Source organism: Mixophyes fleayi, chromosome 8 (assembly GCF_038048845.1).
Source record: "Mixophyes fleayi isolate aMixFle1 chromosome 8, aMixFle1.hap1, whole genome shotgun sequence".
NCBI classification, from domain to species: Eukaryota; Metazoa; Chordata; class Amphibia; order Anura; family Limnodynastidae; genus Mixophyes; species Mixophyes fleayi.
Genome location: NC_134409.1, coordinates 27,590,563 through 27,662,651, shown reverse-complemented (window position 1 = coordinate 27,662,651; position 72,089 = coordinate 27,590,563). Strand labels below are relative to the sequence as shown.

Sequence of the window (72,089 nt, the reverse complement as noted above, 5' to 3'; positions counted from 1 at the left end):
GAGATACAAAAACACAGACATGGTCTCACTCGTGGGGACAGAATTAGGTGTACATACTACACTGACATAGTCATGTAAGTAGCAAAGGTTTTTTTTATGTTTAGAGAAACTGCTGATTTTAACCAGAGGCTTTGTTGTGGAAATATGATTCATGTTTTATAGATTGCATGTGGTATCTGCTTTTTGTCTCCTGTGCAAAGTGTGCCTCTAGAAGATGCACAAAGGGTGGATGGAGACAGAAGACTCGCTGAAGGTAAATTAGGTAGACACACAGATATGCATATGCATCTCTGTGTAGAACATTGGAGTAAGATTTTTGCCACAAAGTGAAACCCTTTAGAAAATGTAAAATTTTCATGTTTTGTATTTTTTTTTATAGTCAGACAGACATGTACTGGATATTGTTATAATTGACATAATATACATAAACTGTGCCCTCCTCACTTAGCCAAGTAGCAGAACATGTGGGATTGAAAATGGCATGTGAATTGGCAGAGGGTAAATCAATTGATATACATTGGTCGTCAGTATTTTTCTAGTATAGGGGGCGACGTTGAGGCGACTGAAGAACGTTTATGACAATAGCAGTACATAAGTAGAACACTGACATTACATGAAGGACTTGTGACAGTGAGACAGTTACCAACTGAAGTAGCTGTTATTTAAGTTAAAACTTACACACATGACGTTCACAACAGGGCGGACATAGTTGTCAAATGGGCAGCAGGGTTTTACATTCTAGTCCTAAAAGTCTTCTAACAGTTTTCTTCAGCTATCAAATTCATCAATTCGATCAAGTAGAATATTAACATGTTCTCCCAAAGAGAAAAGAAATCAACATTATATAGGTTTGTAGCTAGTATATTAATTCTATCCCAGGAGGCAATTTTAGCCTTAATATATTCTTCTAAGCTATGAACATCCCAGCTCAGTCAAAGTTGTTCAAACGCTTTTTATGTATCTTAAACTGGGTTCATTTAATGATACATTTAAGAGCCAATGTTTCAAATGTTCCTTATTTTAGCCAATCGATTCATCAATCTATCAACTGTGAAAGTCAAAAATAGCATGACAGGGGGTTAAAAAGTGTGCAAATAATAAACCTGTCTACTTTACACCGAATGCGTTCCATATGTCTAGTTTGCTGAAAGGGGTTAATTCTGTCCATCTAATAAAGGTGATGCATTTTCGATGGTCAGCGATTTACTATTTATAACTACTGTTTTCTGTTGTTTGCAAACTATAAAAAATGTATGGGCAGGAAGGGAAATCTAAGAAGTGAAAAATGGAAGAACTCCAACTGGTCACTGACCTGGAACCCATGATAAATAAAGTTGAGGGGGTTTCACACACTGATGTTCAAAATCTTTGAGTAAAGGCTGCAGTTAGTCCTTACTCCCTCAAAATCATATAGGTTGCGAATATCCAACGCAATACCAGCTACAGACGACAATAGACAGTGTACTGTCAATACTAACAACCGTACATTAATTTTCACTTGTAATAATTTTCCAACCTATTGACTTCAGATTTGTCCTTCAAAACCTGTCATCTCAGGACTAAGCACCTTGGCCAGTCTTGGTGTGTCTCTTATTGTTATCCCAGCCAGGTGATTCTCTCCTGGAAGTAACCAGCACTGTGACATAAGCGTTTACAAACTTGTGCCCTAAATCTAAATTCATGCCTGCATCAGTTGTGGTGCTGTAGTTGAAGTCTTTGTTAAAACTATTACGGCAGCAATGGAGAAACATGCTTCTAAATGAGATTTTTTTTTTTTAACATCCAATCTATACAGGTATGGCTGATGTTAAAGTATCTACAACACCAGCCCAAGGAGATAATAAAATCATCTGATAAAAGTGTGAAAATAGTTTTAGAATACTATGAACACAACTAGCAAGTAGCAAGATTTACTATACTAGACTAAAAAGAGATCCAGGTTATACCATCAAAGGCTAACTTCTATATTTAGCCAACAGCATTTTAAGATAGATTTATAAATCAGAATATATTTATTCTGTTTGAATATCCAGCTATTCCAACTTTTTTCCATATTTCTAAAATAAAAAAATAAAAACATGGAATGATCTCCAGGCCATAGCAGTTGGAATTGGAGAGTTACTCATGAAATGTTGTCAGTTAGATATGGTTTTGCATGTATTGTGACTGGTTTATCTCCATTTTATCCATTTTTGTCTTTTACCACCCCTCCCTCTAAAATGTAAGCTCTCATAGACAGAGTCCTCTCTACCTATTGTCTTATGTCTGTCCACTGTTTCCCTCCTTCGTATGTCCTGTCATGTCTTTTGCTACATTGTGGGGGGTATTCAATTGACGGCGGGATCGCCGCAAAGCCCGCGCTCGAAAAATGCGAGCTGAAATCCAGCGAGTAAATTACCGTATTAACGGTATTTACGCGCAATATTACCGTATTAACGGTAATATTTTTCGAGCGCGGGCTTTGCGGCGATCCCACCGTCAATTGAATACCCCCTTGTGTGTGTGATTTCCCACAGCATTACTCACATTCAACTAAGCTATATATGAATATTATCTCATCTATTCGTGATTTGCTTACTGTGTCCGGTGCTAGGGAATCTGTGGCGCTTTAAAAATAAATATTATAATAATAATAATAAAAATTTGCATGGAATACACTGGAGATCATACAGAAATTAGAGGATATTACATTTTCCCAAAACACTCTCTGTGACTTTGGATGTTGAAGGAATGTATTCCTCCATCTTTCACAATATGTTTAAAACAGTACAATACTTTCAGTTGGCTGCCCAGCGCTACTCTTAAAGAGTAGGTGGTATCCCTACCACCAGAATGATATGTAAAGGAGGTTATGTCCCTAGCTCTTTAATCATAATCAAAGTGTGTATTGGGGTAGTCTGTGCAGATCAGAAATCAACAGAGTGTTTTTTGGCGTATGATTATGAGGTGGACCAGAGAACTATTGCCCGGGGTCTGCGTCCCCGTACACAAATATATACCAAAACCAAACTATGCAATAGACTCAGATCCTCAGAAAAACTAGTACTGCAGTGTGGATATAAAAATATTTATTAAAAACATATAATATAAAATGCACTCATTAAGCATATATAGACAGACCACCTTCTATATGGGAATATCAATAATAAATCTATAGGTGCACCTACAGAAGATTATATAAATTGAATACGGTTACAGATGCTCCCTCTCGAGGTGTTATGACCAATGTCTATTAATGAAATTGACTCCTTGTGGCAGTGCTCACGTTGATATAACTTTATAATATGCGTATATCAATTCGCATAGATGTATAGTAATCAAAACTAATACGATCCAGAGGTAGCTAAACGGACTTCAATTTATTCCACGATCATAATATAGCATGCTTTGATTCCTCACACTCCAAGGCTGAAACTCCCATCTAAGTGTAGTTGTAGTTCAACATGCAAATATAAACAATGTTGTACAGCAATAGAGACAATGTAGCAGATGTTCTAGTATGGAAATGGAGGCAGTCCACGGGTAATAATATGGTATATTCTTACCAGAATCCTGAAGTTATTAGGATGTATCATCCAATCTATGATTTAGCCGTCAGCATAAACAAGTTGGAAGCATGCTGCTATAATTACCCGGAATGAGTATTTCAATCTGTACTTGCTCCTCCGTGTACAAGTGCTGAATAATGCTGCTCCGGCAGAAACAACTCTCCAATAGAGATACCCGTTTATACGTTCATCTGTATATTGAATACAGAGTTAGTTCTCGTGGACTCCTGTCAGCTTGCAGAGTATATTTACATCCCCCTGCGCCAGCAGTGCTGTTCCCGGTCTTCTGGTTTAAAATCCAATATCGAGATGCTAAGAAGGGAGTTTCGATCCTGGCCAGTGAGTGAGCTATCTGTCCACAAAGATAGTGTATGAGTGCCAAAAAAGTTTAGACAAGGATGTCTAACTTACGCGTTTCGTGGTAGCAAACCACTTCATCAGAAAATTATTGTTTCTACTGAACTACCGCTGTACCAGTAACCCACCTGCTGTTGCTCTGAGTTACCCTCTAACGGATCAGCTAAGTTCTTCACCATTATTGTTTCTACTGAACTACCGCTGTACCAGTAACCCACCTGCTGTTTCTCTGAGTTACCATCTAACGGATCAGCTAAAGTCTTCAACATTATTGTTTCTATTGAACTGCCACTGTACCAGTAATTCTCCTGCTCTTGCTCTGGGTTACCCTCTAACGGATCAGCTGAGTTATTTATTGTTATTGTTTCTACTGAACTGCCGCTGTGCCAGTAATTCACCTGCTGTTGCTCTGAGTTACCATCTAACGGATCAGCTAAGTACTTCATCATTATTGTTTCTACTAAACTGTCGCTGTGCCAGTAATTCTCTTGTTGTTGCTCTGAGTTACCATCTAACGGATCAGCTAAGTTCTTCATCATTATTGTTTCTATTGAACTGTCGCTGTACCAGCAATTTACCTGCTGTTGCTCTGAGTTAACATCTAACGGATCAGCTAAGTTCTTCATCATTGTTGTTTCCTCTGACCTGCCCCTGCATCAGTATTCATCTACTTTTGCTCTGAGTTACCATCTGAATGATCAGCTAAGTTCCTATCGTTATTTACTTACCTCCCGGGCAGTCCCCGCTATCATAGATTCCCGCTACATTGGGCTCCACCTACTGTTCTGCCATCACTCCTTCTCGGAACCGTGACCTGCGGTAATAGGTGTTACAAAGTCCATACCCTCTCCTAGGGGTCAATGATGAATACCACCTACCGTTAGACTCTGGGCCCCAGTTCGAGCATTAGGTATTGGCAGACACACAGGACTCTCTAAAATATTACCACATTTGGTGACACAACCATTTATACATTTTGTATTTGGAAAAGTACAGAGGAGGACCTTAAAACTTTAATTTCTTACATTAATCAGAACGATCATAATCTGACTTTCCCTGCTTATTCAAGTCAAATTAGGGTCGAATTTCTTGATCTGGAAATCTATATTGAAAATAGCAAATTTGAGTACAAAACTTTTAACTGTAGATTGTAACACATTCATCCCAGCATCCAGTAGCCATCATCCTACTTGGTTGAGAAATATTCCAAAGGGGTAGTTCATGAGGGTGAGGTGGAACTGCTCGGAGGTGGAGGTGTTTAAACAACAGGCACTCTCATTAAGGGATAGGTTCCTCAATAGGAATTATGACCAAGAAATAGTAGAGGTAGCCTAACAGGATACACTCAAATTAGAAAGAGACCCCCTGCTTGCTCAAGAGGAGGTAGTTCAAGTGGAGTTAGAGAATTTGTCCATTATCACTCAATTTAACAACTATTCAAGACATTTTGAAAGAACTGAAAGAAGGCAGTGACCTATACTTATGAAGGATAAAATATTAGTCCACAATCTACCTGATGTGCTGAAATTTAACTAAAAGCAAGATCCTAATCTTAAAAACAAATTGATTTCAAGCTTTTTACCCTGTGAAATCAATAAAATAACAAGAAACATGGTTTACTGTAATCGATGTCAAGCCTGTAAAGATACATTTCAAAGCACTGTCTTTCAAATCCAATATCACCAATAGAGAATTTATAAAAGAAAAAAATACAAAAAATATATATATAAATATAAAAAAGTGGTTAGCACTTCTGCCTCACAGTGCTAGGGTTATGAGTTCAATTCCCGACCATGGCCTTATCTGTGTGGAGTTTGTATGTTCTCCCTGTGTTTGCGTGGGTTTCCTCTGGGTGCTCCGGTTTCTTCCCACACTCCAAAAACATACTAGTAGGTTAATTGGTGCTATCAAAATTTACCCTAGTCTCTCTCTCTGTCTGTGTCTGTGTGTCTGTCTGTTAGGGAATTTAGACTGTAAGCTCCAAAGGGGCAGGGACTGATGTGAATGAGTTCGCTGTACAGCACTGCGGAATCAGTATAAATAAATGGTGATGATGATATATAAAAAATTACATATGACACAACAAGAGTGGTGTACCTTCTTGAATGCCCTTGTGGTCTGCAGTATGTGGGGCGCACCATATGCAGTTGATATGTCACAATATCCGAGCATTTAAGAAACATCAATATAGCTCAAATAGCTCAAATAGCTCAAATAGCTAGACAGTGTCTTGGACCATGGAACACAGCGTTACAGTTAAGCTACACAGAGAAACACGAAAACAACAAGTGTCTTATTGTTATGAGCCGCGGCGATCCGCTGCTCACCTCCAAAAGCTGTGTCATAGCAACAGCCAGGACGTCACTTTCGGTTTCCGCCGTCCCGACCATTACCATGGCAACAGTCGGAATGCTTTCTAAGTATCGTCACGGTCCGGCAACACTGGCCAGCCGGGGCATGTGTGCATATTGTTTAACAGCCTGAGGACTAATTAATCAGTGGTCTATTAATTAGGCAGCCTTTGGGAATACTTGTAGGGCAGGGCTCTGATTGGCTGCTTTCTGTATTTAAGACAGGGAGGACTTAGCCTCCCTGCCAGTTATAGCGTTCACTGTCTGTGCTGTTTGCTGACCTGCTGTTTGTATCCTGACTCTGGCTGACCGTCTGTTGTGACCCTAGCTTGTACCTTGGACCTTGCCTGTTTGCCTGTTGCCCTGATCTTTTGATTGAATACTGGATACCGATTTGCCTATCTGCTAAGGACCCCTGACCTCGGCCCGCCACTGACCATCCGCTCAAGTCTGGGTTAGCGCCTCTGGTTCCATCTGCGCTACGGCCATCATAGATGACCTTTTATTACACTCAGCTTAAGACCTGGGGGCATCCAAGTACCTGTGAGCACATAAAGCTCTATGGGAAAGGCGGCTGCTAAAGGTGAAGACCTCAACACTATCCGTTCTAAAAGTTCATCTTGGTGGTTGTGAGCCCTAATACTTATGAACATAATGATCTACAGGTTGACAATGAGGCAGTGATAGGGGGTGGAAACACACTGATACTGAACAGCGTGTTACACACATCGAAGCACAAAGGACATGCAACAACACACAAACTGACTGGGGAATTGTCTGATAAAAGAGAGCAACAGGAAATTACAGACACATTGTCTGTGGGATTATTAAGTGACAAAATTGCATATATTGTGATTGGTAATGAAACTCACACCCCAGTGTATTTCCTGATAACACCATATCAACCAATGGTTTTAAAACAGCTAAAAGACGCACTATTACCAATGGCAACCGCAAAACCTATTATGTCTATTGCGGAAGAAATCAAAGAAGAAATGCTAACTGTGCACAGCAAAGTGGCACAGACACAAACTTTGATACATAGACTGCCCAGTCTGTCCCAGATACAGTAATCTGAACAGCTGGCATTGACTGGTGTCACCTTAGTCACTTAGCAATGAATACTCCTTTTCTGCCACCACAAAGGATTTATTATGGAATTCTTATGTTCACCAGAACCACTTATTAATTTTTCACACTTAAATCACATACACATGTAGCAGGAGCCTCCCTGCACTTCGTAAGTTTACAAAGAATCACGGAGAGTACGCTAAATAAAATATGTTTAATCTGAATAATATTTCCAAGGCTTATTTACAAAAAGGTAACAAACATACAATAGGTTTGCACAGATGAGTTTCAGAAAATAAAATGGGAAATAAAACCGGAATCCCCACTTACAAGTTCAGGAATTGGAGTGTGTGGAGTACACATTGAGAAGACTCCTCTGATATATATGTCATTTCATACGTTATAGCTCAAAGAGAATTTATAAAAGAATATACTATTAGCGGTTCTGACTATCGATACATTTTAGTCCTGACATGACAATTTATTGCCCTAATGTTGTTACTAGCACGCTTAGGATCAGTTTGAAATATCTTTGATAACTGGGTGGCTCTACCTAATTAAGAACACATGTTCTCCGCTTAAACACTACGGCTGCAGCCTAATTATAAAAGAATATGCTATTAGCAGTTCTGACTATCGATACACTTCAGTCCTGGCATGATAATTTATTGCCTTTTATAATTATTTCTATGGAATGTATTTGAGAGACATTAAGGGAATGGAAAGCTTCATATAAAGCTCCCGATTCTATTAGATTCCAGCTTATCCCTACGAGAAAATCTTTTTCTCACATGGCTCAAATTACTGTATGATCAGATTCTGTTTATCTAAAGGTTTCTCTACAATCTAGATCAGGATACTAATCCCATTTGTAGAGCATTGATATAGAACATAACGACATTAAATATAAACTCATTATAAATATATATTTTACTGTTGAGGGGAACAGTGCGTTCCAGCAGTTTGTCTGCTGGTGTTATCAGTTTACATTCATTCTGGTCATTTTTTTCATACATCTTCTTTTAATATTTCACTATCTTTGTCAAGATTACATGTTGCGATATCTAATAATTTTTAAAGTATATTAATGTATATTAATAAAGTTTGATTGTTTTATAATATCCTATATCCATTGAGTGCCTCGTTAACACATATTTTCTTTTTTCCAAAATTGTATACTGTATGCTTTGTCACCTGTTGTATATTATGTTTGTGTGGGGAAGGAGCATTTAAATGGTTCCTTAATGGCGCATATGGAAATTGTACTTTTATCATGTTTACTGCTATGTATTATGGTAGTTCCACATAACCTATTAAAAACAGCATATGTTGACCAAGACACTGCAAATTATTGAACAAAACAAACAAAACAACAAACGTTCAATCACTTGTTTTACACCAGTAATGGCACTATGATAGAATATACTCTGTTACATGTTATTGCTTTAGGAACTGTATATATTGTCAGACAAGTAAGTGATTTGGCTGACCTACTGGACAACATAACAGCCATCTATGGCACTACCTTTAGGTACGTTGGAGAAGAGTAACAAATGATCAGAAAGGGATCATTCAACGCAAATTAGTGCTGGATTACCTTACAGCCCAGGGCGGAGGTTACTTCCTCACATTGTCCACCCAGTTTGATGTACAGTGTTGTTCATTACACCAATGACACTTATAACCTGAAACAGTTATAAATCAGCACATAGAAGAAGTTGAGGAGTTGAAAGCAAATTTTGCTAGTAAACATCAAGGTCAGGATAATTGGTTTAGGTGGTTACACCCAGCAAACTGGTTTACTGAAGCAGGAGGGTGGTTCAGTGGTATATACATACTCTTTTATATCATTGTTATCTGGTCATCCATTTGTGTTTGTATCAAAGTAGTACTCTGGTAAGTCTTGTGACACCATGACAAACGCCCAGGCGCTACCTGTGACCTATCTATCTATCTATCTATCTCAATATCTCTCTCTCTCTCTCCTCTCTCTCCCTCCTCTCTCCTCTCTCTCTCTCTCTCTCTGTGACCTATCTATCTATCTATCTATCTCAATCTCTCTCTCTCTCTTCTCTCTCTCTTCTCTCTCTCCTCTCTCTCTCCTCTCTCTCCTCTCTCTCTCCTCTCTCTCTCCTCTCTCTCTCTCTCCTCTCTCTCTCCTATCTCTCTCCTCTCTCTCTCCTCTCTCTCTTTCCTCTCTCTCTCTCCTCTCTCTCTCTCTCCTCTCTCTCTCCTCTCTCTCTCTCCAGTACAGGTTTCCAATCAACAAAGCAATTGTTGATCATTTCTATTATTCAGTTTTAAGTGTGAAAGAGGTTTTCTTTTTAATGAACAGGGTGAGTGACGTAAAAACAGATGTAGCAGTGACTCAGAGCAGGATGTATATGTTAAATCATCCATTAAATGGAGGTTATTATGTGCCCTAGTTCTTTGCTCTTTACATTAATAATTCATAAAATTGGCTAATACAGCATTGACAGATTCATACAATTTATCTTCATTACACAGTAGTTCATAGGAGAACCAGGTTGTTTTACTGTTGAATCAGCCTGCAGTATAAAGGAGTAGAGAAACACAAATTGATTTAATTTAGCTTAACAGTGCAACTGCCACCTCGAACTTACCTCCACCCTGCTGCCAATGACGAAGGTAAGTGGGCAAGATTCTATGAATCCACAGTACTTCATAATTCATAATTTGTATTATTATTATTTATTATTTTTATTTGCTTGAACATAGGTAACATGCTCATCGAGGGCCTAATTCATTAAGGATGCAGATATGTGTCGTATTTTGTGTAAAATCGCTCTGAGCACGCAAAAAAACGGCTATATGCCAGTAAACATAGCGACATCCAATTCATCTTTGAATGCAAAAAACCCTTACTACAATGTACGATTTCATGGGCGGAACGTGGAGGGGACTGGGCATATGCACATAGTCAATGTCCAGTAAGTGTGTGTCAAGCTCAAGCACACGCAACAACATCAAGGTTTGATGCATCTCAAAGGTACGGGTTTTTCTTTTGTATCACTTGCAACAGCAAACTTTGTTTTGCTGCGACCATGGAAATAAATATTACAGGGCCTTCTGTGGACCCCAATAACATACCCCAAAATGTAAAAAAATAAATTGAAATTGGCATAAAATAAGCCTAAACATTATCATGAGCCACCAATCCATACTTACTTATCAGTGTGGACACACCCACTTTCAAATAAATCACACCCCATTGTGAAGGTATTATGAGGTATGCATTAACATCCTTCTGACTTTGCATCCTTTCAAAAAGCAGTTTTTGAAAGCTGAGGAAGGGCACTCTGCAGTTACATCACTGAGTAGAAGAGTAGAAGAATTGTGGCAGAGAACTACATGTACCATGATGCATTGCACTATATTTCTCTCCATGTGACTTCATCACCAAAGTGCTTGCAGCATATTTAGAGCAGCTCATATTGAAGTCTGGCCTGCACAGAGCTAACACAGTTGCAGATGAAGCAAACTGTACAGTAGTGTCTGTTTCCTATTGCAACTTAAATAAGCAATATCATTCCATAGGCGGTCAGCCACTGCTGTATCTTCTAAAGTAAAGTTCACAGGTACCATATTAAAGGAAGAGTACCTATCACAGGCACACAGGGGAAGCAATTTGCTGACTAGACAAATATTAAATGAATGATATCAATTCACCGTTTCTTTTTAAATTGATAGGTTGCACTATAATGAATTTCTATAATCCTCTAAATGACTGCCTCCACTTTCAGATAACCTCCTCTTAATATAACCTGCAATCCATACCCCTCTGTAATATAAAACTAGGAGCCATATCACTTCACAGTTTGATCATTTTGGGGTGAATTTAGAGTTAGACACATATGTGCTGAGAATATACACAAGGAAAAGATGCACAAAACAGCATATTTACATGTATATATTGAGTCATGCGCATCTCAAGATGCATCAAGCTCAAAAGCAGTAATATTTGTCCCAGGCATAGCAAGTGTGTACACTTACACCCCATAATAGGAAGAGTGTAGAGTGTAGCACAGAGACGTGGCTTGACTGTATAAGTACTAGCAGTAAATGCTAACCTATTTGTACACAATGTAATATAAAGATGTTTCATACACACAAAAGAATAGTATCTCGGCAGTATTAATAAATGCCAAAATTGCATGTCCCATATATTAAACTCTAATACAAATGAAAATAAGTTAAATTGCAAACATATGTTGTTTATCTCTTTCAAAACCCACTAGAATGTTCTTCTCTGCAGTAGACCAAACAGAAATGACAAATAAATAATGTGAATAGAAGGGCGAGACTTCATATAACAGCAGTGATGCTAATTAATTTAGTACCATCATTTGGAGGAGTCAGTAGGTAAGTATCCAATCAGTAGAGGCTTCTCCTGCTTACAGTCATCATCATCATCATCATCATCATCATCATCGTGTATTGTTGCACAAGCCTCCAGCAAAGCCAAGAGAGACACCTCCTGACAGGTGTATCTGCATCCAGGTCTAGTTGCAGGGGCGCACGGAGGATTTTTAAGGGGGGGGTTTCCCCTCCACCCCAAAAAAAACAATAGAAAAGCGAGAGCTGCCACACATGCGCCCGCCGTGGACGCTTCTTTTGACAGCGCCGCAATACAGTACCGCAGCGGACGCTTCTTTGATAGCGGCGGGGCAGATGTATAGTACAGTGCCGCTATGTAGGGCATTTTAGCGGAGGGGAGGGGTTTCTGGAGACCCAGAAACCCCCCCTGTGTGTGCCCCTGGGTTGAGTCACAATTCCATGAACACACCCTAAATGTACTCAGCCTATGCTTGCCATCCCTCCCAACTCCATTCTGCCTCTACAGGTGTAAAGACACTTAAGTCAATGATACACAGAAGTCTATATATGGACGAATGCATATGCATGTTTGTGTGTATGTGCAGGACAGAAATGGATATCTTACAGACATTTGTCCAATTCTAAATTAAACTCTTCATTTTAAAAAAAGCTTCATTACATGGCAGCAATCCTCTTCATCAGATCGCTATTGAAGAGTACTGGACAGATGGAGTTTCGTTTAACATGGACAGGACTACTCTATTTGCTACACAGAGAGGGGGGTGGTGGGAGATCACATCAAAACTGTAGACGTCCAAAGGTGAGCAATCCTTTTAAATGAACAAATTGCAGAATGGATAGACCCCTGGGTTGATTTTGTGCCTTTTGTCTAATGTTTTTCCACTTAGCAGGAACCTGATTTTTCTGGATGAACCATCATTACAGTTAAAGAAAAATCCACAATATAGTAAGATAAATATGCTGCAATAAACAGAAAAAGGTAAAAGAAGTACGTTCATACAACTTACAGCAGCAAATATTACAGTACCAGCAAATGTGTTTAATACTATAAAAGGTCCATTTTATTGTGCATCATCAAGAAAAGGCATCATGATGGTCAGTTCATACCAGACTGTCACAAATATGGTCATATTACTATTCAGATATTGTGTCCTTTAGTGACTTGACAGGGTGTAGAGAGAATGACATGACATCAACAGCTTCACACTGTGACTCTTCAATTAGGTTTCTTTGCTGGGGGAAGAGTTCTAGAAAGTTAGTTTGGTCCATTTGTTTTGGTTAGAAAACCATTTTAGTTTCTCACTTCATTATGGTTTTTATCTACCGCTAGGAACCGTATTTTCTTTATAAATTCACCGTGAGGTAGACCAGTAGCCCACAGATATTCAGGGGAAAGCACTTTAGTAGGTTTATTGTATACCAGGTATTTGTTCAGATGAGACTCCTCTTGCCACACAGCTTCAATGTTCTTTTTCTTGTCCTCTGTGATACCTTTCTGGCAAGCCATGCTGAGCTTGTAAATTTCTTCCACCTTTCCACCATATAAAGCTGCCATGTAATAGAAATCTCCTTGGCCATGGGGTATATATGCAGCAGAAATTGGTCGACGCTCATAAGAAAAGGACTCCGGTTCGGACAGGAAAAATCCTGGGTGGAGTGTGGCTACCAGGTCTCCAAGTATTTCAACACCCATATGATCATTAAACACCATATCCACATCAGCACATATCAAGTAGTCTATCTCTTTAGGCATGTGTTCCTTGGTGAAGACTTGGAGGGTGTCCATCCTTCTCATTGACACATCCTGCCAGCGTTGGTCGGCAGTAACCTCATGCAGTTGCAAGACACGACCATTAGCTATCTTGGGTTTAACTACATCACTGACTTTGTCTGTGAAGACATAATACGTAACTTTGTGACCGACCATGAAGAAACGTTCTGCTGACTCCAGGAATGGCTGAAGGAAACGAATATACCTGGAAAGAAATACTTCATTATTGTTCAAAAATACATGAAAAAAACCTAATAAATACAAGTGACCTACACTACAAATATTCAGATAATTATCTATATTTATGTTGTGTTTTTCTAGCATTATATAAAACTTACAGGTGCTATTTATGAAGAAACCTACAAGTGTACCTGTAAGGAATTACTTTGACACTTGCACCTCCGACCACTAGAGGTTTCTGTATTTTCAAACTTGCCCTTAGATTTGCCCTTATCTAAGATGGCCAGTTTGGCATCAAAGAGAAACCATCTTGGATCCTGTTTCCTGTTTGGGCCTATAAATGGCACTTCCTGGTTCAGACATGTGCTTGAGTATTCTGCTTGCTCAGCTCCTGCTACCTGCTACTCTACCTTGCATCTGTGACTACCCGGCAAATGTCTGACTACCCTCTTGTGTACCGACCTGGCAAATGTCTGACTACTCTCTGGATATCTACTCGGCTATTGGGCAGATAATACCACCAGTATCGTTACAGTACCATTATACTCATTTTATCATTATTAGCGACTGTACATGACGGACATCACTAATACATTTAAATAGCATCAGCTATTACATATAACCGAGCTAAAAAAATCTGATGTTGTAGTTATATATCATTGTTTGTTCTGAAATATGTTTAGAAATATTGCGAAAAATAATCTGAGCTGTTCTCTTCTGTTTACCCTTATTTAGTGTAAAACTACTACTTACTTTTTCACAGCAAATACAAACAGTCCTATCCTTGTTTCCTTATGTTGGTCATTTAAGATGTTAATGTTAAATGTTCCATCCCAGATAACCGGGGCAAGCCAGGGAGTAATGACATTGATTGCTGCTTTCCTATAGAAGGAAACACAAGCATATTGTTAGAAAAGTCAAATCTTCTCATAAAGTGATTTTTCAACAAGCGTCAAATAAGAATATAATTTAGAGTTTATACTTAGAGGCATATTTCATGAATATACCCAGAATAAGTAACGAGGCCCCCCACATGCTAATTTACTTTTGTTCATCTTCCTGACCTTCATTATATTTATTGATAATAAGAAGGCAAAGGGAAAAAATTTAAACAATTTCTAAAAATAATAAAGCCATTTGGCTTAAGTTACTTTGCACAGAGCATCACACTTCTTTGCATGTTAATGAGGGGTTTAGAATTATTGTTGCACTAGAATAAATTATAAGCACTGTTGCTTGGTATGTTTTCTTTAATGTATTTAGTAATTTATCTTAACCTTTGATTTTAGGTATTACTACCAATCTCCAATTCCGAAACGTTCTGAGGTGGTGCCTACCAGCTAAAGTACAAACATCAAACAAGAAGACACAAATGCTGGTTATAGATGGCGCATATACAGCCCCAATATTAGAATTATCAATATTGCATGAAGATTCCCTTTCTTCACATTAAAATTTAACTTTTATTACAATTGTACTAAAATTGCAGTGCAACTTAAAAACAGCAAAAAAATTGTGCAAATTGGTGATTAAAGTGAAATAAAAATGCTGTGTGTTTTTCTCTATCTCTTTTTCAATCAGACCCTATCTTAATCTGGATCAGGCAATATATTGTATTGGTAATAAATCAGCCACAATATATTAGTTTATAGCACTAGTATCCGATAATGTATCAGTTAAATTCTCAGTGGATGAGCTTTAACTTCCCTATAGCCAAAGCGTTAATCAAAAATATTTCAAACATGAAGGAAATCGTCCCTATTGATATATCTTCATTAATCATCTAATACCGTAGGACAGTGGTCCCCAAACTGTGTGTCTAGGCTCCCTAGGATGCCTCGGCGATCTCACAGGGGTGTCTCGGCCAGGGCCAGTGGTAAGCAAGACGGGGAACTACTTGGTAATTATTTTGGCTTAGGGGTGCCTTGACAAAATTAGTGAGACCCTAAGGGTGCCTTGAACTGAAAAAGTTTGGTATCCACTGCCGTAGGAAATACTTCTGCCTATTCTACTCTCCCTAATGAATCGAGAAATCGCCGTATAACTGATAACGGCTCTCTATATCTATGTGGATGAGGGGAGTGAATTCCTGACTACCAACTGTTCAACTAATACTGTGGATTTGGGCACATAAATATTACTGAATTGAGATGTTAAAATTGAGAATTCTTGATCTCAGTAATTGAAGAGGAATATTAAATAATTCAGATCAGAAGCATAGAGAGCAAGATGCCTGACACGCATTTCGCTAGATGTGCTTTCTCCAGGCAAACCGTTTTTTATTGCTAGATTTGATGCTCTTGTGGGGTATAGGTTCATGTGTTCATATGAATTATGGATAAGTTATCTTATTATTTAGGGCCCTTAAGCTATAATCATAAACTAAGCTAATCAGAAATAAGTTTTAAGGTATTAACAAATATAATGCTATGAATGCTCATAACAGCCAATGTTTTTCTGTCAGATCAATTAAAGGTAGCTTATTTCTTTAAGTCAAATTCAGATATTTTGTGTTAATGTTCTGTCTGGATAAAAGGGACAACAACAAGACATTTGACAGCGAAAGTTTGCTAAAATGAAGAAGTGCGCTAACCTCAGAACATTCCAGATAAAAAAAAACAAGAAGAATTAAAGGATATTGAGAAATATCAGAAATCAACATGTTGACGAGAATCATATTTTATGCCTATTTTGCCATACTGCAGAAATTCCATTTTCTCTTGTTATTGGTTTCGATGTATCTGTTATACTTGCAATATATGTTTATATCAAAATAGTACATTGATAATTAATTGGTTGATTTACACTAACGTGATTATGACACGATGATGTTTATAAAAATTAGCTATTTTGAAGAAGTAAAGCAGTTCAATTTGGACACCAGACAGCTCGTGTGGTCTCTTTTCTTTGAGCTCTGATCGATCATATACATCATACTGCTGATACAGCATTATACATATAATCTTTGGCTTGTCAATTGAAGGTTAAGTATACCTCTATATAGCAATACAGGAGCATTAGCCCTAACACTCTATTGAGTGATAAAAAACTGTAATAGTGAGATGCCACACAATAGTTAAATTGGGAAGATTATAGCCACATCTCTTCTGAGAGAAATTTATTTTATTTCTGTAGATGTCTATGTGTTTAAGATTAAATATAACATCAACCATTGGAAACTTTTAACTGTAATTTGGGATGGTGGTATTTGGAGGAGTGGTGGAAGTGAGCTGGTATACGGTGGTATGTCATACCGCTACTTCTACTGCTTTCATTGTAAAACTGTCAAATTCCATTCACTTACATATTCCTATACTGCCACTTATAAATTTACATACAAACACTTTGACCACTGATTTGGACTAAATTAATTAGGCTGTGATTAGGGGTCCAAAGGATCGTAAGAATTAAGGTGTAATTGATCTGAGAGGGTTTTGTACTGAAGGGACAGTAAGGTTAACATTTTACTTAAATAATATCTCATTGAAAGGAGCCTAAAAATGCAGAAATAGTTACTATTCTCTGTGCTCTAATGCAAAACAGCCTATAGCCAGCAGGAGGTATTATACCTATTAGTTGCGATCAGTGTTTACGGATGCATGGATTGCCTGTAACTGAGGAACATTGGGATGGATTGTGGTTCCTGACAATTGAACTCTTGCTTTGTCAATTATCTGTTTCAGGTTAGCCATACTGACTTTTGAGTGTGCACAAGTTACACAAAAGCTTGTGCTCACCGTACTCAGCTAGCATTCAAAGTACAAACAGTTGGAAAAATAGTCAAAAGAAGCAGAGAGGTGGTGGTAAGAGCGCACAGAGGGCGCTAGATCTATTTAAACTGAACTGGTGTCTTTAAATGGACAATATTTTAGGCACAGTAAGTTATTATGGGAACAAGTAGCTAAAAAACACATTATTAATAGTTAGCAAAAATAAATATTTCTGTTCTTAATGAAATGAAATTTGCATGATTACTTTGTGTTTCACAAACAGATGTAGCAAGTCACTATAAGATGTATAATACATTCCTAGTAATAAGCAGAGAACATAGTACAGGATTTTCATGGTGGAACTAAATACAAAAGCTGCATTGAAACATATAGTGAAGCAAATATTTTTAAAATAAAGAACAAATAAAGTGTACTTTTTTTATTTTAAAAGTTGGCTTTTAATATATGTCACACACCAGGCTCTCAGGTTCTGTCACTTACCTCTTCGCTGCCTTTCCAAGTTGTCCCTGCGGTCCTCAGGCTCTGCTGGTTTCAGACCTCTCTGTTAGATGCTGTCCAGTCTGGCTCCACTCCAGAGATCCCTCCAGAATCAGAGTATGGGCGTGGCCATCTTGGATTCTGGCACATGATTCCTCTCAGCCAATCAGGTGATATCAGCTTCCATTTCAGATTCCCTCCAAAACCAGTCCATGGGATCTGCCATTGTGAATTTAGTCAACTGATCCATCTCAGCAACTCAGAGTGTTGCTTCTTCCAGCTGATTGCAGTCTCCAATCAGGAATCAACAACAACTATAAAATGACTTCCTGGAGCCCTTACCTGTTGCCAGTGCAACGTTGTATTTCAGACGCCAACCTGGTTCCCAGCAGTTGCAGTCTTGCTATCTATCTCTCTACAGTCTTGCTATTTATCCAGCTCTGACAGTGCAGTCTGCATTCTGGCTCCAGCCCGATTCCAGCAATCTGGTTCCATCCGGTTATAGCACTCCTCTTACAGAATTCTGGCTACAGCTTTCCTCTTACAGCATTCCGGTTCCAGTCCGGTTACAGCAATCCTCTTTCAGCAATCTGGTTACAGCATTGCAATACAGCATTCCGGTTCCAGTCCGGTCCAGAAATCCAGTTCCTGTTTGCTCTCCCTTGCTAGTGTATTCACCATCTGCACCAGTCCATTCACTTCATGCAGAGTAACATTATCAGGCTACCCAGCTTTGTCCATGTAGTCACCAGTCCAGCTCCAGAGACACAACCCAGTCTGAGTACAGACAGATCCTCAGGCTTGACAATATACTTTTGTGATCCTGCATATTAGAGGATTCTATGCTAATAACTTCCCATCTGCAAACTTCCCACACGCACCCTTTACATTTTGGATGGGTTAGCTATTTTATCTGTCATTTGGATGGGGTGTAATAATTTATAGGGAGGTCACATCTGCTCCTGCAAGAAAAATTGCAGATAAATTCATATGTACTAAGGAGCGTTTTACGTTATGTTAGACGGAGGAACCTGCAGCTTCTTTGTTTTGTACGGTAATAATTATAAATCATCCAGAAAACCTCATAGAAAAGCCACAATATTTATTATAAATAGTTTACAAGGAAGAAAGTATTTCTGTATTACACATATCACGAAGATCATCAAGACAGTACCCCGAGCTTGCAATTTGACAGCCTATCTTCACCTAAGGTAAACTCACCCTGTGACTCTCTTGTATCTAGGTTAAAGGGTTTTATTTGCATTACCAATGGTCTTGCATGGAGTTCTCCAGGATACAGTTTCTGCATACTCTCCTTTTCTCTGCAATTCTTTTAGTAACTCTAATTGTATGAAAGTTCCATTCCATTGTACATTATGTAACATACGACAACATTAGGCAGATAACCCACTGCTGTAGTGGTATATGGTTACAAAATTAATCAGTGATCTGTATTGTATAAATATATTCTAAATAGGACAAGGACCTGCTGCATCTGTGGACGTAATGAGCCAGATGCATGTTGGACATAATTTATGCTAAAAAAAAGCTGCCTGTAAAAAGAGTGTATTTAGGCCCAAGATGCACCCAGCTCTGCACCTGTAAAATAAGGGCCAGGTTTACACCAGTAATACATACTCCCACATATACCCACAACCACATACACAATACCAGGTCATAAGCACAAGAAAATTTTGTTTACAAAGCGAAAAACATGATCACTATTAGGCTTGATATAGTACCGCAGATATAATATTCCTGCCCCCCTATGAGTGAAAATACTTTTAAAATACACCCACAAAATCTTATAAGCACGATCAATGAAGAAAGCACCTCAGCTTCAGAGGTGATTTACAATCAACCAATCAAAAGCAGCTGTGTGGTGCTGGTGGTCATCATCGTTATCATTATATTTGCACCTGCCCTCTAACAGGTACAGAAAATATGGCTCCTGGCAGACATACAGTCATCTCTGTGCTGCTCTGCCTCAGCAGCATTTGCGTGAACATGCCCTTCCCTCCACTGTTCTGCATTTCCAAGGACGGGCAAGAGTCGAATGTGCTTAACTCTGCATGCACGCATATGTGTGCTCTCTCGTTGTGTTAAGTTAAAATAAATAGGACATTTAGAGCTGGTACCTTTTTTTGGTGTCTAATATTGATTCTGAGGTATTAACCTGGGTTTTTGTTATTTAGTTCAGTGATAAAATATAGAAAATACATGAGACGCCTCGATGATAGCAATGGGGGCACCGACCTACTGGAAACTGTCCCGGTGAGTTCTATGGCCAATCCACCCTTGGTCCTACTTCCTAATTGTCAATCCACAGATTTGTTGGCCATACTATATTCAGATCTATTTATAAATGTGCTAAGAGGCTTGCCCTTTCTTCTGATGTTTGTGTGTAAGTAATTGTCACACACCGGCCCCATGGACGAGTACCGGTGTTGTTACCTCTGTCTCATAAAAGGTGACCACGGTATCTTGGATCCAATGTTTTAGTCTCAGTCTTCATCTGTTTCCATTCCGTGCATGTGTCAATCATTGTTCTTGCTATACCTCCCACATGCTCCTATTGGTCCTGGTGCTTTTGGAGCGCTATTTAAACCTCCCAGTTCCCGCTCTCTGTATCCTGTTCTTCAAGTTACTTACTCTTGTCAGGATTGGGCTCTCCTCGTGTGACTTACTCTTGGTTGCTGTGCATCATTGCTCCGGGACCTGCTGTTTTGCTCCCTGATACCTTCGTTGGAACTCTCACTTTATTGGATCTTCACTGCCGCATTCAGCATCTTCTCTATGGCTTGTCTCATTAGACTTCACTGCTTCATGATGGTAACCCCAACTTCATCAGGAATCCGCTACACCTGCTGCGCTGAACTACTATGCAAATGGATCAGCTAAGTCTTCATTAATTGCTGTTTTCACTGAACTGAAGTTGTATCAGTAACCCAATTGCTATCACCTGTGTTACCACTTAAACGGATGAACCAAGTCTTCATTATACTTGTTGCTATTGAACTGTGCTGTATCAGTAATTCATCTGCTGTTGCTCTGAGTTACCATCTAAACAGATCAGCTATGTTTCATCATACTTGTTGCTATTGAACTGTGCTGTATCAGTAATTCATCTGCTGTTGCTCTGAGTTACCATCTAACCGGATCAGCTAATGTTTCATCATACTTGTTGCTATTGAACTGTGCTGTATCAGTAATTCATCTGCTGTTGCTCTGAGTTACCATCTAAATGGATCAGCTATGTTTCATCATACTTGTTGCTATTGAACTGTGTTGTATCAGTAATTCATCTGCTGTCGCTTTGAGTTACTATCTACAAGAATCAGCTAATGCTTCATCATCTTCGTTTCTATTGAACTATTTCATCTGCGGTTGCTCTGACTTACCACCTAATCGGATCAGCTAATGTTTCATTATAATTGTTTCTATTCAACTGTGCTGTATTAGTAATCCATCTACTAGTACTTTGAGTTATTATCTTAATAAATCAACGAACTTCTTTATTATTATTGTCTTCCGTGAACTTTGCCTATTTTGTTGTATTGCATCTATATCTGGCTCCACCTATATTTCTGCTTCTCTCACCCTGGGAACCGCGACCTGCGGTAATAGGTGTGTGAAAGCCCATGTTCTCTTCTAGAGTCATGGTAAAAAGCACCTGCCGCTAGACTCCGCGCCCCAGTTCGAGTATTATTATCTGCAGTTATACAGGACTCAATACTCTTTCCCAGATATTCGTGACAGTAATCATGTTATTTGCCGTTGAGTCAGACAAGGGTTTTCTGAGTCAACCCTTGTTAGACATCTCTAAGAGCTACAATCCCAAAGTGCTAGAGTCCAACTTGGGTGGAGCACTATGTCAGAGAAGAGGTGAAAGCTATCAACAACTACAATAATTCAACCCAATACATGCAGGTACCAGGATCTACATTCAACTGTACAGCAAATATACATATTCATATATGAATAATTTTAGCTTCTCTTTCTATCGAGTGCAACTTGCTGTTATTTCAAAAGTGACATTATATACCAGTTCTAATATTAGATATTAATATTGTTTTTTAAATATTATAACATTAAAAATGCTGTCTAATCTGCTTAGTTACTTTTCTGTCTTTTCTAACCCAGTGGACTATTGATTCTAGATCAATCACTGAAAAGTTACATGCGATTAATCAATACATAATATTTCTGTTACTTAGATACCAAATTCTGTATTTTTAGGTCTTTGATTAATCACTCTAATCTTGCTATAAGGATCAATGATCTCTATGAGAAATTCTGTTACCCTTCTTTTCGACTATTACAAACAGAATAGAGCAGACATTGAACTAACGCTAGCATGCACAGGCCCTGCAACTTATAGCGGTAAACTACGATAGTTTGTATATTATCGCACTTCAACTACCCACCTGCTCTTTAACAATATGTGAATTGTTCTACGTGTTCTATGAACAAAGCAATGGCGTTTTACACATTTCCTGTTTTCAGGGACAGTTCACCTGGATTTTTTAGTTTTTGCAGTCTGAATTGAAAATGTATGACATTGTGTATACATCTGAGAGCAAGCTATTGTCCTATGTTAATGAAGACTCCTTTCTTTAGATATAAAGGAAGGGCTTATGGTGTACATAGGCTTACCCTGTGATCACATCTGAAATATGTCTAGTTTTACATACATATTTCTGCTATTAGAAGCCGTCTCATCAAAAGCTGTGTGCCTTTTAGGATTAGTGGTACCTTAGAGGATTTATAATTTCTCACGATGTGCTCTATTGTTTGAACAGATGTACACCAGGTAGAATTCTATTCTCAACTTTTTTTTTCTTTATAATTTGTAACCCAAGAACAAATAAAAGCAGCCAGTTTGAGATTGAATGCACAGAACAAACTCCAAGGGTGAATTCTATAAAGGGAAACAATATAAAAGCACTACAAATAAAGCCTGTGTATTAACAATACAAATCTTAAAGTACAAAGGGTACAGTAAAAGAGTACTTGTGCAATAAAGCATTTCAAATGGGGAATTGTGGATATAAAAACTGATTTGCCATCTTTCTCCACCCAAACCATTCTCAAAGTCCGCAAGTCAACATTCAAACAAATGATAAGGTATAGCGATAGTAAGTTACAGAAGTAATAAAAAGAGAAATATAGGTTATATATTAATAACAAATGGCATAAACTCATGTCGGTGTTATATTGCATACAATGTTTATGAGTTATGGGAGAGAAGAAAAATGGACACACACAAAATGGATATTCCTTTGTGCAGCTTACTCTGGGATGCAGTTTTTTGTATGTTTTTTATTTCCTAAATATTAATTTATATTAATATTCTTTCATTTTTTTGATGAATATATTCACATACAGTGCTCCATCAGGAGGGTGTTAAAATGCATAAAGGGCCTGATTCAGAGTGAGACTTAGACCACTTTTCATAGAGCATCTTTGCATTTTTTGCACTGCGCAAGCACAGGAATTGAACAGACGCATACGAAGGGAAGAGGTGTTCTAACATAGGCAATGCAGAGTAAGGGCATGTTCAAGCTATTGAATACACATTCAGGCTAGGACATAGTTGCAGATACGGCTGAAAAGGGGATGTATTTCCAGTGGTCAGGGGTGGGTATAGGTAGTGGATAATGATGGGGAACTAGCAAACCGCTTGTGATTAGCGGTTTGCAAATATTTCACAGATTTTGTAGTCACTCAGGCATAGATTAGGATTTGCTGAATGTTCTGTAGGAAAGATATATATATATATATATATATATATATATATATATATACAAGTTAACCCGTGCATGATACTCATGCATTCTAGTCAAATCAAGCTACTTAAGGTCTTAAAAAGGTTCTTGTCATGCATTTGGACCTAGCCCAGGCCTCCTCAGGGGAAGAGCGTTACTTCCCGACGCAAGCGGCCTTTTTAATGTGTGTTCATGAGGTAAAATTACCTCACGAAAATGAGTTTGACCCCTCAACTCGTAAATTTAGCCTTTACTACCCCTCCCACGGGGGGAAGGGGGATGATGGAAGTTAACTGACTTGACTATTCTAATTTTTTTGTCAAATAATGTCAGTATACCAAATTTCAGGTCAATTGGATGAGCCCTTTCTGAGAAAATAGTTTTTTCCACACACACACTAACGCACGCCTCTACACATGTGTGTTCATGAGGTAAAATTACCTCACGAAAATGAGTTTGAGCCCTACCAAATTTCAGCCCTTTTTGAATTTTTTTTCCCACACACACTAAGAATTTAGTAGGTCAGTGTATAACTCTGCCCAGCAGGTGGCGCTGCAACTTGTTTTTTTTCCCCACACACAGACGCCACTAAGCATTTATATATTAGACACAACAGGCAGAACTATGAGAGATGCCAATTAATGGTACGTTGTATTGTTTCTGTATCATCACCAGCAGAGGTAAACATGGTGCTTACTGATTCCCTTATGTGCATCAACAAATATAATGCATCTCACTTTTCATTGAAATAAAGATAGCTGCTCCATATAGGAAACTTTCTGATATATATATATATATATATATATATATATATATATATGTGTGTGTACGCATGTAGGGAATTTGTGCCTGCTGTATTAGCTAGATTAATCAAGTTTAATGATGTTTCCTAGCAACTGCACACATAACATATAAAATAAGATGTTTTTGTCCATGTTAGCAAGTTGTACAAAAGTGTCTGAGGGGTGAGTCTGTTTAGTAAATATACCCCTAAGGAATGTTTCCAGCACCTTGTTGAATCCATGCTATGAAGAATGAAGAATTCAGTCTATGCTGGGGCAAAGTGTGTGAGGGGGAGTTACCCAGTACAAGAAAGGTGTACCTAATAAAATGGCCAATTATTGTGTTACCTGTATATTATAAGATTACTTATTTACATTAAATTGTTAACACACCCTTTCTCTTTAGCAGTGATGAATGATGAAACATATCAATTCACTGGGAATTGGTGACACTGTCAAGGCAGGAAGAACAATGTCAATAGTTCCCAGTTAATTGATAAGTTGCAGTCTCATTATTGCTAGTACAGCTCACATTGTGTGTAGGAGGTCATTGCATTGCCTGGTTTAGCAACATGGAATATTTAATTCAACAACTCTGGAAGAGAGGCTCAGTAGGAGGTTTTGGTGATCAAATGATTAGTCATCTAGGCTGTAAACTTGCTATTGATTATGAAGGAAACACCTACCTAACACCAGTGTCCTTTAGAAGTAGTTTCCTCTCACAGTGCTCCAACTGAATGGATTTGTCAATGAGTTTTTGTGAACAAATTTGTGTCAAATTAATCTGCGGTTCTTGTTTAGCTGTGAAAATTAGTTCTGGGTTCTGTATGCTGTAGAGTAAAACGGGAATTAAAAGAGGTTAGTATGGAGATTAACAGATCAAATATAGATTCACAAGTAAAGTTCACAGGCAATTAGTGTAATGCATTTGTTGTATGCTCTGTAAATGAGTCACTATTATATCCATTGAAAAGCCATTTTCTTTGATTTATACAGGGAACGGGGAATAGCAATTTTGAAATTAAAATGGTCAAAGCAATTTTTAAGTTCAAAGATTGAAATGTAAACTTAACTAACACTAATAAAAGAAGAAGATTTACAGTCTAATGCTGTTAAAGCTGTAAAACTGTCAATAAAATATACTTTAAAAAAAAAAAAAAATACCTGTGTGTCAACACATTAAAGGTGTCTAAAGGCAAAAAAAAAAAAAGTGTTTGTTATAGTTATACTGGGCCTGATTCATTAAAGAAAATAAAGCAAAAAAAAAAATGAGTAACTTTGAACCTTGGCAAAACCATGTTGCATTGGAGGGGAAGTAAATTTAAAATGTGAAGACATATTTGTAGTTGCGGTAGGGCATGTCCTAGATCAACTTTAAATTTCGGTGTTCAAATAAAGCTATCAGTATTTGTGTGCTAGGTGAAAAAACATTGCATTGTAACATGGTTTTGTCCAGGAGAAAACTTACTAGTTTTTGCCTTACTTTCCTTAAAAATCAGGCCCACTGTGTTTATTATAGCCATACTGGTTTTAACGTCACACAGCAGTTAAATCATCTTATACCACTTTCACATTGCTGCCCCTGCAATATTACGGATATATGAATCTGAGAAATTCCTGGGTGACTAGGTTCACACCGAGCCCGGGTTTGCCCGGATTTCCATGGCAATACCACAAGAGGAGCTTTGATTAGCTCCTCTTGTGATGTAAGTTTTTCTTTTCATTTTTCATCTTTTCAATAGCTTTGAGTGAAACCAGAATTGAAAAACCCGGTTCTCACTGTTCAGACTGGAGGCTACCCAGCTCTGTCCCGGGAATGATCCTCCCCGGGAATTAGCAGGAGACCCGTTCACACTCAGCCTCAACCTGGGTCGTCGGGTCTTGCCTCGGCAATAACCCAGGTTTTTAAGGCAGTGTGAACGGGGTGTTAGAGGAAGGTTGCATTGAATATTTAGCTAACGAAATTTGCTAAAATTGTATTGCTACGGAATTTATTTTATTCAAGTCTGAGTCAAATTGTAAATCAGTTATTAGGACAATTTTTTTTAAAAGCTGAACCTTAATGTGATAACTTCATTAAAAATAAACTAAAAAAATACAATAGGGGAGGTCGAAACACACTGATTGGTGAATGACCAGTGCTATCTACTACTCAGAGAGTTTGGAGCCATCTTCTTCACACAGAAGATCATTTTCAGAATGCTGAGGACTGTAGGAGATGTATGTCATCCATTTGGGTCTGCATCAGAGATCTGGGGGCCGAATTGTGTTACCAGCAGAAATTGGGGTTTTTGCATTGTGCTGTCACCAGAGCTTTAGAAAGGCTGCATTCTAAAGCCCCCACAGAGTTTGTGGGCTACACTGCAAAGCTATCTGAAATATAGAGGTTCTGCACTGTAAAGCTACCAGAGATTTGGGATCTGCATAGTAAAGACACCAGTAATTTTATGGGTTTCCAATGCCAGGCTGCACTGTTAAACCACCAGAGACTTGACTCTGCATTGTACAGTGGCCTCCAGAACAACATTGTATAGTAGTCGTTAGTATGTTTTGTGTAGTTGCCGCTAGAATGCTCTCTGCATTTTATATGGATAAGTAGAATGGTCAAGATATGATATATTGGACACTAAAATGCTCTCTCCATTGTATAGTGGTCAATCACCCAACTTCACAGAATTCAAACTCCCACTGAAACAACTATTTGTCGTCAGAGACTCATACCTGTGGATATATACAACTGCTTGCCATCTCTTAGTGTTTTTAATGTAAAGAAGGGGGTTAATATATTTTATAGTAATGATAATATAATTTTTATAAATTAAAATTAGAGGGATAAAACTAAACAAGTATTACATGAAATACACTTTTATGTGCTTCTGTCCAAACTACATATCCTAAAATGCATTCAGCGACTGTTCCCATTTTGTTGTATGTGTAGTGTACTAAAGTTGATGGAAAAGCATACGAGCTAGAAAAATGTGTATGAATCCCCCCTCCCCCCCACTCACACACAAGGAGAAATGAAGGGCCCTCTTTCCTTGTGTTTGCCAACCTGTAGGGCAGAGAGGAGTTGAGAGAGAGAGAGAGACTTATAAAGTGGGCATGTAGTTATATATATGAATGCTTCACTGCCTTGGTGAGCAGATAGACCCATTACTAACCACACCATGCAATACCTATTCACTTCCTTAACAACGGTTTAATCACAGAACTGAGAGTATCCTTAACAGTAATGAAGACTGAGATCACAGAGCTGGGATACCGAACCATATTGAAACTAAAATCGCAGTATGAGCTTTTCTCCTCACATGAAGTCCTCCAGTCACTGTTTTTACTGATGGTTGTAAGACAAATCCTGTCATAACAATATTAAAATTTGGGGCATATTGGAATCAGTAAGCAACGTAGATCTTAACGATTTCCTCATCACACTTTTTAAGAAACTGCTTTCATCAACAATGAAAAGCAATCTCCTAATCAACCACATCCATCATTATCATCATCATCTATTTATATAGTGCCCCTAATTTTGCAGCACTGTACAGAGAACTCACTCACATCAGTTCCTGCCCCATTGGAGCTTACAGTCTAAATTCCCTAACATACACACACAGACAGACTAGAGTCAATTTAATAGCAGTCAATTAACCTACCTAGTATGTTTTTGGTAGTGTGGGAAGAAACCGGAGCACCTGCAGGAAACCCACGCAAACACAGGGAGAACATACAAACTCCACACAGATAAGGCCATGGTCAGGAATCGAACTTATGACCCCAGTGCTGTGAGGCAGAAGTGCTAACCACTAAGCCACCATGCTGTCCTAGACAACCAAAAGCCAGACTAGCTCCAGTAGGATCTCCAATAGACTCTGATCAGAGCCCATTATTACCATAATAGAAAGGATAGAGCTGCCAAACCCTCATCAACAATCTAAAATCCTGGGAAAACTGCTGGTATATAACTCCCACTACACTAGAGAAACAACATTTATTTAGACAGTGGCATTAAGATCAGCCAACATATTTCAAAAAATAGAATGTATATCACAATCACCTTCTCAGAATCAGGGCTGAAAACATTTGCAAGAATCAAACATTGCTATCGAAATAGAAATTCCACAAAAGCCTACACGTATACACAAGGAATATACAGTAGTGGGGAAGAAACACTTTATTTTAAGTTTAATGTTGTTCTGTTTTTCTGCAGCTTCTTTTGTTACAGGGTTTGGACATAATTCCACATACAAGAGACCATGAACCAAGGTGCGAGAGAAACCACTATATGAAGATAATGTTGTTTTAGAATTATGCTATTTGGTTACCTGTGCCGCAAAAGATAATTCCATTGATACCGTTTGTATATATTTGCACTGCATAGTTATCAGTAGTAATTATGCAAAGGACATCAGGAAGTACAGTATCAGTTCCCTATGACAAAATCTGTTTCTTAGCCATGCTCTTTTCAAAAGAAACAGAGTAGCTATCTGAGTGTAAATTGCCTCTTTAAAAAAATATAACAGACAATCGAAGCTAAAAGCAGAAGTAAATCCTCTGCTTTCTGACACATTGTAGCAGAATTTAACATGTATGCTGTTTGGAGGACCATCAACATCATCAACATTTATTTATATAGCGCCAGCAAATTCCGTAGCACAATAGGATTGGGAACAAACATTAATAAAACAATGCTGGGTAATACATACAGACAGAGAGGTAAGAGAACCCTGCTTGCAAGCTTACAATCTATAGGACAATGGGAGTTTGAAACACAAGGGCATGTGCTACATCATATTGCACAATGGACCAGCTAGAATACAAAGGTAAAAGTATTGAGTGGGCTGTGTGTGTGGCAATGTTGGTCAGAGGGTTGTTGTCTTGTGTTAGCTGTGTAGAGCGTGGTAATAGGGTAATCTAGGGAGATTAAGATGGTGGTTGAGGAATATCATAAGCTTGTCTGAAGAGGTGGGTTTTCAGAGAACGCTTGAAGGTTTGAAGACTAGAGGAAAGTCATACTGTGCGAGGGAGGGAATTCCAGAAAGTGGGTGCAGCCTGAAAAAAGTGCTGTAACCGAGAATGGGAGGATGTGATGAGAGTGGAAGAGAGACGTAGATCTTGTGCAGAACAGAGGTGTCGAGTTGGGAGATATTTTGAGACAAGTGAGGAAATGTATGTCGGTGCAATTTTGACCACACATCCAAACACTAGAGACTATACTTTCTTCTCACATGTACAGACTTCATACTATAAATTACTATCATCTGTTGAGGTCAAACTTCTTACAAGACACTGTCACGGGCACTAGGAGTCTTTACCCAGGGATCACCAGATGGTAGGCTTACCAGAGCAAGGTAGATGGTAATAGGGTACTCTGGTAGCTGGGTAATCACGGAACTTGAAATGATGACCGATGAGATGCTCAGGAAAGTCTATGACTAGCAACACTGGTAATAATGAGGTAATGATACACAAGGAACTGTATGGACAAGGACACGTGAAGGTAGTCAGTGGTCTGCGATAGCAAGTTGTACCACTGCTATAGTGAGGAGGAATGTCCAACAGAGACAAGGAGGTGATGAGAGTCAGCGGTCTGCGGGTAGCAAGTTGTACCGCTGTCTGAGTGAAGGAGTGGAATCCAAGTGGAGGTATCCAGGTAGTCAGTGGTCTGCGGAAGCAAGTTGTACCACTGCTATGTGAGAGGATAATGGAACAGGTGATACCGGGAACAGGGATCAGTGGTCTGACATCAGCAAGTTGTACCACTGCATATATATGTGAGGAGGTGCACGGGGGAAGACTGCAACACAGGATATACACAGGCACCTTATACACGATCCACAGTAATATGCACAATATAGGTATATATATATGTAAATGACTGATCAGGTCTGCAATCTAGAAAGTCTCTTGAAGTAGTCCAGCACAATGATAACACAGTCAATGATGACAATAGACTCAGCGGATAGCAGACTCCAGAGAGAACCAAACACAGTCCAGCAAGATATGCAATACACAGCACAGTCAATGAGAAGTATGCATACCGTGGTTCAGCAGTAGCAGTCAGATGGGATTGCAGCGGTACCTGAGCGGCTGGAGACCGACTGGATAGGAAGTCCCTGGATAGGAGAAGCAGCGGACTAGCAGGTGCAGCGCACAGGTGAGTAGACCGACAGGGACACGAATCCACAGGAGTCAGCAACACGTGGAACTGGACTCATAGGAAACCCAGGAGAATGGAGATGATCCAGCAGAGGGTAGTAGAAGAGATACAAATCCAATGCTGACAGGAGGGTAGAGGCCAGTGGAACACGTGAAGGCGTGGAGAGTGGATCAGCAGGAGATGGACGATAGCGCTGACCACAGCGGCAGGACTCAGCGGCACACGGAGGTAACCAGTAGCAACCACAGGAACCAACAGCGATGGGAAACAGGAGTGCAGCGCAGGGCAGGAGCTGTAGATCACGAAGTGTAGCAGATGGTAATGAAAAGCGGCAGTCTCGAGGAAGCCACAGCAAAGATGAGATGAGAGTGTAGTGCACGGAGGCAGCGGATAGTAATCAGCTGGCAGTCACGATGTTGAACACAGGCGAGTTGCAAGCAGGAGACTGTAGTGCACAGAGGCAGCGGATAGTAGTCAGCTGGCAGTCACGATGTTGAACACAGGCGAGTTGCAAGCAGGAGACTGTAGTGCACAGAGGCAGCGGATAGTAGTCAGCTGGCAGTCACGATGTTGAACACAGGCGAGTTGCAAGCAGGAGACTGTAGTGCACGGAGGCAGCGGATAGAAATCAGCAAACAGACTTGATGAGAAGCAGGTGAGTGAGGTAAAAGCTGGAGTGCACGGAGGCAGCGGATAGCAATGAGTAAACAGTCACTTAGATATAGTTGATGGTAGAAGTGGTATGGAACCACAGTAGTAGAAGTGGTTTGGAAACCACAGGAATCAGCAGCACTGAATACACAAGTAATACAGGAACACCTTCAGAGACTCATGAGGAATGAGACTCCAAGATCAGGCAACGTGGTAGTGACCACAGGTGCTTAATATAGGGAGGTTGCCTGATCTGCCAATTAAGTTAAAGGGGTATACACTGAAGTATAGAAAAGGGCTGCGCATGCGCAGACCCTCAGGATGGTGGACGGCCACGGTTCCTAAATGTCCGAGAAGAGGCACTCACGGTCCGGTGAGTGACAGTACCCCCCCTTTTAAAGGTGGGCACAGAACGCCTGGAACCGGGCTTGTCCGGATTTTTGGAGTAAAACTTCTTCAAAAGGGCAGGAGCATTAAGATCTTCAGCTTTGATCCAAGAGCGCTCCTCAGGACCAAAGCCCTTCCAATGAACGAGGAAGTGGAGGACTCCTCGCGAAATTTTTGCATCTAGTACCTCGGTAATCTCAAAATCCTCCTCCTGATGGACTTGAACTGGCTGCGGAGCTGAGGGAGGAGTTGAAAAACGGTTGATAATAAGAGGTTTGAGCAAAGATACATGGAAGGCATTAGAAATCCGAAGACTCTTAGGAAGAAGGAGTTTCACACATACTGGATTGATAACTTGAATGATCCTATATGGACCAATAAAACGAGGAGCGAATTTCATGGATGGAACCTTCAAACGAATATTTTTTGTGGATAACCAGACACGATCTCCAATTTTTAGTGGTGGAATAGCCCGCCTCTTCTTATCAGCGAAAGATTTATATTTGACAGATGTCTTCTTTAAACAGGTTCTAACCTGAGACCAGATATTTTTAAAGGTCTGACAAACAGTCTCCACCGCAGGAACTTGGGTGGGCGGGAGGGCAGGAAATTCCGGAAAAGACGGATGGTGACCGTAGACCACAAAGAATGGAGTTTTGGATGATGACTCATGGTACATGTTGTTATGGGCGAACTCAGCCCAAGGGAGTAACTCTACCCAGTTGTCTTGATTGGCTGATGAAAATATCCTTATAAAAGTCTCAAGATCTTGATTGACCCGTTCGGTTTGTCCATTGGATTGTGGATGGTAAGAAGATGAGAGTGCTAATCGTATGCCCAAGGTTTTACAAAGGGCTCGCCAGAATCTGGACACGAATTGTACTCCTCTATCAGACACAATCTCAGATGGACATCCATGGATACGGAAGATCTCTTTAATGAAATGTTCAGCCAGGATAGACGAGGAAGGCAAACCAGACAGAGGGATGAAATGAGCCATCTTCGAAAATCTGTCCACTACCACCCAAATAGTGTTATGGTTCTTACTAGGTGGTAAGTCAGTAACGAAATCCATACTAATATGGGTCCATGGTTTGGACGGAATGGGTAGTGGTCGCAGCAACCCTGCTGGGGTTCTGCGGGAGGATTTGAATTGCGAACATAATTCACAGGAAGCAATGAACTCTTTGACGTCTCTCCTCATTGAAGGCCACCAGTAACTTCGAGAGAGGATCTCAAAAGTCTTGTGTTCACCGGCGTGTCCAGAAAAACGAGAGGCATGGAACCACGAAAGGATTTTCCTCCTTAGAGTAGAAGGCACGAGGGTCTTCCCAAATGGTAGCGTTTTGGTGGATGAAGCAGCCAGTGAGATACATTTGGGGTCTAGAATGGTATGGTTGGGAACCTCTTCTATATCAGAGGACGTAGCAAAGGCTCTAGATAAGGCATCAGCTTTTTTGTTCTTGGCAGCTGGTTTGAAGGTAATTATTAATTCAAAACGGGAAAAGAAAAGAGACCATCTTGCTTGACGAGGGTTCAAGCATTGGGCAGACTGGAGATATGACAAGTTCTTATGATCCGTGAAGATCGTCACCGGATGGCGAGCTCCCTCCAACAAGTATCTCCATTCCTCTAATGCGGCTTTGATAGCCAGTAATTCCTTGTCTCCGATGGTATAATTCTTCTCTGCGGGTAGGAGACCCCGAGAATAGAAGGCACAAGGGTGGAATTTTTGCTGTTCCGAGCGTTGGGAGAGAATAGCTCCTAAGCCCACATTAGAGGCATCTACTTCTAGGAAAAAAGGGAGTGTCACATCAGGCTGACGAAGGATTGGAGCCGAAGAGAAGGACTCTTTTAATGTTTGAAAGGCTTGAATAGCCTCAGTAGACCATTGCTTAGGATTAGCCCCTTTACGAGTCAGGGCCACAATAGGAGATGCAATGGAAGAAAAATCTTGAATGAAGCGTCTATAGTAATTGGCAAAACCTAAAAAACGCTGGATGGCACGAAGAGTAGTTGGCTGGGGCCAATGTAGTACAGCATTTACTTTGTCAGGATCCATCTTCAGACCAACTCCGGAAACAATATACCCCAAGAATGGAATCTGGGGTAATTCGAATGAACATTTTTCTAATTTACAGAACAATGAATTTTTCCGTAGCCTGGAGAGGACTTCTGCCACATGTTGGTGGTGAGAAGGCAGGTCCTGTGAAAAAATCAATATGTCGTCCAGGTAGACGACGACACATACATATAATAAGTCCCGAAAAATCTCATTAATGAAGCCCTGAAAAACAGCGGGGGCATTACATAGCCCGAAAGGCATTACCAGATATTCGTAATGCCCGTCTCTGGTGTTAAACGCCGTCTTCCATTCGTCACCGGAACGAATTCTGATTAAATTGTAAGCACCACGAAGATCCAACTTAGTAAAAATACGGGCTCCCTTGATGCGGTCAAATAGCTCAGTGATCAACGGAATGGGATACCGGTTCTTGATAGTAATGGCATTGAGTCCACGAAAATCTATACAAGGGCGTAATGATCCATCCTTCTTTTTGACAAAGAAGAACCCAGCTCCAGCGGGCGAGGTGGAAGGTCGAATGAACCCACGCTGGAGGTTCTCCCGTATATATTCAGATGTAGCTTGAGTTTCAGGTAACGAGAGTGGATAGACCCGGCCTCTGGGAGGAGTCTTGCCAGGAAGAAGATCAATCGGACAATCCCAAGAACGATGAGGGGGAAGACGTTCAGACTGAGCTTTATCAAAAACATCGGTAAATGAAGCATATTGAGGAGGGAGTCCCGGGGAAATAGCTGAAATGGAAGCTTGCTGTACCTTGAGAGGAATGACTTGGGAAAGGCAATGATGGTGACATTCAGGCCCCCAAGACGTGACTTGAGGGGTGCGCCAGTCAATCTGGGGAGAGTGACACTGAAGCCATGGAAGGCCTAGAACAATCGGACTTGTCGTAACAGGAAGAATTAAAAACGATATCTCTTCATGATGCAGAGCACCAATCTGAAGGGTTACTGGAGATGTACTCTGGGTGATGAGACCATTGATGAGACGTGATCCATCGATAGCCGTCACAGTAATGGGAGTTTTTAAGGTAATCATTGGTAGAGACCATTGATTAACTAACGATTTGGAAATAAAATTTCCTGCTGCTCCGGAATCAATCAATGCCTGTGACTCAAAGGTCTTGGTAGCAAAGGAAATAGTCACATCAAAAGCGCAGACTTTAGATTTCATAGACGATGGAGAGGACTCCAGGGACCCTAACTTCACCTCTCCAGAACTAGTTAGGGCCTGGCATTTCCCGATCTCTTAGGGCAGGAGCTGAGGACATGAGTGGAATCAGCACAATAGATACAGAGTCTATTCTTGACTCTTCGTTTCCTCTCCTCAGAAGATAACTTGGAACGTCCAATCTCCATGGGAATCACAGCGGGTGACACTGGACGAAATTGAGGGTTAGAGCGAAAAGGTGCTTTAGCAGAAGTCGTTTTCTCAGCCTCTCTTTCACGAAATCTCATATCAACACGATGGCATAGAGAGATCAAATCTTCAAGTGACGAAGGAAGCTCTTGGGTAGTCAGTGCATCTTTAATTTTATCGGAAAGCCCCTGCCAGAAGGCGGCAACTAGGGCTTCAGTGTTCCACTGAAGTTCAGAGGCTAAGATCCTAAATTGAATGACGTACTGGCCTACAGTATGAGATCCTTGTCGCAGACGGAGGATGCTGGAAGCAGCGGAGGTCACACGACCTGGTTCATCGAACACACTTCGGAATGTAGAAATGAATTTGGCACTATCTTGTAATATTGGATCGTTCCTCTCCCACAGAGGGGAGGCCCAAGCCAGGGCTTGTCCTGAAAACAAAGAGATAAGATAGGCCACTCTGGAACGATGGGTAGAAAAATTTTGAGGTTGGAGCTCAAAATGGACTGAACATTGGTTAAGGAAACCCCTACAAGTTTTGGGGTCTCCATCGTACTTTGACGGAGTAGGCAGGTGAAGCGTGGAAGCTATAGACACCTGGGATGGCAATGGGGAAACGGAGGAAAGCACAGGAGCTTCAGTAGTAGCTGTCACAGTCTGTCCAGATGTTCCTTGGGAGGTTAATGACTGATAACACTGAAGTAACAGCTGTTGGCGGGCATCCTGTTGCTCCACACGGCTAACCAGATGTTGCAGCATCTCTTTGGCGGTAGGTTCCACATCTGGGTCTGTCATGGCCTGATCTTACTGTCACGGGCACTAGGAGTCTTTACCCAGGGATCACCAGATGGTAGGCTTACCAGAGCAAGGTAGATGGTAATAGGGTACTCTGGTAGCTGGGTAATCACGGAACTTGAAATGATGACCGATGAGATGCTCAGGAAAGTCTATGACTAGCAACACTGGTAATAATGAGGTAATGATACACAAGGAACTGTATGGACAAGGACACGTGAAGGTAGTCAGTGGTCTGCGATAGCAAGTTGTACCACTGCTATAGTGAGGAGGAATGTCCAACAGAGACAAGGAGGTGATGAGAGTCAGCGGTCTGCGGGTAGCAAGTTGTACCGCTGTCTGAGTGAAGGAGTGGAATCCAAGTGGAGGTATCCAGGTAGTCAGTGGTCTGCGGAAGCAAGTTGTACCACTGCTATGTGAGAGGATAATGGAACAGGTGATACCGGGAACAGGGATCAGTGGTCTGACATCAGCAAGTTGTACCACTGCATATATATGTGAGGAGGTGCACGGGGGAAGACTGCAACACAGGATATACACAGGCACCTTATACACGATCCACAGTAATATGCACAATATAGGTATATATATATGTAAATGACTGATCAGGTCTGCAATCTAGAAAGTCTCTTGAAGTAGTCCAGCACAATGATAACACAGTCAATGATGACAATAGACTCAGCGGATAGCAGACTCCAGAGAGAACCAAACACAGTCCAGCAAGATATGCAATACACAGCACAGTCAATGAGAAGTATGCATACCGTGGTTCAGCAGTAGCAGTCAGATGGGATTGCAGCGGTACCTGAGCGGCTGGAGACCGACTGGATAGGAAGTCCCTGGATAGGAGAAGCAGCGGACTAGCAGGTGCAGCGCACAGGTGAGTAGACCGACAGGGACACGAATCCACAGGAGTCAGCAACACGTGGAACTGGACTCATAGGAAACCCAGGAGAATGGAGATGATCCAGCAGAGGGTAGTAGAAGAGATACAAATCCAATGCTGACAGGAGGGTAGAGGCCAGTGGAACACGTGAAGGCGTGGAGAGTGGATCAGCAGGAGATGGACGATAGCGCTGACCACAGCGGCAGGACTCAGCGGCACACGGAGGTAACCAGTAGCAACCACAGGAACCAACAGCGATGGGAAACAGGAGTGCAGCGCAGGGCAGGAGCTGTAGATCACGAAGTGTAGCAGATGGTAATGAAAAGCGGCAGTCTCGAGGAAGCCACAGCAAAGATGAGATGAGAGTGTAGTGCACGGAGGCAGCGGATAGTAATCAGCTGGCAGTCACGATGTTGAACACAGGCGAGTTGCAAGCAGGAGACTGTAGTGCACAGAGGCAGCGGATAGTAGTCAGCTGGCAGTCACGATGTTGAACACAGGCGAGTTGCAAGCAGGAGACTGTAGTGCACAGAGGCAGCGGATAGTAGTCAGCTGGCAGTCACGATGTTGAACACAGGCGAGTTGCAAGCAGGAGACTGTAGTGCACGGAGGCAGCGGATAGAAATCAGCAAACAGACTTGATGAGAAGCAGGTGAGTGAGGTAAAAGCTGGAGTGCACGGAGGCAGCGGATAGCAATGAGTAAACAGTCACTTAGATATAGTTGATGGTAGAAGTGGTATGGAACCACAGTAGTAGAAGTGGTTTGGAAACCACAGGAATCAGCAGCACTGAATACACAAGTAATACAGGAACACCTTCAGAGACTCATGAGGAATGAGACTCCAAGATCAGGCAACGTGGTAGTGACCACAGGTGCTTAATATAGGGAGGTTGCCTGATCTGCCAATTAAGTTAAAGGGGTATACACTGAAGTATAGAAAAGGGCTGCGCATGCGCAGACCCTCAGGATGGTGGACGGCCACGGTTCCTAAATGTCCGAGAAGAGGCACTCACGGTCCGGTGAGTGACAGACACATTACATTTTGTTTAACAAACAAACCATACAGAACCCACATTAATATTTAATGGTGTATGCTTAAGGCTGTTTTGAGTAGTGCAGACATGCAAGCAACAGCCGGAATGGAAAAACAAAACAACACAAAGTTCAACTTCATTTAGAATAACAAAATACAGATCTGAAAGAACAACATAAAAAATGTTCGTTAAAGTTTGCAGAGAGCTCTCAAAGGCGGAGAGCACTCTTTGGAATACAGCAAGGAGACTATTAATATGTAAACTAAGAGTGAAACAGCACTGAATGAAATAAAAAATAGACATAATAGGCAAGGGATTAAGGTATCAAATTCACTTAAAATAGCAAAGGCCTGGCAGCTTTGTATGGGAAATTATACATGTTAGATTCCTCTACACACAAATCCAAAGTAAATCCTATTAACACCTTCATAGACCACTTAAAATTACCCTTTGTAACAATCTCTGTGTTCCCTTTGTCAAAATGGCCCTAAACTCACGCACCAAAACAAATCTCTAGGGCCAGATGGCTAGCTAATAACTTCTATATTACATTTTCAACAAGATCTAACGGGGTCATATCCGCACTAGATAAACTATTATAATAAATCTTTATATGGGTGCATAAATATACAGCCCATATCTCAGGGTACATGAATTCAGAGGAAGTCCTGAGTGGTGCACCCTAACACTTAGAGGATAATTAGAAAAGAGAAAAGAAAAGGGTGTCTGGAAGGGACACTCAGGATCTATAGATAGATAGATTAATTACTTATAAAACATACATTTTATTGATACATTTAAAATGATCCAGTTGTATAGTCCTCCTCAATATGAAAAGCTAGCGAAATATTAAAATCAGAATACATATACAGATTAAAATCGCAGTTCAACTGCAATAGCTCTGTGGTCCTGTCCAAATCTTAATATATTTTATTTATTGGAAAGTGAGTTGTTAAGCTGGGTACACACTACACAGTTTTCATCCAAAAATCGGCTAAATCAGCCGACATATGACCGCTCGTTCAAAAGTCGGGTCAGTGTGTGCAGTGACACGATGGTCGAAAGTCTGCCCAAATAGACGATTGTCGCCTCATTTGGTTGGTCGTACCGTTTAATATTTTCGTTCCAATCTCGTTTCAGTTGTGTAGTGTGCATAAACTTCCGACCGATCCACAACAGTGAGTACGAAATTACAGTCATTGCTCACGACAACATGGCTGTAAAAAGTCGCTAAAGGGACGTCCGCTCTTCCCTTTATCGTCCTAAACAAGGCCAGTGTGTATGCAGTCCATGGACCGAGCGATCGGAACATCGATCGCATGTAAAATCACTCGCCATAAAAAGTTGGTTGAAATTTCTGTAGTGTGTACCCAGCTTTACATATATGTAGTGTGGTCAGGGTATCATTTTATTTATATCCAATTGTGTCTGTGATCTATAAATTCATACCAATCTCCTCAAGATTGTATGTAGATCTGAACAGTGAACATTAGCAATGGAGTCTGCGATCTCTCAAATTGTGTATTCAGTATTGTAGCAGACTATCCATTTAGTTATACATTTATATAGAGCTGGGAACCGATGATCTTCAGCTGATACCTATCTTATAATAGATTGGTAATCATTAACCTAAAAAGTTATTGCTAACATAGATAGCAATTTATTTATCCCAATCTATGAAGTTTTCAGGATATGTGTATAGTATGTGAACTAGCGAACGCCGACGCATGTTTCGCTAGTATAGCTTTGTCAAGGCATTAACAAAGCTATACGTTGACAAAGCTATGCATTCGCTCTGTGTGCCTGCTCATACTATATGTAGGGAGTCAAACATGTTAATATTCACTGGGAATGAACCCTTCTAATTTGTGCGGGAACATTAAGAATCAGCTGACAAGCGTGATAGATTAAATCTGTTTTTATTATTATTATTATTATTAATTTTTATTTATAGGGCGCCACTAGGTGTCTGTGGCGCCGTACAGGGACAAACAATAACAATACAAGGTGTGACGGCACGGTACAGTAAACAATAAGCACAGTAACTCAGTAAGCTCAATCACAGCTAGAAAGAGGGGGGAGGAAAGACCCACAGGCGCCGGAGCCAAGAGGAAGGGAGCGGATGACGAGGAGACCCCCAGAGGGGTGGGGGGAAAGGTAGCTGGAGAGCAGAGTTAGAAGTGAAGGAAACACGAGGAGAGATGGCCCTGCTCAAGGGAGCGTACAATCTAACGGGAGGGGTAGACAGACAGAGAGACACAGGGGTGAGAGGGAGAGAAGGGGGAACGGAGGCAGATTAAGGGGAGGGGGAAGAAGGGGGAGAGGCAGAAGAAAAGGTAGGAAGTTAAGAGGGAGACTGGAAGGCTTTGAGAAAGAGGTGGGTTTTTAGAGCCCGTTTGAAACTGGACAGATTGGGGGATGTTCTGATGGAGGGAGGGAGCTTGTTCCAGTGGAGGGGGGCAGCGCGGGAGAAGTCTTGGATACGCGCGTGGGAGGAGGTAATCAGAGGGGAGGAGAGGCGGCGGTCATTGGCAGATCGGAGAGGGCGGGATGGAGTGTGAATAGAGATGAGGTTGGAGATGTAGGGAGCAGTGGAGTTGGCGAGGGCCTTGTATGTGAGAGTGAGGAGCTTGAACAGGATTCTGTAAGGGAAGGGGAGCCAGTGAAGGGCTTGTTAGAGGGGGGAGACAGAAGAGGAGCGGCGAGAAAGGAAGATAAGCCTAGCGGCTGCATTAAGTACGGATCGAAGGGGAGCGAGATGAGAGTGGGGGAGGCCAGTAAGGAGAAGGTTGCAGTAGTCCAAGCGGGACAGTCAGTATTTTCAGCAATGCCTACAGGTGGACAACCACTATAATTGTAATCTATTAATTACGTGTAGTTATCAAGCTACAATCCAATAGTAAATGTGAACCTATTATGGAATAAACATTAGATAAGAGACCGATATGTATATTAAAACTTGCAATGTGAAACAATGTGACAAGTCTGCTTTGAAGATTTAGCACGGAAATAAAATAATATCATAGATATCTGTGTCTGTGCTAATTGAATCAGATTCACCATATACCAGATTAGTTTAAACTGTTCACGAAACCTCAATCTAATATTAGATAGAAAATCTTATACCAACTATCTTGAATCCTACGATAATGTGAGGAGATTAGCAAAGAATTATATACTTCTAAGACTATTGGAGAATACTATCCACATATCCTGAAAACGTCATAGATTGGGATATATAAATTGCTATCTATGTTAGCAATAACTTTTTAGGTTAATGATTACCAATCTATTATAAGATAGGTATCAGCTGGAGATCATCAGTTCCCAGCTCTATATAAATGTACAAGTTAACCCGTGCATGATACTCATGCATTCTAGTCAAATCAAGCTACTTAAGGTGTTAAAAAGGTTCTTGTCATGCATTTGGGCCATAGCCCAGGCCTCAACCACCAACCACTCCCCACTGTCACCCCCGGCAACCACCAACCACTCCCAACTGTCACTTCTCCTTCAAGAAATATATATATATATTTTTTAAATCTTTATAAACACTTTTAACAATTAACAAATTAAATTAACAAATTAAAAACATCTTAGTTTACCAAATTTCAGCCCTTTCTGAATTTTTTTTTCCACACACACTAAGAATTTAGTAGGTCAGTGTATAACTCTGCCCAGCAGGTGGCGCTGCAGCTCGGTTTTATTTTTTCCACACACACACACAGACAGACAGACAGACTAACACACGCCACTAGACATTTATATATTAGATAACTAAATGTATAGTCTGCTACAATACTGAATACACAATTTGAGAGATCGCAGAATTCATTGCTAATGTTCACTGTTCAAATCTACATACAATCTTGAGGAGATTGGTATGAATTTATAGATCACAGAGACAATTGGATATAAATAAAATTATACCCTGACCACCCTACATATATGTGACAACTCACTGTTTCAAATAAATAAAATATATTAAAATTTTAATTCACTGTATATGTTTACTGATTTTAATATTTCGCTAGCTTTTCATATTGAGGAGGACTAAACAACTGGATCATTTTAAATATATCAATAAAATGTATGTTTTATATGTAATTCATTTATCTATCTTTCTATAGATCCTGAGTGCCCCTACCAGACACCCTTTTCTTCACTATTCTAAACAGATCAAAGCACAAATTATCACTATACCCAAACCGGGCAAAGATCTTTCCCTATGTCAAAATGAACACTCAACAGCATTATTATACTCTGATAACAAACTATTTATTATGCTAATAATCAACAGATTTTAGACTCCAGGCATTCTATATAATACTGTAATAATTCTTTTTGGGCAACGCAGACATGGGGGTAAATGTAACAAATCTTCTAAAATGGAAAAGTGGAACTGTTGCCCATAGCAACCAATCAGATTTTAGCTATCGTTTGTCCAGAACATTATAGAGAATGACATCTGATTAGTTGCTATTTGCAACCTTCGCTTTTCCTTTTTAGAAGCTTTAGCAAATCTACCCATAATCTGTGAAAAACAAAGCAAAATGTGAAATAGACATATTTTAGGCACAACAATTGTGCATGGTTTTGCAGTTTTATGACTTTTTTAAAGCGCTGTAGGCACAACAATTGTGCATGGTTTTGCAGTTTTATGACTTTTTTAAAGCGCTGCCAAATTATATATTTTTGGAACATCCATTCGCTAATTATTCCTCCACCTTTGCAGATTTTCCCATACACAAATGCAAATTATGAAATCGGACCTTCGTCCAAGACGCCTTCCACACAGTACAGAAAATTACTCTGCTCCTGAAATGTTCAATTAACAAACTACAGAAATTAATTGCACTTAAAAATACCATTCTAATAAATTAAACATGGGTAACTTAAGTGGGATGTTTTTTGACCTGAGTAGAGGATGGAAGGAGGTCTTGTTGAAATGTCTGTGAAATAAGCATATTTTATAACAAAAAACAACAACATTTTACAATTTATAACTTTTAAAGCTCTGCGTAATGGAAATCTAGACTTCCCCTCATTAATTATCAATTTAAACTTTTATAAATTTGCTCCAATTCTGTGCTCATTCAATAATACCAAGGAATTCAGTAACAATGTCTGTGTTTATATGCTGGGTATTCGGTACCTCTAAACCGAGAGCCGGCTTACTTACCTCTCTGCAAGCATCCTCCCGCCTCCACGGCCTAGCGCCATCTTAGGTTCAGGTCTGCACATGCGCAGACCCGATTTCTCTTTAAACCTCCTCTGCTCTCTCATTGGCTCCTGGTCTGCTTCTCCACTACTTAAGGCAGCTTCCCCCTCTACTTCTGGGCCTGTTCTTGGTCACCATTCCTGTTGAGAACAAGCTGTGGATTTCATCTCTCCGCCATCCCAGTGGCAATACCTGCTCTCCGCAGATCATCTCGCCACCATCCCAGTGGTAATACCTGCATTCCACGGATTATCTCTCCACCATCCCAGTGGCAATACCTGCTGTCTGCGGATCATCTCTCCGCCATCCCAGTAGCAATACCTGCTGTCTGCAGATCATCTCTCCGCCATCCCAGTGAAAATTTCCTGCTGTCCACAGATCATCCCACCACTATTCCAGTGGTTATACCTGTAGCCCGTAGATCATCTCTCTGCCATCCCAGTGGCAATACCTGCAGTCTGCAGATCATCTCTCCACCATCCCAGTGGCAATACCTGCTGCCCGCAAATCATCTCTCCGCCATTCTAGTTGCAAAACCTGCTGTCCACAGTTCATCTCTCCGCTATCCCAGTGGCAATTTCCTGTTGTCCGTAGATCATCCCGCCGCTATTCCATTGGTAATACCTGCAGCCCGTAGATCATCTTTCCGCTACCCTAGTGATAATACCGGCTGCTCGCTGATCTTCGCTCACCATTCCTGTGACCCAGTCTACAGTTAGCGCTGACCTCCACTGATCTCGCCATACTCTCCTGAGGGCCGTGACCTGCCTAGCGGAAGCTGCTAAAATCCATACCTTTTTGTGAGGGACCAGCCGGTGCGTTAGAATCCACGCCTCCAGTAAGAGTACTAGTAATTTGGCAGATCAGGGTCCAAGCATCCTCGATTTCCAAGTCAGTCTGTATTGTTCACTTTATTACACTTCTCCATCCCAACTTCTCCACCACTGCATGCTCACCCCTAGCTCATCTCTTTAACCTCTCCACTGGCATATTTCCATCTTTCTTTAAACACAACCCAATATTACCAATCCTAAAGAAATCATCTCTAAATCCAGCCACTCTCTCCAATTATCTCATTATTTCTCTGCTCCCCTTTGCTTCCAAACCACTTGAGCAACTTGTATACAACCTCCTATCTTACTGACTCTTTTCTCACTCCGTTCTCAACACTCTGCAATTGGGCTTCAGGCACCAACATTCTATGGAGACAGTATTCACAAAGTCATCAATGATCTTCTTACAGCTAAGAGTCACATCTCCATACTCCAGGACCTCTCTGTTGCTTTCAACACTGTTGGTTACACTCTTCACCTGCACAGTCTTCACTTTATTAGCCTTGGTGACACAGCTTCTTAGTTCACTTCCTACCTACTGGATAGTTCTTTTAGTGTCTCTTTTTTTTTGGCACATCCTTCCCACACTGTCATAATCTATTGGGATCCCACAAGGGCTCTGGCCCTCTGCTTTTCTCACTGTACACCTCTTCTCTTGGGGAACGAATACCCTGATTTAGCCTCCAGTGCCACCTCAATGCTGACAACACCCTCATCTACCTCTTCTCCCCTTCTGTGCCATCTTTTGTAATCAAATGTCCCTCTGCTATCTCTACATGTTTGTCCCACCTCTACCTAAAGCTCAACATGTCCAAACATAGCTTATCATCTTCCCTCCTTCCAGAGTCACCACCACCCTTCACAACTCCCTCACCGTCTATAATATCACAATTTCCTGTCTTCCAAACCTGCTGTCTTGGTATCACACTTGATTTGCCCTCTGCTTTATTCCTCACATCCAGTGCCTCTCCCAGTCCTTTTGCCTCTACCTTAGAAATATTTACAGAATACACCCTTTTTGTTACCTAAGATTTTACTAAAACTCTTATCCACTCTCTCTTCATTTCAACCCTTGACTACTGCTACCTTATCCTATCTAGCATTTCCTAACCCATCTATACCCACTTGAATCCATCTTAAATGATGCAGCAATACAGGTCTCCTCTCTCACCACTCTACGTCTGCCACACTACTTTACAAGTCTCTATACTGGCTCCCCATGTCCTCCAGAATCAAATTGAAAACATTTACCCTTATCATCAAAGCCCTCAACAATGACACCCCATATACATATCAAATCTCATCTCAAATCTCATCTCATCTTCCTCTTGCCCACTTATATCTATCTCTGACCTGCACCTTACCTTGTTTCTGGTAATCACCACTCACTTACCCCATGTCACTTCCCACTCATGATATTCCCTACCACACACAATCAGACTCTTCAACAACCTTCAAATCTATATGATCTCTGAAATACCATCTGTTTATTATAGCTTATCCTATTCCCACTCCACTTAGACTACTCACACTAATGCAGCCTCACAATTGTCCCAATCTTCATTCTGTGCCACACTCGCTCCTGTTGTTTCAGCTGTGCCCTCTTCCTATTAGGTTGTGAGTTCTCTCACAGGCAGGGGGCAGGAACCCTCCCTACCCTTTCATTCCATGTCTGCATTTACTGTGTCTGTATTGTATGTTCCTGTTTTTATGTATGTCCTTTTACCCCACTGTTTGGCGTAGTGGAAAATTGTGGCTCCTTACAAATCAATAATAATAGTGAGGAGGGCACTAGACAATTTTGTGATTTCATGCCACCCTCTCCTAACACAGCATAAAAAATATATATTAATAAACATTGATTTAGGTAACCTCTCACTAGCTTACAAAGGGTTACGTTGTAAGTTATTTTTCATACCATAAATAAATAACTCAAACTGCATAGTGAATAATTCTTAATTCCTGGTTTCCTCCAATACCACAAACATCACATTTCTCAAAGTATTGTTGTTTTTACTGCTGATCAAGCTTTCTGTACTTTCTCGATGAACTAGTTTAAGTTGGTCTAGAGAAGATAAACAGTTTTGCAAGTGAACTACTATAAGGTGGTGCCTGGAGATGTTAAAAAAACCACAGTTGGATGTGGGATTATTGAGTCCTTTGTTATATATGCAGGTGTCCGTGGAAGTGTTCGGCACATATCACACACAGAAAGACAAACATAGGATCCTATTTCTGTTTTTCATTTAAAGCATGGCAATATAATGAATTTGAATTTACTGTAAATCAGGTGCGAGAGTGCATATAGCATCATAAACTGCAGCAAGAATGCACAGCAAATATAATGATGTGTGCTGCCAACAATGCAAATAAATAATTATAAGGTTAAGTTTGTAGAAATGCACTGAGAAACGGAATGTTAGTTACTTTATGTGAGTATCACAGAAATCTATAGAAATGGAACCAAGATCAATTTAGAGCAAGGAAATGGGAAAAAATGAACATAATTTACACAGCGCAGTGGATGCGTACTGCAAAATATGCAACCTGCTACAACTTTAGAATCTTTCATTTAACTTTTTTTTGTTTTTCTCTTAAAATACTATGTGGTTTTGCCTTATCTATGGCTTAAATTAATCATGAGAGCAAGGAGACCTCTGAACTGTTTTTATAACATGTTCACTTTTGTGTGAGGGTTTTTTTCTTTTGTTTTTTTTTACTCTGACTTAGTGCACCTAGAAATGCTTTTCTTGAAATCTGCAAAATTCACTATAGATCGAGGCCTAGTGCAAAATGTAAGTACTTTTGCAGAGTGCAAATAGCTGTGCACACTTCAGGACAGCACAGAACACACTTAAAAAGCACCCTCTCAGCCCTTTATCTCATTTAATGTCTTGCTCCACAAAATTAAATCTCATTATTGCCCAAATGTTGTGCATTGGTGGAGGAAACTTTTGCTCCTCCACCAATGCCTCCAACTTACTCTGCAAACCCATGTTCTTTATCAGACAATTGAGGGCGTACATGGACAAATTAAGGAACTCCACAAAAGTCCCTGGGGTATATTTACTAAACTGCGGGTTTGAAAAAGTGAGGATGTTGCCTATAGCAGCCAATCGGATTCTAGCTGTCATTTATTTAGTACTTTCTACAAAATTTTTGCTAGAATCTGATTGGTTGCTATAGGCAACATCCCCACTTTTTCAAACCCGTAGCTTAGTAAATCTAGCTCCCAGGCTGTCCACTAATCTCCCATTGTGTTCCATTTCAATGAAATGAGGTTGGCCTTTGCTGCTCCACAGTAGAGTTTGGACAATCCAAGGATGCAGCCAGAATCTGGTCAATTACAAAAAAACACATTCATATAAAGGCAGAAGCCGTCATTTGTGTCCAATTATCCAACAGCTGTCAAATCTTTAAATACTTTCTGAAAAATGTCCTCTCTATTAAAGTCTACTCTTATACCACCTGATACTTTATGGCCTTAATACCATCCCAATCACAACTCATACTTGTTCCTTTTATCTTAACCCAAGCCCTTTCCCCCTAGATTGTAAGTCTCACAAGCATGGCTTTCTCTAACCTTTGTTTTTACGTCAGCTCTTATTTTGTCCGCCTTGTATGTACCTGTTTTCTGTATACTGTTTTTTTTCTCACTGTCCATCGCTGCATGCACCATGGCACCTTACAAATGAACAATGATAATAGTAATATTTAAATTGTGAGAAAACAATTACTTTTCATTCCACAAAGTCCATGCATAAACCACCGGGAATCCTGAAGAGGACATGATAAGTACCAAGACAGAAGCTTAATTACTAACAGCCTGTTTTGTGCTTTGGCTCATCCACCTTGGATAGGGATCTTCTGCTTAGCTTTCAAATCTCTACAGAGATATCTTAATGCATAAAGTGAATAAGGTTTTGGAGACTATTAATGCTTCTCACTCATTACAACATACAAGTGAGCTGGTACATTATAGCAGCTGTCACTACTGTTTGTATAACAAAATCTGATGAAAGAGCATTGCCCCTCAAATTAGACATAATGGGCCTGAGTCATTAAGGCAAAAAAGGACTAAATGTTCTCTGGGACAAACCATGTTTCAATGCAAGGGGTGTAAATTAGTTTATTATTTTGCACATAAGTTTAATACTGGCTGTTTTTTCATCTAACACACAAATACTTAATAACTTTATTATTACACTGAAATTTAATGTTGATCTAGGACATGCCCTACCCCAACTATAAATTTGTCCCCACATTTTAAATTTACGCCCCCCTCCAATGCAACATGGTTTTGCCCAGCTGCAAATGATACACTTTTTTATGCTGTGCTCTCCTTAATGACTCAGGCCCAATGACCCTTGAGACTTTTCTATACACATCCATAGTTTGTATGAACTAAGGGTCTACTTTTCAAGCTTTCTCCTTCTATATCTGTTAAAGTAGCCCCAGGCAAGACTAACCTGACTGTAGCTCCAGACTATCCTACAGACCAGAATCACACCTTCACTGCTTGCACAGACTGTGTAGTATCTTACACCTGAATGAACAATAGAATCTTAATCTCATGAGCTCAGTATTGCGTGACTGTTTACTTTTGCTATATCTAATATATTACTCATACTTGCTCAGTTAGTCAAGGACAGCTGACTGTGGATGTGAGCAAGCGTGGCAGGTGAGTAAGGTTTACATAATGATTATATGTATCTGTATATTTCACCTTGAGGAAGAGAATAGTTTCGCTCCAGCAAGGGGATATGAAAAACTGTCATTTAGATGGACTTATTAAGAGCATCTAAGTACAATGCTGTCATGAACAACACTTACCTGAGCCTGTGTGACGCGCGTGTGACACAGGGTTAACCAAAAACGACCACCTGGTCTGTCTAAAATGATTAAATCCTTCCCTATCTATGTTACACACTGGCTTTGCAGTACCAACTATGCCACCACCAAGGGATTTTATGAAGAGCTGACACTCTTATTTAGTAAGCCTTCGGTTCTCCCTTTGAACTAATCTAGCACAATTAACTTTAATCAGAGTTAACATAAACCACAATGTTCTCCTTGTTTCAATTATGTAGCGTTTTGACCAAATTGTCACGTGAATTTGTAAGAACACAGATACTTATTAAGTGTAATTTAATATGGAAAATACATCCACAATGCTTCATCATCATCATCATTATTTATTTATATAGCGCCAGCAAATTCCGTAGCACTTTACAATTGCGAACAAACATTAATAAAACAATACTGGGTAATACATACAGACAGAAAGGTAAGAGAACCCTGCTCGCAAGCATACAATCTATGGGACAAATGCTTAAGATAAAACAGTTAATAAAAGGCATACAAATATAATGCAATTGTTTCTTATAAAATGAAAAGGATAAAACACAGAATTGATAACTCACATATAATCAAGTTTCTGGTGCTGGGAGAAGCAGGAAAATGGGACACTCTTCAATATCAGATTGACTCCCAAAAGTGAACAATTTCTTAAAATAATAGTGCATTTTTAAAACCAAGCTGCAGGGTCCACAGCCCCCTTTTCTGTGATGTCAGAACTAAGGTCTGTGGGAATGCAAATTAGGGTTTTATGACTCCTGTGGACACAGCTCCTAAGTCAGATTTTAAATACCCTGTCCCAACTTATTAACAGTGTGGCGTACAAACATGATTTTACCGCCACATAACATGTCATAAGTTCCCCTTCATCTGCATACCACACATGCCCCTGGTAAGTGTGATATTGGAGAAAATTATATGATATTTTCCTTTGAATTTACTCAACTTGAATTTGTCATACACATATGACCCTGTCTCTGCAGTCGGAATGTCTGAGAGAGGTGTTGGATTTCACTGCCCTGAAAGAGATATTTTACAAGGCTTTCAGGTTTGCAATCTGCCATAAATGATGCAAGAGGCTACCATAGATCTAGGCTCTTATCTACCAGCACCCTCTGGGTAGTTTAACATAAACAAACACATTGATTTACACAGCTTTTCTGAGCTTCTCTGTCACACTATTTATAGGAATTAATTCACAAACACATATTTGCAGATTTATATGCCTAAAAAATTAGCTTGCACATGACAAATGCTATATCACATTTGTAAGTATAATGGATGCTTCAGCTGAAATGTAACTGAAAGTTAATTTTAAAAAGAGTCTGCTGGCCTATCAATTATGTTACACAGCTCTGTTGGATAACCTACAACAAACACTTATTTTAGGTGTGTCTTTCCGCACTGACTACAAGTGCATGTAGTAAGTCAGGAGGTAGCTTACAGAGTCAACCCCTGGTAGAAGACAATTATCTTACTCATACTTGCCTACTCTCTCGGAATTCCATGGAGGATCTCGAATTTCGGGGAGTCCTCCCGGACTCACGTAAGAGTAGGCAAAGCTCCTGCATTTGCCGAAATTCATGGCATTGAATGGAGGGAGCAGGGTTTAATCTCTTTATTAAGCCCCACCCCCGCTATTCAATGCCGTGAATTTCGATATTTTATAGTGGGGACGGGGCTATGTCACCACACCCCCCTCCTACTCTTGTCACATGACTTCACCCCCATATTTCCCAGGGGAGACATCTTAAAAATTGGCAAGTATGATCTTACTGACTCCAAACAAGATTTTGGGTGAAAGCGGGATCAAGGCGAGACTTTTGCCCTTGATACACCTAGACACATTTATCCCAGGTAGAGGAATATGCATGTTCCAGGGAACACACATACTTTTCAGTCAAAAAGGAAGAGCTAAATTTAACTGGGGAAAAAAATAAATATGTGGCCGATTGTGTTTCTGATCATGAACATTTTATAGTTAAATGCCCAAACAGCTTGCTTTAACTTAGGAAATATTATAGTTGCCTTTGCTACACATACTCTGTTTTATCTTTTAAGGGAATGCCTGCTATGAAGAAGCAATTTAATTTGTGATAGTTCATAATTAAAGGCATCATGAAAGAACAAATATCACTGTCCTCGGCAAAATAGATTATCATCCAGATGAGCTTTAAATGTTTGCGCTTTACTTGGCACAAGTAATCGAAGAAAAACTTTGAGGTTAGAGTTCCAGCACAAATCTAAAAAGTTGAAGGTAGGGTAAACATAAAAAAATATCAATGCCAAGTTATATAAACTGGTTAGAAGTGTTAAGAAAAAAATTCCAATGTAAGTAGAATTGTGCAATAAATGATGGAACACCAGAGATCTTTTTAAAGGGGTTCTACATTTTGTAGCTGGCATAGCAGGAGAACTCCTAAATCTACCATCCTCCCTTGATTAATAGATGACCTTTCTCTGGGATATCCACCTTCCTTCCTTCACCAATATACCAATAGAGGATACATTTCTGGGGCATCCCCGATCTACCTTCTACAACTGAGAATACGTATAAAGCCCCGGAATCTGACACAATTGTTATAATTATAGATGACCTGATTGAATGAGTGAAATAGCCACCAAATTAGGGGACATCTGTGGTTTTCTATTACCTCTGCAGCTTCAATGAGTGCCCAAGCAAGTTTGAGTATGCTAGCTGTACTGTACTCGTGTATTTGTCTGGCAAAGGGAAAGGATGGTGCAATACCTCTAAAGAATCAAATATATTCCAGATAACTTTAATAAAAAGATCAGTATGCTGTGGGAAAAGATGTCAAGCTAGATACAAACTAGACCCTAAAACAATAGGGAAGTACTATGAGTGAGCTCACGCTTTTTATGTAGAGCAGAGATTTATAAGCTGATGGTTCATTCTTTAAATCATACCACTACTACTGGCTTGCTTCAGGCTCCTGTCATTTTGGAGCAGGAGGTAATTGCCAAGGTAAGGAACAGATCAGATAGGAGGAGATGGGGATTTCTTCCAACAACATTTGTCTGTTCTGGTGGCTGAACAGCCTAGGGAAGGGAGCAACAATTCTGCAGAGGCAAATGGCTCAGCAAATTACAATGCATCAAAAGAAACAATGCCATGCTGTTAAAAAGAGACTTCAGAATAAAAGGAAATATAAACTAAATAGCAAGATTACACACCTCCTGGTAATTCATGTACAACAAAGGGGAAATCCTGATAACGAGTTGGTACAGGGAGATGTTCCATGACCACTCTCATTGGAAGTGCTAAGCCATCTACAGTCCCTGGCCCCTCTCCCCAAATACCCTCAAGCAGTCAGGACATAGACATCAATTTTCGGATTGACAGACAGTGTCCTCAAACTGGGATTTTCAGTTGGGAGGTATGAGACTGATGTAAATTTAAGCTATAGTGCTCATGATGACATTGCTTCTGTTGTGTGTGAAGCGACACCACTGGACTTACATTTCTAAGATACAAGGTAAAAAGTCAGAGGTATCTTTATGGTAAGATAGCAATTGCCGGGAGAGATCTTATAACAGAGAAATCAATGGACAGTCAAAGGGGTCTTTCTCTTGCCCCAGATATCATATATTTGGTATAGGCATATAGTAACAGGCAGTGCTCGAAGTGGGGCGGTATGTCCCGGTATACCATACCTGTACTTCTTCTCCCCACTTCCTTGCAAGCAGCCAGGGCTGGCGGAAAATGCTTGTCCACTGGTAAATTGTCACGGGCACTAGGAGTCTTTACCCAGGGATCACCAGGTGATAGGCTTACCAGAGCAGTATAGGTGGTAATATGGTACTCTGGTAGCAGGGTGATCACGGAACAGGAAATAGCAGATGATGAGATGCTCAGGAAAGTCTATGACTAGCAGCACTGGCAATATGGAAGTAGTAATACACGAGGAACTGTATGGACAAAGGACACGTGAAGGTAGTCAGTGGTCTGCGGTAGCAAGTTGTACCACTGCTATAGTGAGGAGGAATGTCCAACAGAAACGAGGAGGTGATGAGAGTCAGCGGTCTGCGGATAGCAAGTTGTACCGCTGTCTGAGTGAAGGAATGGAATCCAAGTGGAGGTATCCGGGGAGTCAGTGGTCTGCGTTAGCAAGTTGTACCACTGCTATGTGAGAGGATACTGGAACGGGTGAAACTGTAAACAGGAGTCAGTGGTCTGCCACTAGCAAGTTGTACCACTGAATATATATGTGAGGAGGTGCACGGGGGGAGACTGCAACACAATATATACACGGGCACCTTGACTTTGATCCACAGTAATATGCACAATATAAATGTATAAATGACTGAACAACACTGCCAATATAGAAAGTCTCTTGAAGTAATCCAGCATGAGATAACACAGTCAATGATGGCAATAGAGTCAGCAGATAGTACACTCCAGAGGAGAACCAACACAGTCAATGATGGCAATAGACTCAGCGGATAGTACACTCCAGAGGAGAACCAACACAGTCCAGCAAGGTATGCAATACACAGCACAGTCAATGGGAAGTATGCATACCGTGGTTCAGGAGAAGGCAGTCAGACAGGAGTGCAGAGATACCTGAAGGGCAGGAAGCCGGCAGGATCCAAAGTCCCTGGATGGGTGAAGCGGTGGTCTAGCAGGTGCAGAGCACAGGTAGGTAGACCAGCAGGGAACACAGGAAGGCGTGGAGAGCGGATCAGCAGTAGATGGATGAGTAGCGCTGAGATGTAACAGCAGCGGGTCTCTGCGGGAACACGGAGGTAGCCAATAGCAACCAGCAGGTGCAGTAACGATGGGACACCGGAGCAGAGTTGAACTGGAACAGTTGGTCACGGAGAGTAGCGGGTAGCAATAGTGGCAGCAGACTCAAGGAAACACGGGAGAGCTGACAAGGGCTGAAGACTGAAGCGCACAGGGGCAGCGGATAGGAATCAGCCAAACAGTCACGATGAAACACAGACGGGTTGCAGGTTGAAGACTGTAGTGCACGGAGGCAGCGGATAGGAATCAGCTAGCAGTCACGATGATGAAACACAGACGAGTTGCAGGTTGAAGCCTGTAGTGCACGGAGGCAGCGGATAGGAATCAGCTGGCAGTCACAATCATGAACAGGTGAGTGGATGTGAATGAAAGACTGTAGTGCACGGAGGCAGCGGATAGCATCAGCTAACAGTCCCAATGATACATGGTAGAGTTGAAGTGATTAGAAGACTGTAGTGCACGGAGGCAGCGGATAGGAATCAGCTCACAGTCACGATGATACAGTAGATGGTAGAAGTGGTATGGGAACCACAGTAGTAGAAGTGGTTTGGAAACCACAGAGGTAGAAGTGGTTTGGAAACCACAGGAATCAGCTGGGCTGAATAAACGAGGAAACACAGGAACACCTTCAGAGACTCATGGGGAATGAGACTCCAAGATCAGGCAACGTGGTGTTGACCACAGGTGCTTAATATAGGGAGGTTGCCTGATCTGCCAATTTAGTTAAAGGAACATACACTGGAGGTATGGAAAGGGCTGCGCATGCGCAGTCCCTCAGGATGGAGGACGGCCACGGTTCCTAAATGTCCGGGAAGAAGCACTCACAGTCCGGTGAGTGACAGTACCCCCCCTTTTAAAGGTGGGCACAGAACGCCTGGAACCGGGCTTGTCCGGATTTTTGGAATAAAACTTCTTCAGAAGGGCAGGAGCATTAAGATCTTCAGCTTTGATCCATGAACGCTCTTCAGGACCAAAGCCCTTCCAATGAACGAGGAAACGGAGGACTCCTCGCGAAATTTTTGCATCCAATACCTCAGTAATCTCGAAATCCTCCTCCTGATGAACTTGAACTGGCTGCGGTGCTGAGGGAGGAGTCGAGAAACGGTTGATGATGAGAGGTTTGAGCAAGGACACATGGAAGGCATTGGAGATCCGAAGATTCTTAGGAAGAAGAAGTTTAACACATACTGGATTGATAACTTGAATGATCCTATATGGACCAATAAAACGAGGGGCGAATTTCATAGATGGAACCTTCAAACGAATATTTTTGGTAGATAACCAGACACGATCTCCAATTTTTAGTGGTGGAATAGCCCGCCTCTTCTTATCTGCGAAAGACTTATATTTGTTAGATGTCTTCTTTAAACAGGTTTTGACCTGAGACCAGATATTTTTGAAGGTCTGACAAGCAGTCTCCACAGCAGGAACTTGGGTGGGCGGGAGGGCAGGAAATTCCGGAAAAGACGGATGGTGACCGTAGACCACAAAGAATGGAGTTTTGGATGATGACTCATGGTACATGTTGTTATGGGCGAATTCAGCCCAAGGGAGCAATTCTACCCAGTTGTCTTGGTTGGCTGAAGAGAACATCCTAATAAAGGTCTCAAGATCTTGATTGACTCGTTCCGTTTGTCCGTTAGATTGCGGATGGTAAGAAGATGAGAGTGCTAATCGTATGCCCAAGGTTTTACAAAGGGCCCGCCAGAATCTGGAAACGAATTGTACTCCTCTATCCGACACAATCTCAGACGGACATCCATGGATGCGGAAGATTTCTTTAATGAAATGTTCAGCCAGAGTAGACGAGGAAGGTAAACCGGACAGAGGGACGAAATGGGCCATCTTCGAAAATCTGTCTACCACTACCCAAATAGTATTGTGATTCTTACTTGGTGGCAAATCAGTAACGAAATCCATACTAATATGGGTCCAAGGCTTGGACGGAATGGGTAGTGGTCGCAGCAACCCTGCTGGAGTTCTGCGGGAGGATTTGAACTGAGAACATAAATCACAGGAAGCAACAAACTCTTTGACGTCTCTCCTCATTGAAGGCCACCAGTAACTACGAGAGAGAATCTCAAAGGTCTTGTGTTCACCGGCGTGTCCAGAAAAATGAGAGGCATGGAACCACGAAAGGATTTTCCTCCTCAGAGTAGGAGGTACAAGGGTCTTCCCAAATGGTAGCATTTTGGTGGATGAAGCAGCCAGAGAAATACATTTGGGGTCTAGAATAGCATGGTTGGGAACCTCTTCTACATCAGAGGACGTCACAAAAGCTCGAGATAGAGCGTCAGCTTTCTTGTTCTTAGCGGCTGGTTTGAAGGTTATAATTAATTCAAAACGGGAAAAGAAAAGAGACCATCTTGCTTGACGAGGGTTCAAGCATTGAGCAGATTGCAAATATGACAAGTTCTTATGATCCGTGAAGATCGTCACCGGATGGCGAGCTCCTTCCAACAAGTATCTCCATTCCTCTAATGCAGCTTTGATGGCCAGCAACTCCTTGTCCCCGATAGTATAATTTTTCTCTGCGGGCAGAAGACCCCGAGAGTAGAAGGCACAAGGATGTAATTTTTGTTGCTCCGAGCGTTGGGAGAGAATAGCTCCTAAGCCCACATTAGAGGCATCTACTTCTAGGAAGAAGGGGAGTGTCACATCAGGCTGTCGCAGAATGGGAGCAGACGAGAAGGACTCTTTGAGGATTTGAAAGGCTTGGAGAGCCTCAGATGACCATTGCTTAGTATTAGCCCCTTTCCGAGTTAGGGCCACAATGGGAGATGCAATGGATGAAAAGTCTTGAATGAAGCGTCTATAGTAATTGGCAAAACCTAAAAAACGCTGGATGGCACGAAGAGTAGTTGGCTGAGGCCAATGTAGTACAGCATTTACTTTGTCTGGATCCATCTTCAGGCCAACTCCGGAAACTATATACCCCAAGAATGGAATCTGGGGTAACTCGAATGAACACTTCTCCAATTTACAGAACAACGAGTTTTTCCGTAGTCTGGAGAGGACCTCTGCCACATGTTGGTGATGAGAAGGCAGGTCCTGTGAGAAGATCAATATGTCGTCCAAGTAGACAACGACACATACATATAATAAGTCCCGAAAGATCTCATTGATGAAACCCTGGAAAACCGCGGGGGCATTACACAGCCCGAAGGGCATTACTAAATATTCGTAATGCCCATCTCTGGTGTTAAACGCGGTCTTCCATTCGTCACCGGAACGGATTCTAATTAAATTGTAGGCACCACGAAGATCCAACTTAGTAAATATCCGAGCTCCCTTGATGCGATCAAATAGCTCAGTGATCAGCGGAATGGGATACCGATTCTTGATAGTAATGGCATTGAGTCCACGAAAATCTATACAAGGGCGTAATGATCCATCCTTCTTTTTGACGAAGAAGAACCCAGCTCCAGCGGGAGAGGTGGAAGGTCGAATGAACCCACGCTGGAGATTCTCCTGTATGTACTCAGATGTGGCTTGAGTTTCAGGTAACGAGAGAGGATAGACCCGACCCCTGGGAGGAGTCTTGCCAGGTAGAAGGTCGATCGGACAATCCCAAGAACGATGAGGAGGAAGACGTTCAGACTGAGCTTTATCAAACACATCGGCATATGAAGCATACTGAGGAGGGAGTCCCGGGGAGGAAGATGAGATGGAAGATTGCTGTACTTTAAGAGGAATAACTTGAGAGAGGCAACGATGGTGACATTCAGACCCCCAAGACGTAACTTGAGGGGTGCGCCAGTCAATCTGGGGAGAGTGACACTGAAGCCATGGAAGGCCTAAGACAATCGGACTTGTCGTAACTGGAAGAATTAAAAACGAAATTTCTTCATGGTGTAGTACACCAATCTGAAGGGTTACTGGAGACGTACTCTGGGTGATGAGACCATTGATGAGGCGTGATCCATCTATAGCCGTCACAGTAATGGGTGTTTTTAAAGTGATCACTGGTAGGGACCATTGATTCACTAATGATTTAGAAATGAAATTTCCTGCTGCTCCGGAATCAATCAATGCCTGTGACTCAAAGGATTTGGTAGCAAAGGAAATCGTAACATCGAAAGCGCAGACTTTAGATTTCATAGACAATGGAGAGGACTCCAGGGACCCTAACTTCACCTCTCCAGAACTAGTTAGGGCCTGGCATTTCCCGATCTCTTAGGGCAAGAGCTGAGCATATGCGTGGAATCAGCACAATAGATACAGAGTCTATTCTTTACTCTTCGTTTCCTCTCCTCTGAAGATAATTTGGAACGTCCTATCTCCATGGGAATCGCAGAGGGTGGAGCTGGACGAAATTGAGGGTTAGAACGAAGAGGTGCTTTGACAGCCGTTGTTTTCTCAGACTCTCTTTCACGAAATCTCATATTTACACGATGGCAAAGAGAGATCAAATCTTCTAGTGACGAAGGAAGTTCTTGGGTAGTCAGTACATCCTTAATTTTATCGGAAAGCCCCTGCCAGAAGGCGGCAACTAATGCTTCAGAGTTCCACTGAAGTTCAGAGGCTAAGATCCTAAATTGAATGACATACTGTCCTACTGTATGGGAGCCTTGTCGCAAACGAAGAATGCTGGAAGCAGCGGAGGTCACACGACCTGGTTCATCGAACACACTTCGGAACGTGGAAATGAATTTGGCACTATCTTGTAGAATTGGATCGTTTCTCTCCCACAGAGGGGAGGCCCAAGCCAGGGCTTGTCCAGAAAACAATGAGATAAGATAGGCCACTCTGGAACGATGGGTAGAAAAATTTTGAGGTTGAAGTTCAAAATGGACTGAACATTGGTTAAGGAAACCTCTACAAGTTTTGGGGTCCCCGTCATATTTTGACGGAGTAGGCAGGTGAAGCGTAGGAACTGTAGACACCTGGGATGGCACTGGGGAAACGGAGGAAAGCACAGGAGCTTCAACATTAGCTGTAACAGTCTGTCCAAATGTTCCTTGGGAGGTTAAAGATTGGTAACATTGAAGTAACAGCTGTTGGCGAGCATCCTGTTGCTCCACACGGTTGACCAGATGCTGCAGCATCTCCTTGGCTGTAGGTTCCGTATCTGGGTCTGTCATGGCCTGATCTTACTGTCACGGGCACTAGGAGTCTTTACCCAGGGATCACCAGGTGATAGGCTTACCAGAGCAGTATAGGTGGTAATATGGTACTCTGGTAGCAGGGTGATCACGGAACAGGAAATAGCAGATGATGAGATGCTCAGGAAAGTCTATGACTAGCAGCACTGGCAATATGGAAGTAGTAATACACGAGGAACTGTATGGACAAAGGACACGTGAAGGTAGTCAGTGGTCTGCGGTAGCAAGTTGTACCACTGCTATAGTGAGGAGGAATGTCCAACAGAAACGAGGAGGTGATGAGAGTCAGCGGTCTGCGGATAGCAAGTTGTACCGCTGTCTGAGTGAAGGAATGGAATCCAAGTGGAGGTATCCGGGGAGTCAGTGGTCTGCGTTAGCAAGTTGTACCACTGCTATGTGAGAGGATACTGGAACGGGTGAAACTGTAAACAGGAGTCAGTGGTCTGCCACTAGCAAGTTGTACCACTGAATATATATGTGAGGAGGTGCACGGGGGGAGACTGCAACACAATATATACACGGGCACCTTGACTTTGATCCACAGTAATATGCACAATATAAATGTATAAATGACTGAACAACACTGCCAATATAGAAAGTCTCTTGAAGTAATCCAGCATGAGATAACACAGTCAATGATGGCAATAGAGTCAGCAGATAGTACACTCCAGAGGAGAACCAACACAGTCAATGATGGCAATAGACTCAGCGGATAGTACACTCCAGAGGAGAACCAACACAGTCCAGCAAGGTATGCAATACACAGCACAGTCAATGGGAAGTATGCATACCGTGGTTCAGGAGAAGGCAGTCAGACAGGAGTGCAGAGATACCTGAAGGGCAGGAAGCCGGCAGGATCCAAAGTCCCTGGATGGGTGAAGCGGTGGTCTAGCAGGTGCAGAGCACAGGTAGGTAGACCAGCAGGGAACACAGGAAGGCGTGGAGAGCGGATCAGCAGTAGATGGATGAGTAGCGCTGAGATGTAACAGCAGCGGGTCTCTGCGGGAACACGGAGGTAGCCAATAGCAACCAGCAGGTGCAGTAACGATGGGACACCGGAGCAGAGTTGAACTGGAACAGTTGGTCACGGAGAGTAGCGGGTAGCAATAGTGGCAGCAGACTCAAGGAAACACGGGAGAGCTGACAAGGGCTGAAGACTGAAGCGCACAGGGGCAGCGGATAGGAATCAGCCAAACAGTCACGATGAAACACAGACGGGTTGCAGGTTGAAGACTGTAGTGCACGGAGGCAGCGGATAGGAATCAGCTAGCAGTCACGATGATGAAACACAGACGAGTTGCAGGTTGAAGCCTGTAGTGCACGGAGGCAGCGGATAGGAATCAGCTGGCAGTCACAATCATGAACAGGTGAGTGGATGTGAATGAAAGACTGTAGTGCACGGAGGCAGCGGATAGCATCAGCTAACAGTCCCAATGATACATGGTAGAGTTGAAGTGATTAGAAGACTGTAGTGCACGGAGGCAGCGGATAGGAATCAGCTCACAGTCACGATGATACAGTAGATGGTAGAAGTGGTATGGGAACCACAGTAGTAGAAGTGGTTTGGAAACCACAGAGGTAGAAGTGGTTTGGAAACCACAGGAATCAGCTGGGCTGAATAAACGAGGAAACACAGGAACACCTTCAGAGACTCATGGGGAATGAGACTCCAAGATCAGGCAACGTGGTGTTGACCACAGGTTCTTAATATAGGGAGGTTGCCTGATCTGCCAATTTAGTTAAAGGAACATACACTGGAGGTATGGAAAGGGCTGCGCATGCGCAGTCCCTCAGGATGGAGGACGGCCACGGTTCCTAAATGTCCGGGAAGAAGCACTCACAGTCCGGTGAGTGACATAAATACTTACTTGGTGCTGGCAGCGGTGCCCTCATCTCTGCTCCCTTCTCACTGACTGTCGGGCATGACGTTATCACATCCTGTCACTGTCAATGAGGAGCAGCACAAAGAGAAGCCAGCACACTGAAGATAAGAAGACAGAAGAGGAAGAGAAGAAAACAGAAGAAAAGAAGGTCATAGAAAGGTAAGTAAAGAACGAAGGGGGCACCAGTGTTATAAAGTGGGCACAGTAATGAAGGGGGTAGCAGTGTAATGAAGGGGCATAGTGATGAAGGGGACAGTAGTGTAATGAAGGTCCACAATGTGATGGAGGGGGACACAGTGTGATTTAGGAGGAGGGACAGTGTGATGGAGGGGGCACAATGTGATGAATGAGGGGGCACAGTGTGATTGAGGAGGAGGCACAGTGTTATGATGGAGGGGGTAGAGTGTGATGAAGGAGCTGAAACAGTGTGATGAAGGAGGCGGCACAGTGTGATGAAGAAGGGGGCACAGTGTGATTAAGGAGGATGCAATGTGATGAAGGAGGGGGCACAGTGTGATGAAGAATGGGGAACAGTGTGATGAAGGAGGGAACACAGTGTGATGAAGAATGGGGCACAGTTTGATGAAGAAGGGGGCACAGTGTGATGAAGAATGGGGAACAGTGTGATGAAGGAGGGGACACAGTGTGATGAAGAAGGGGGCACAGTGTGATGAAGAATGGGGAACAGTGTGATGAAGGAGGGGGCATAGTGTGATGAAGGAGGGGACACAGTGTGATGAAGGAGGGGACACAGTGCGATGAAGGGGGCACAGTGTGATTAAGGAGGATGCAGTGTGATGTTGGAGGGGCAAACGTGTGAATTCACTAGTGAGAGGGTACAATAGATGCAGGAACGGGGAGAGGATCAAGGAGTAAGGGAGGAGCAAGAAAAGCAGCATGTGAGGGACAGGGGAGAGCAGGTAGGGAGGGAGAGTGTGGAAAGTTCCATACCAGCACTTCTAAATTTCACTCTTACATTTCCTTATTTAATATAAAAATAAACAATTCTAAGTGACAGAAGAGATGTCACTCTCCTCTTTTATGGACGGTAGACAACAAAACTGAAGAGCATATATGAGCCACATTTGTACCATTACCACATGCAAAACCATATCTACCCTTATTACTCTTAATGCCCTATCCACTGTCATTAACCCTTTTCTTTAACTAATCAGATTATTATAAGGGCAGATGAGATGACCACCCCTGAAAAAATAATTGAATCATTGTTGAACTAGTAGCCACTGTTGCCATCTATACCATCCTTGCACAAACTTTCACATTCTCAGAGCAGAGAAGAACCAGTGGTGAGCATCCCCCACACAGCGGTTTTCAGTGGCGACATTTGTGTAGCAATAAACATAAAACAAGGTAATTATGCCTTCAAAACTAGCATAAAAATTTAGAGACAGGGGGCCTGAGTGATGAAGGTACGTATCTGGCTTTTTTGAGCGGATCGTTTACAAAAATCATTCTGTGAATGCTCAGAAATGAACAAAACACAACATAACGCAGCCACGTCCAAAGTCAGCATCGAGTGCAAAAACACTAACTACGGCCTACGATTTCGGGAAGTGAATGGGATGGGGGATGTGCGGATTTGGCCAGATTTATGTAGGCAATATACAGTAAGGGCGTTCTCATGCTGCCACGTCAGAGTCTAGCGCACACAGAAGTACGCTGATTTTCTCTCTTGCTCCAGCTAGGGATCTAGTCTAAGTCAAGAACACTAGTTATGACGGCTGTGTAAGTATGCTAAAACAAGTTTGCAATCAGGAGCAACTGTAAAAATGTCTGTTATGTACAGTAAAACACCCTCATAAATGTGTTTCTAGAATTTGCTTATTTTTTTTTAAATGTCCATGAATTTTTGCTGTACATTCTTTTAAGATTTTAAATTCCACATAGGCATTGTACATATCCTGCAGTTTCTGGTCTAGTAGAGCAAAGTAAGCCTACACCCATAGTGTTTCACCACACATATCTTTAACTCCATTCCTTGTTGACTTCGGGAGTACGCAGAGCCTAATTATGTGCACTCACTATGCGTGCCTTAATGACTCAGACCAACGCACTCTATATGTGACCGGAACAAACCTCCCGCCAAACCCCTACAGTCATTGGGGCAGATTCAAGTCTGTGCAATGTGCCTCCGGAGCAGTCCATGGAGACCCTTCAAGGGGATGTCTAGCCTGAAATTTTCCCTTACTTTTGCTAGTACCTCATTGAGGAGCGAGCAAAAATAAGCAATGATTTCAGTACTGTATTAATTGGAACTCCACGAGGCTAGACATTGAGGTGATGCTCGAAGGCACATCACCTAGTATTTAATCTGCCCCAATGAGAAACATGAGAGAGGAGGGGAGACTTCCTGTGCATGGTTGGAGAGAGTGAAGAGCTGTTGAAGAAAGAAAGATATGCTCATGACAGTCATTGAGAAAGGGCAGAAATTAGTAACAGGATAGTTAGGACAGAGAAACAAGCGGCAGCAGTTGCTAGGAAGAAGTCTTGGTCTTGCCTCTCTTTGTGTCAGGTAGAGGACACCCTCTAGGTAAAGAAAGGAGCAGAATATTCGCAAATTGACATGAACCCAGCATAGCACAACAGTATAAAAAAAATTATGTACAATATGCAATGCATATATATATATATATATATATATATATAATAAATGCCTAGTGGCGCGTGTGTAAAAAAAAAAAAACCAAGCTGCAGCGCCACCTGCTGGGCAGAGTTATACACTGACCTATATATTTCTTGAAGGAGAAGTGACAGTTGGGAGTGGTTGGTGGTTGCCGGGGGTGACAGTGGGGAGTTTTTAACACCTTAAGTAGCTTGATGAAGGATGTGGCGATGAAGATGAAGGATGAGGTGATGGAGAAAAATGATGAGGTGGTGACATGTGGACAAAACCACGTTAAAAAAGGGCGCTTGCGTCGGGAAGTAACGCTCTTCCCCTGAGGAGGCCTGGGCTAGGGCCAAATGCATGACAAGAACCTTTTTAACACCCTAAGTAGCTTGATTTGACTAGAATACATGAGTATCATGCACGGGTTAACTTGTATATATATATATATATATATATATATATATATATATATATTCTAGCTGAAGTACTCTGCTTTAAATCTTCAAATTATTACGTTATCAATGAGTTGGATTAAACTGTCCACATTTTAAAAATAATTGGCATCTTAGCAGCTCTTCCAATACACCCATTAGGTGGCTGCCCAGTGTCCTTTTTGTTTTAATATCAAATGTTATCCAAATCCATCCAGTGGAAGGCCCAGAACAGGCTATCTGGGTCCAAGTTCTGGCCAAGAGGAAATGAAAGACGCTCAGCATTGTGTAACCAACTTCAGTATTTACACCAAGAAAAAGGAAAACCACAAAAACCTGGCGCACGTAGATGTGATGATTATATTCAGGATGTGAGTGAAAATAGTGTCTGCAGCTGTAGAGTTCAGTGAGATCTCAAAGGAGGATAAACAGGCCACACCAAAGATAATGCTAGTATCACCGTGAATCCAGCTGGATTCACGGTGATACTAGTAATATCTTTGATGTGGCCACACCTTATACCAACCATTTTCCCACTTCGGAGTTGTAAATTTTTGGGTCATTGGACAGTGTGATCTATAGGCTGCAGGACGTATGTGTATGTCGCATAATACAGTGACTTTATCATCATCATCATCATCATCATCATCATTTATTTATATAGCGCCACTAATTCCGCAGCGCTGTACAGAGAACTCATTCACATCAGTCCCTGCCCCATTGGAGCTTACAGTCTAAATTCCCTACTATAGACACACACTCACACACAGACAGACAGACAGACAGAAAGACAGACAGAGAGGGAGAGACTAGGGTCAATTTTTGATTGCAGCCAATTAACCTACCAGTATGTTTTTTTTTTTGGAGTGTGGGAGGAAACCGGAGCACCCGGAGGAAACCCACGCAAACACAGGGAGAACATACAAACTCCACACAGATAAGGCCATGGTTGGGAATCGAACTCATGACCCCAGTGCTGTGAGGCAGACGTGCTAACCACTAGGCCACTGTGCTGCCCATTATATTTTTATCATCCATATTGAATGTTTTTTCTACTTTCTACACTGCAGCATGTTTATGTGATATCTATCTATCTATGTTATGAATCCACTGGCCAGTGGTTGCCTCATGTTTTGAATTGTTTTTAGTAATAAACTGTTTTATTATATCACTTCACGGATCTATTATTGGATGGTGTGTTTTCAGTAGTCAGCGTTGTTATTTGTGTTGTTAGTCAGTAATTACACCAACTGACATAGCTGTCTATAGGGGTAGACACATATTGGAGCTGCAAGAAACAATGTAGTGGAAAACAAATAGTGGCGCACATAGGAGAAAATGTGACAATGTCAATTGGTATTTGACACTGGTTTGTGGGGAGAAAATATGTTCACTGTTATGCAGAATTAATATGAAAAGGCACGGAAGATTGGAGATTGCGGCAACTATAGAGGAGAAAATAATTTATTTAATGCCATTTCAAATTATTTTAAAGTTTTTCATTATTTTACTATTTTTTATCTATTAGCCTCTATTTTTTTTCTAGGGTTTTTTTTTTAAAAAAAAAAGTTATTTGAACATGCTCCTGGAAGCTTGAGACTGAGACCAATGCAGTGTGCATGTGTAACCTGGGAATTCCAGGTCACACTTGTACAGAAGGGACTCCTACTGGCCAGCGAAGAGGTAAGTCTCTGCTTACTGTTGCCAGACAGTGTGGCTGGGGAGCTGAATATTGCTCAGTTTCCCCAGCGACCTTTTAATGATAAATAGCAGTGATAGAAGAGTTTCTATTGCTGCAGGCATTTTAGTGCCAAATGCAGGTGCATTTGGCACTAAAATGTTTCTCTATCATTATGACAGAAACCTCAGATTTCTATTCTGTGATGTGGAGGACCCTGTTCCTTCCTGTGGAAACTAAATTATGTTTTTCTTCACATCCATAATACTTGTTTTACATAATGTTTGAATAAAGACTTTGGGATAACATGTATTGTTTTTTGCCATATAGTAAAATCTATGTTGGAGCAAATCAGTAACTCACTCAAAATGTTATTGCATGATCTTGGCTCATCTTTTCAGTTAATCAAATACCGTATATACTCGAGTATAAGTCGTCCCGAATATAAGCCGAGGCACCTAATTTTACCACCAAAAACTGGGAAAACTTATTGACTCGAGTATAAGCCTAGGGTGGGAAATGCAGCAGCTACTGGTAAATGCACAGCCTAAGGTCAGCATCTGTAATCCAGGTGACAGAAGTAACAAAACGCAGGAGACACTTACAGAATGATTTACTGCCACCCAATGAGGTGGTATCTTCTGTCAGTAAGAAAATGATATATATTACATTTTTTAGTGAAGGTGAAAGCTTTCAGTGTAAATCCTACACTTTTACTTGTAGAGATACTTTCACCATGGTGGCCACTGGATCAGGGTCGGACTGGCCCGCCGGGGGACCGGTCTATCCCCCGGTAGGCCCCAACCCTGATCGCTCCCCTCTTTGTTGGTGGGGGAGCGAGTAACTGAAGACAAAAAAAACAAAAAAAACCTTGCGTGTCTGCGGCGCCGGCTCCGTGCGCACTGAATGCCGGGCGTGACGTCATCACGCCCGACATTCAGTGAGGAGTGCCGCAGACGGAAGACAGAAGACAGAAGAGAAGAAAGAATCAGATAGAAAAGGTAAGTGAGGGAATGGAAGAAAGAAGAGAGCATGAAGGCAGAGTATGAAGGCAGAGTGTGAAGGGGGAGCATGATGGCAGAGCATGAAGGGGGAGCATGAAGGCAGAGTATGATGGCAGAGTGGAGGGGAAGCATGAAGGCAGAGTGAAGGGGGAGCATGAAGGGGGAGCATGAAGGGGGAGCATGATGGCAGAGTGGAGGGGGAGCATGATGGCAGAGCATGAAGGGGGAGCATGATGGCAGAGCATGAAGGGGGAGCATGATGGCAGAGCATGAAGGCAGAGTATGATGGCAGAGCATAAAGGCAGAGTATGATGGCAGAGCATGAAGGCAGAGTATGATGGCAAAGCATGAAGGGGGAGCATGAAGGCAGAGTATGATGGCAGAGTGGAGGGGAAGCATGAAGGCAGAGTGAAGGGGGAGCATGATGGCAGAGCATGAAGGGGGAGCATGATGGCAGAGTGGAGGGGGAGCATGAAGGCAGAGTGAAGGGGGAGCATGATGGCAGAGTATGAAGGCAGAATGAAGGGGGAGCATGAAGGGGGAGCATGATGGCAGAGCATGAAGGCAGAGTGGAGGGGGAGCATGATGGCAGAGTGAAGGTGGAGCATGATGGCAGAGCATGAAGGGGTAGCATGATGGCAGAGCATGAAGGGGGAGCATGAAGGGGGAGCATGAAGGCAGAGCATGAAGGCAGAGCATGAAGGCAGAGTGGAGGGGGAGCATGATGGCAGAGTATGAAGGCAGAATGAAGGGGGAGCATGATGGCAGAGTGGAGGGGGAGCATGATGGCAGAGTGGAGGGGGAGCATGATGGCAGAGCATGAAGGCAGAGTGGAGGGGGAGCATGATGGCAGAGTGAAGGGGGAGCATGATGGCAGAGTGAAGGGGGAGCATGATGGCAGAGTGAAGGGGGGGCCAGGAGAAGGGGGGAACAAAAGCAGCATGACACAGGGTGATGAAGGGGGGGCAAAAACAGCATGGAGGGTGCAGTGTGATCATAAGGAGGCCTAGCATGGTGATTAAGGGGCACAGTAATGTGTGTGTGATGGCACAGCGGGCTTGTGGCAATGTAATGTGTGTGTGGTAGGTGGTAGCTAAATAATGGGTGCTATTTTCTTTGTAGGGTGAAGGTGGGACAATTTAATTTAAGATGGGGTGGTTTGGGGGCTATTAATTAAATGTGAATATGAATTATTTAATGGCAGTGACGGTTGCAGGAAATAGATATATTTATTATACGTATTATACATAAATGCGGTTTATTGCAGGAGCTGTCTGGAGGGCGGGAAATAGGTTTATTAAATTGGAATACTATAACTTTAATGTTGGGGCTGGAGGAAGGCCTAAGTATTAATTGTTGGTCCTATTGATTTAACGCCGGGGCTGGTTGGAATCTTCTAAATGTACCCATTATTTTTTCCAAATAGGGCGCTCAACATTCCAAGATCCAGACAAGCAGCAACTAAAGAAACCAGCAGCCACAGGTGGTAAAAGTGACAAGAACAGGTAGGACAGTCTGTCAAATATTCTGAGTCTAGTGCAGGCTTTGCTAACCTGTGGCACTCCAGGTGTTGTGAAACTACAAGTCTCAGCACACCCTTCCAGCAATAAGCTGCTATATATTGGCAAAGCATGCTGGGGCTTGTAGTTTCACAACACCTGGAGTGCCACAGGTTAGCCAAGCCTGGTCTAGTGGGACAATCCTGATTTATGGTGACTGTTCTGCCCAATCTAAGGGGCAGGTCAGACTGTGTACTCTTTATACACACACTGCATTCTTTATATACTACACTATGGTGCTAGCTGTCCTTCGTGGGCTGACCACTCCCCCTCTAACGTCTAGTCTCGCCTCTATGATGACTGGCCACACCCCCTCTGGTGGGCCCCTAGCGTTGCAGTTCTCCTGTGGGCCCTTCATGCCCCAGTCCGACACTGCACTGGATAGGAGTGTGCTATCTTAGCATGCAATAGCTGTATGCAAAAGTCTGGCTGAATTACTACTGCATTATAGCAAAGATTAATGGACTAATAAACTAAGCGTCAAATGTTTAATAGTTCACTGCTTCTCCGTCTAGATAAACACTGTAGACCGGCTGCTGTTGAAAAGGCTCACACATCAGATACTTATCAGTTATTTGCACAGTAAATTACGTCTTTGTACTCTAGCAGCTAGACGGGGATAAAAGACAATACTCCAACAGCTTACCGGTACTTGAAGTATTTGGTCTCCAGCCAATAGTCTTGCATCTCTGGCAATGATAATATCCCGATATATTTCTTGGATGACAATGTTTATTAAAGGAGTCTCGCTACCGCCAACGATGCTGATCCCCAGCTCGATGTAGGGGTTGGAGCGGTGAATTTCAATTGTAGCATTGGTTCAGTAAGAGAGAGAGAGATATTTCACCCTTGAACTTACCCCCGCAGTGGAACGCATGTGCGTTCCACTCACAGGAAGTTCGGCATTTGCGGAACTTCCTGTCTGTGGAACGCACATGCGTTCCACTGCGGAAGTTAGGAGCTGAGAGACCGAAGACCAGGTAAGTTCACCCGTGTATAAGCCGAGGGGGGCTTTTCAGCATAAAAAAATGTGCTGAAAAACTCGGCTTATACACGAGTATATACGGTAAGTGTGCTTGTCAGAAGGTCCTGTTCCTTCTGTAAATAGGCCTTGTTAAAAAATGTATCAATATTATTATTATTATTATTGATAATCTATTATTTGGTGCATAGCATTCTTTACTTACTTAAGAAAAAAATTAAGTATACTGAATGGAGTGCATGTTTGCAATTGATCAGGACAATAAGTCTACAACAATTTGGCACCACCAGGGGATTAGTAAATATGGTTCTTATTATCTATGACTCTCCTTGAGATTTTTTGCCATCTTTAGATTTACCCTTTAATATACATATGTATGTATGTATGTATATATATATATATATATATATATATATATATATATATATATATATATATATATAACTTCAGCTATAGTGTGTAAGTCTTTGTAATTAAACTCTGTGCAATTTTAATTTCATTGATCCCTCTGCATGAAAAATTCTACAATCGGGTTAGCAAAACTGTTATGTTCTTTGCTATTATTGTATTTATTGATGATTTTAATAAAAACATTTGTAAAACTAGAAACTGCTCTTTCCAGTCTGTAACTCTGTTTCTTCAACTTCGCCCCCATTCCACTTTTCACATTATTTGCCTATGTCATCTGCATTTTAACTCTAAGTTAAAGTTAAAATGCCTAATGTATTATCTTTGGATGAGAGCAGAAAGGTTTAATTTCTGTTGCTCCACAACGGTGACACAGCTAGACCACGTAAATGAAACACAACATGTATTTGATGCAAGGCATAACTAAGAAGGTAAACATCCGCTCCACAGACAGCCTTGTGACAGGTTTATACAGGTTTATTCATACAAGCAGATAAATATTTTAAGAGAAACTGCTGTTATTCACTATTACCTTTTGTGGACCTATCTAGCAAGTGCTGCATCCAATGCAACAAGCCTTATGAGATTATACTGGTGGAAGGTTGCAGAGCGATGAGTTTGCCTTTTTGCATTAACCCTTTTCTTAGGGTCATGTGCTAACAGCATGTGATATTGCAATGTCAACAGTCACTTCCAGGGCTGCAATTCTGTGTCTAAAATCTCCTGTAACCCGGCTCCCTCTTTTAAACACATGCTCATTATCATGAACCTTTCTGTTTTAATGCTTCAGAGAGAATACAGTTTTGTTAAAAGAAGTTCAATAAAAAATATACATTTCCTCAGCTATAAATCATTAATGTTTTCATCCACATCACGTGAAGATAATTTACCACTCTTTCTCTGTATTGCACTTTAACTACCTTAGCTTTAAATTAAATTGACTTTATTGTATTTTTTTAGGATTTGATGTTTAGAACATAAATATTACATTTGTTATAGTGCATATTACAAATAATGCATTTATTTAAAATGAAAACATTTTACATTTGCTGTATAGAAAAAAAATAATAAAATAATACATAAGTAAGTAAATATAGAAAAGACATACACATCTCACTTACTAGAATCCCACTATAAACAGTATCAACACGACCACGGTTCCAATTACATAAGGTCTGGATGGTAGCATTCTTTTCTTACTGTGTAAATATATAGTCCAGGTGAGTGTTACAGCTGCAGCTTTTTTCCACGCTGATAAAGACTAGAAATCCAAGTAATCTTTCATATGGGAGTCAGCGAAAAAAAACTATAAGGTAGCACGTGTGCCAATGAATAATATTAGCAAATTATCAGCATTAAATAGAGGTAACTACAGATACATGCTTTTCATCGTGCTATTTTTAAATGATCCCTGAGGAAGTTTGTCACATAGTTAGTCTGAAGGGAGTTAACCTTCTGTATGTACCTCCTCCAGCTAATGTTTCAAAACATTTTTTCCTAGTATGTAAAAGCACAAAAGTACTTGTTGTTAGGGCTGACGGCAAATGTCATAAACTTGTAGAACCGTCAGAAGAGGTCTTCACCTTCGCCTTTCCCATAGAGCTGAACACACTCACAGGTACTCAGATGCCCCCAGGTCCTAACCTGAGAGTAGTAAAAGCTTATATATTTACTGTAGCGCAGGCGAGGGCCTGATGTCAGAAGATAGCGTAGTCCAGAACAGGCCTAGTGCAAAGGGCAAAAGCAAGTAGCAGAGTGAGGTCCAGGCAGGGGTCAGGGCCGGCAGAAAAACTGAATATCCGGATAACAGGGAGAGGTCAGGGTAACGAGCAATCAAACAGAATCCAGTAAGCAAGCCAGGGGTCATCATCATCATCATCGCCACTTATTTATATAGCGCCACTAATTCCACAGCGCTGTACAGAGAACTCACTCACATCAGTCCCTGCCCCAATGGAGCTTACATTCTAAATTCCCTAACATACACACACAAAGAAACACAGAATAGGGTCAGCCACCGTGCGAGTCCATTATAATAATACAGGAGCAGAATACAGAGCAGGTCAGCAGCCAGAAACTGAGCACTATAACTGGCAGGGAGGATAAGCCCTCCCTGCCTTAAATACAAGTAAGAGCCAATAGAACCTGGAGGGGCACAGAAGGACAATCAGCCCCAACAGTAGACTAATTGCTCCTAGATTGCGCACGCACCTGGCTGCCGAGATGGCTGGGTTGTTAGGTTTGATATCGCATCAGTGTGTGTACGCTCCAACAATCATGTTTTATTGTTCAAAATCAAATTGTATTATTTGATTTGATTTTATAAATGGACTAAAAATTTCTATAAATGATGGAACAATGTTGTGCCAATTGTGCATTGTGTACGTACTCGTGACCATCTGTCCAACAATCTGCTGATAGTTCCTGTAACAACAACGCCTTTCTGGCGTGCATATTTGCATTCTTGATGTTGTCTCTTACATCTCCCACATGTTGTCTAAACGTGATGCACATGAAAATAGTGATCTTTTAATGGCGAATCAATGATAAATGTTCCTTACATGTTCCATATGTCATCTATGTGTTTCTGTATGAAAGCAAGGGTGGATTGGCCATAGGCCTTACCGGGAATTTTCCCAGTAGGCCGGTGGTCTACTGAGGTCGTCTGCTGTGTTATCTTTTCATTTTCATTCATTCGGGTTTATTTTTTTTGCATGTTGTTTTTAATATGACCACAAGGAGGAGTGCCAGTGCCAGACAGCGAAGCAGTCCTGGAAGTAAATCGCCAGGCTGCCTTTCACTGAGGGTGGGCTGCAGGGTCAGCACACACAGGAGGGAGAGAGATCCCATGTAGCTCAACGTCCTGGAACTCAGATAGGCGTGCTCACAGCTCTTCTATTACCCAATGCGGAATGGACAACATCAGTGTGAGAAGTGAGTTGACTCACATATAGGATTACAGAGCAGTTTTTAGTGTTTG

At 41.5% G+C, this 72,089-nt stretch overlaps 1 protein-coding gene across 1 annotated transcript; it reads right to left on the bottom strand.

Moving 5' to 3' along the window:
* Positions 1 to 12,720: 12,720 nt before the first annotated feature.
* On the bottom strand, positions 12,721 to 70,525 carry LOC142099088 (histo-blood group ABO system transferase 2-like). Its single transcript, XM_075182209.1, has 4 exons — positions 70,231 to 70,525; positions 25,082 to 25,225; positions 14,391 to 14,519; positions 12,721 to 13,662 (listed from the first exon to the last, which is right to left on the bottom strand). The coding sequence occupies exons 1-4, from the start codon at positions 70,296 to 70,298 to the stop codon at positions 12,978 to 12,980; spliced, it is 1,026 nt and encodes a 341-aa protein (XP_075038310.1). The 5' UTR covers positions 70,299 to 70,525; the 3' UTR covers positions 12,721 to 12,977.
* Between the last annotated feature and the right edge of the window lie 1,564 nt (positions 70,526 to 72,089).

Coding starts and splice junctions, on each gene's coding strand:
- LOC142099088 (XM_075182209.1), bottom strand. CDS start 70,298: ATGCTACCATCCAGACCTTATGTAATTGGAACCGTGGTCGTGTTGATA. Junction 25,226..70,230: donor CTGTTTATAGTGGGATTCTA/GTAAGTGAGATG, acceptor TTTACTCTACAG/CATACAGAACCCAGAACTAA. Junction 14,520..25,081: donor CTAAAGGACACTGGTGTTAG/GTAGGTGTTTCC, acceptor TTCCTTCTATAG/GAAAGCAGCAATCAATGTCA.